This window comes from Medicago sativa, chromosome 7 (genome assembly GCF_051527215.1).
Source record: "Medicago sativa cultivar Bolivia chromosome 7, Bolivia_mono, whole genome shotgun sequence".
Taxonomy (NCBI): Eukaryota; Viridiplantae; Streptophyta; class Magnoliopsida; order Fabales; family Fabaceae; genus Medicago; species Medicago sativa.
In genome coordinates, this window is record NC_140755.1 from 64,067,033 (window position 1) to 64,139,121 (window position 72,089).

The 72,089-nt window shown below is 32.0% G+C and overlaps 4 protein-coding genes, 2 long non-coding RNA genes and 1 pseudogene across 7 annotated transcripts; all 7 read left to right on the plus strand.

Annotated features, from left to right (window-relative positions):
- The first annotated feature begins 5,246 nt into the window (after nucleotides 1-5,246).
- Nucleotides 5,247-9,501, plus strand: LOC146907621 (tropinone reductase homolog At5g06060-like). Its single transcript, XM_085728926.1, has 5 exons — nucleotides 5,247-5,389; nucleotides 5,498-5,705; nucleotides 7,588-7,804; nucleotides 7,891-8,003; nucleotides 9,025-9,501. Exons 1-5 carry the CDS (start codon nucleotides 5,301-5,303, stop codon nucleotides 9,190-9,192), a joined length of 795 nt encoding a protein of 264 aa, XP_085585052.1. The 5' UTR covers nucleotides 5,247-5,300; the 3' UTR covers nucleotides 9,193-9,501.
- Nucleotides 9,502-12,455: 2,954 nt separating this feature from the next.
- LOC146907622 (histone H1.2 pseudogene) lies at nucleotides 12,456-13,117 on the plus strand (annotated as a pseudogene). The gene has a single exon (XR_015020166.1). The product of XR_015020166.1 is annotated as a histone H1.2 pseudogene (transcript).
- A 12,734-nt stretch (nucleotides 13,118-25,851) lies between these two features.
- Nucleotides 25,852-35,455, plus strand: LOC146907623 (tropinone reductase homolog At5g06060-like). The gene is made up of 5 exons (XM_085728928.1): nucleotides 25,852-25,970; nucleotides 26,074-26,281; nucleotides 27,447-27,663; nucleotides 27,789-27,901; nucleotides 35,081-35,455. Exons 1-5 carry the CDS (start codon nucleotides 25,879-25,881, stop codon nucleotides 35,249-35,251), a joined length of 801 nt encoding a protein of 266 aa, XP_085585054.1. The 5' UTR covers nucleotides 25,852-25,878; the 3' UTR covers nucleotides 35,252-35,455.
- A 7,173-nt stretch (nucleotides 35,456-42,628) lies between these two features.
- LOC146907624 (tropinone reductase 1-like) lies at nucleotides 42,629-45,386 on the plus strand. The gene is made up of 5 exons (XM_085728927.1): nucleotides 42,629-42,750; nucleotides 42,854-43,061; nucleotides 43,911-44,127; nucleotides 44,232-44,344; nucleotides 45,075-45,386. Exons 1-5 carry the CDS (start codon nucleotides 42,659-42,661, stop codon nucleotides 45,243-45,245), a joined length of 801 nt encoding a protein of 266 aa, XP_085585053.1. The 5' UTR covers nucleotides 42,629-42,658; the 3' UTR covers nucleotides 45,246-45,386.
- A 2,356-nt stretch (nucleotides 45,387-47,742) lies between these two features.
- LOC146907625 (tropinone reductase 1-like) lies at nucleotides 47,743-50,606 on the plus strand. Its single transcript, XM_085728929.1, has 5 exons — nucleotides 47,743-47,860; nucleotides 47,964-48,171; nucleotides 49,021-49,237; nucleotides 49,342-49,454; nucleotides 50,180-50,606. The coding sequence occupies exons 1-5, from the start codon at nucleotides 47,769-47,771 to the stop codon at nucleotides 50,348-50,350; spliced, it is 801 nt and encodes a 266-aa protein (XP_085585055.1). The 5' UTR covers nucleotides 47,743-47,768; the 3' UTR covers nucleotides 50,351-50,606.
- A 2,878-nt stretch (nucleotides 50,607-53,484) lies between these two features.
- LOC146907626 (uncharacterized) lies at nucleotides 53,485-54,004 on the plus strand. The gene is made up of 2 exons (XR_015020168.1): nucleotides 53,485-53,623; nucleotides 53,729-54,004. It is a non-coding gene; the product is annotated as an uncharacterized LOC146907626 (long non-coding RNA).
- Nucleotides 54,005-62,774: 8,770 nt separating this feature from the next.
- Nucleotides 62,775-64,018, plus strand: LOC146907627 (uncharacterized). Its single transcript, XR_015018727.1, has 3 exons — nucleotides 62,775-62,934; nucleotides 63,051-63,187; nucleotides 63,750-64,018. It is a non-coding gene; the product is annotated as an uncharacterized LOC146907627 (long non-coding RNA).
- The last annotated feature ends 8,071 nt before the right edge of the window (nucleotides 64,019-72,089 follow it).

The window sequence follows — 72,089 nt, forward strand, 5'->3', positions numbered from 1 at the left end:
CCTCCCAAACTAACAAACGACGTCACCACCCCCACGCATCTCGTCCTTCCCCTCAGCCTAAGAAAACATCTCAACTACCGTTTTGTCCTTATGAATAGATTAGTCAAAAAGGCGCTGAAACCTCTCCTGGTAAGGCACTGCCCCCACCCAACAACTTATCCTTATGTTTCAAGACTTGATTTTGTTTTCTGCCCTTTTGCTTAAACGAACAATTTTTGTTAGAAATTAAATCAAGCTTAGAATAGAAAAAAATTAACCACTTTAGGAAGAGATAAAATTACCACTTAAGTTGTAAAGTTTGACCAGGAGTCTAGGACATTGTTACTTACCTACTAAGATAAAATAAATCAATAATGTACTAGAAGATTAGAGAAGTATGATGTGGCATACTTTGTGTTATCCTTATCCTTTAAGAAATTTAGCTATCAAAGTTTTGTATTATCCTTATCCTTTAAGAAATTTAGCTATTAAGTTTGCTTAGTCATTAAGTGATAAGCTTTTGATTTCTTAGTTATTAAGAATTGAAAGTCTATATAAAAGCATGCTTGTATACCTTTATAATGCATCAATTTAAGTGAATGAAAATATAGCGTTCCATAAGAAATTCTATCTTTTGTTCTCTCTTAATTATTTGAGTTTGTGTGTTTATATGTCCCACTGATATCAAATTGGTATAAGAGCGGGTTTGGTCCTACGTGTTAGTGTCAATAATAGTTTGAGTATGTGAGGTACAAAAGAGTTTCCACTTTGCCAAAATTATTGTGAGCATGTTTTGAGAGAGATATGACAAACAATTTCAATATCGTTTGGTCCGATTCCAAATTAAATTTCAGTTATTGAGAATTTATGATGAAAACACATCTTATGAAACAAAGAAGAGAATTTCTTATGAAACACTATATTTGCATTCACTTAAACTGATGCATTACAAAGGTATACATGCATGCCTTTGTAAAGGCATGCTTGTATACTATGAAGCCCCGATACGGATACGGATACGGGTACGATACGATACGGGTACGCGAATACGTCAAAAATTTCAAATTTAGGATACGATACGGCTTGGATACGTTTACAATTTTTTTTAATATATATATTAGACATAAACGCACAAAAAATAAATAGCGTGAAATCTTAAAACTAATTACACCAAGTCAAAATACAATGGACCATTCACCAACTAAGATATCCTTTAAACCAAAACATACCATATAAACAACCTGCACTATGATGATACCAAGGTAGTATGAAGATAGTCACCCTTTTCAAGTAATGGCCAATATAATGATCCCAATTTACAAAAATTAATACTTGTGATCAAAATACAAATAAAAATTTTAAATAAAAATTAAATTAAATCATTCGGATACTTCTGGGATACGTATCCGGGAGTATCCTTAACGTATCCTTAAGGTATCCAATATATTTTTAAATAAAAATTAAATTAAATCATTCGGATACTTCTGGGATACGTATCCGGGAGTATCCGCGGAGTATCGGTATCCGATACGTATCCGACACGGGTACGACACCATTTTGGAGTATCCGGGCTTCATAGCTTGTATACCTTTGTAATGCATCAATTTAAGTGAATTATGTTTTTGATCCCTATAAAATTGCGACCTTGTAAGTTTAGTCCTTACTTAATTTTAATAGCTTTTTTAATCCCTATAAAAAAATATTACTTAAAATTTTTAGTCCCTGCTAAAATAAATTTTGTTTAATTATCCTTAAACTCTTAAATTTTTTAACGATTCTTTTTATACAAGTTTAGAACACTATGAAAGGTTCATTTACTAAAATCTATAATTTTTTAACATGAAATAAATTAAATATGAATTTTTTAAAACGACAAAAGTTTAAGATATAAGTAACAAAAATATGGACGTAGAAATCAAATTTTTGCGATATTTTTTCGGAGGACCTTTTAATAACGTTCTTAACACCCCTGTAAAAAATTGTTGAAAAACTTAAGAGTTTAAGCATAAATTAAACAAATTTGGATTGAGTAAGGACTAATATTGAGTGCAGAAATTTTTTGTAGGGACTAAAAATACTATTAAAATTAAGTAAGGACTAAACTTACAAGGTCGCAATTTTGTAGGGACCAAAAACATAATTAACCCATGAAAATATAGTGTTTCATAAGAAATTATCTCCTTTGTTCTCTCTTAATTATTTGTGAGTTTGTGTGTTAATATGTCCCATTGATATCAATTTTCACATATACTTTGTTTTTCTTTTGTGATTTTATCGTCATAACACAACACATTGTTTTGTTCCTCGTCTTGGATTGATATCAATTTGATTTTTCGTCTAATTACGATGTTTGAACGTTCAAATTGATAAGTTAACTTTGATTCAATACCAATTAAACAATGACATTGACATCATCAACATCATAGATGTAAAGGCATGATTCGTGCATACTCAAATATTTTATACTCAAATTAAAATAACTTCATCAACCAATTAAATAAAATTAAAACATGCCTTTATTCTGAAATACACCCATCAAACAAACTTGATTAAACAACTTCATCATCACCATAGTGTTGGAGATCAAGACAGTATCAGTCATCACTATAATTAGATCGGATATTTCCAAAACCCAATCTTATAGGAATTTTCAAAAATTTCATATCATCTGAAAGTTTTATATATAATCTAATTAGTCTACAAACACACAAGCAAGACATTGATGATAAATTTTGTTTTTCTTAATTCTTTAATGTCAATGGTGACAAGCTTTTCCTTAGAGTCATAAAGAGGAGTTTCCAAATGGTTGTCTATATATATATATATATATATATATATATATATATATATATATATATATATATATATATATATAAACCAAGAGATGGAAAGATAAGAGACGATAAGAGCTGGAGAAACATGAAAAAACTAATCAAGAGATGGAGGAAGGACATAAGCCGAAGGGACGAAAAACTTGAGCGAAAGAGATAAATAAAATACGTGAAACGAGTTTGAGTGATGAGATGAGATGATGATGATGATGATGATGATGATAGAAGAATGAATGGACTAGGGAGTACTTTTTGTTGGATTTTAATGTTGGGCCTAATCATAAGTATGTGTGAGAAGGGATGATATTAATAAAAAGGGGGTGCAATTAGCATCGGTTTGGTATGTTTGTTATTTGAATCTTAAAACCAAAAACCAAAAGTCGATCCTAACCAGGTTAGTTTAGGTCGATTCAGTTTGGTTGTAACCAAAACGACTTAGTTGGATCCTCTTTTTAGGTTGGTTTGATTACACACACATCTTTAAAAAAAAGAGTATCGTTGTCATTAACATTAATTTGAAACTATTACTTTTCCCACCTTATTCCATACTCACACGCCCTGTTTAATTTCCCAAAATATCATTCGAATTACGTAATCCGAAAAAATACGAAATGCAATTCGGATTACGTAATCCGAACTGCTTCGATATATATATAAGAAAGTTCACCCCTCCCATTTTATAGTTTCAACTTCTCTCTCTCTCTCTCTCTCTCTCTCTCTCTCTCTCTCTCTCTCTCTCTCTCTCTCTCTCTCTCTCTCTCTCCCTCCCTCCCTCCCTCCCTCCCTTATCCCAAAATCCGAACTACACGAATCTGTTCAAACTTTGAGTTTTTTTGCTCAAAATCACCGCATTTGAAGCTTTAACAAACATCAAATTGAAGGTTAGTACTGATTCCTTTTGCATGCAAGTTAATTTGGTCAAATTTTTTTTCATGTGCTGATGAAGTTCAGATTATATAATCTGGACTGGTTTTACACATTTCGGATTATATAATCCGGAAAAATCCTTTTTCACTCTAAAAGTTGACTTTTTACGGGGTGATTGACACATTTCGGTTTATATATAATCCGAAATGTGTAAAACAAGTCCAAAATGCACAAAATTTTCTGGATTCTATATCGTAAAAGGTCTCACAAAAATTGCTTTAGGCCTCTAAACCTATTGGGTCAACCCTGCGTAAATTAAGTATTTATAATGTATGTTTAGGGTTTTCTTCCATGAACCTTTACCTGGATAGTTGTCCTTGAGGGTCAACTGTAGTGCTCAAGGGACAATTGTGAGAACATAAAGAAAATATGGCCTTGGATATGAAATGGAGGATCCAAATTTCCTCCAGGGGTCATTATTCCCGTGCGGTCTTGTGTGAAGTCCATATCATAGTCCATGTGGACCTTGTGCAAAGAGCCACTTGTAACATAGCTTAGGTTGGACCTCATACCAGACCGGAACCATTAAGTATTGCATGTTGTGTGTTTTAGTTAGGTAATATGACCACAATGCTAGAATTTTTCTAGATAACATGCTTTTTGACGTGAATAAAGAGATTGATAATGTCCCAAATTCCAATCCGTTGAGGGTTTCTTTCCTAGGAAGATGGAGTCTTCCATAAAAGATGCAATTTTGTCACATTTCACTAGCCCATTAAAGGCTTCTAAAAAAGGATGTTAGGTGTGGAGAAAAAGTAATCTCGTTGACCCTAGTCAATTAAAGTTTTGTGTCGGTCAAAGTCATTACCAAGTATTACTAAGGAACCCGTATCTTTACATAACTAAGGAACCCGTATCTTTACATATCTGGTAAAATAAATAGAGGATCAACAAAATAACACATTTTTTTTATATTTGTATTGTTGACGCTTGTAGTGATGCAATGGGTGAGAATATAAGAACGACATCATTATGTGAAGATATTTTAAATTTTATTACATTTTTCTTGTCCTTTCTATTCTCTTTTGAGTTAGATTTATGTTCTTCCAGTCGTTTTTTTCATAAATAAATTTGTGCACTTAATTAAAAATAAAACTAACAGAAATACACACATCTTTTGACTAAATAAAAAATACACACTTGAAAACGATTTTATAATTTTTAATATATTTAGATATTTTAAGGATATTTACTGATTTTTCATAGTGAAAGTGGAGGATAAAACAATGCCTACACCAACACATCAAGTGCCCAAGAAAACACTGCCTTAATTGCCACTTAACCCGAACGTGGAATGGTTTAAGCTTCTTTCCAATCTGCTTATTGCCAGCTTGTATCCTATCTATTTGTGGACATTTTGTTAGGCCACTCATTCGATGTACATAATTTGCACAAACATATTCTCTTAAGCATTTAAGAATCACAAAATGACATAATTGATTTCCAAAGTAGGAAATTCTATACATAAATAATTATTTTTAAAATTCACAACCAAGCCATTCACAAGTATTATATATATTTTGATTCTTTCATTCGAAGAATCCACTCATACAAAACAGAAATATGGTTGACACAAAGTTGAATTTCAAAGACCAAAAATGGTCACTTCATGGAATGACTGCTCTAGTGACTGGTGGAACCCGAGGCATAGGGTCAGTTCTCTAATGCAAATATCATATCTCAAATGAGAACATGTAATGTAATTTATCATGTTAATTTTATTTTGTTTTGTTTTGTTTCTTTTGTGAATAATCAATCAGGTATGCAATTGTGGAAGAGTTAGCAGAATTTGGAGCAAGTGTGCATATATGTTCACGAAATCAAGATGACATTAACAAATGTTTGGAAGAGTGGAAAGGCAAAGGATTTTATGTAACAGGGTCAACTTGTGATTTATTATTTCGTGACCAACGTGAAAAGTTGATGGAAACTGTTGCTTCGGTCTTCGATGGAAAACTCAATATTCTAGTAAGATTCCATTTCCATCAATTAGAGGAATACCTTTTTTTTTTTTTTTTTTTTTTAAATTGTCATTTTTGGCTTAATTTTATTTTTTCAATTTTTCTTCTATTTTAAATTTGTCAAATTTTTATTTACATGTTGGTGGATAAAACTACTTATACTGAGTTTGCACTAATAGAAATCATTTGTTTGTCTTTCCCTATTTATGGTGGAAGACAAATAAATCATTTTGATTGATGTCAGCTCAACATGGGTAGCTTCACTCACCTTTTATCGATAGGTAGTGTAGTTGTCACCTTTAAATTTAAAATTGAATCATTATGTCATTTTATTTATGTTTAATTAGTTGCATATGATAAGGACATAAATATACGGAAAAAAAAAAAGCATATTACAACTGCTAGCTCTAGTGTTTGTGTTGAGACATGACATGATTCTATATATAAACATCCGAAGGAGATTGGAAAAGATATTTTATACATTTTTATTTGCAAGATGATTTTTTTTTAGAGAAAGTGTCAACTACCACTTGAAACTAATATAGACAATTTGGAGGTTCCGATTTAACCTGAATGAAAGATTTCAACCTAACAATATCGACGACATAGTCAATTGAACAAGTTTTTATGGAGCAAAATGATTTTGAACCATAACTATTAAGACAATATGCTAATTAGTAACAACTAATATTTGTCTATATAAATGTACATACAAACTAAAAGAATTAAACAGACTAAAATGAAATCAAAATACTTATACAAAAGGCACCATTTAATTTTTTTTATACAAAAGGCTAATGAAAAACGATAGTATATTAATTACATGGAGAAAAATATTTTAAGGAGAAAACATTTTATTTAATATAATCTTGAGTTAGATTGTTAATTGCAGCTTGTTTACAAAATTCTATCTCAACCAACAAATTAGTAAACGTGTATGTTCAAAGTTCAAAACGTATAGCCCTCGAAAACAAAAATGTTCAAACCGTATTATAAGAAGGATATCATACTTTAGCTATCAAGAAAGACAGGCATAATATAAAATGCATCACAAGAGAAAGTTATGTTTTAAAATGGAAGCATTCTTGTATTTGTTCGATATCTACCAACATGATTTGGGTTTGTCTAATATTCTAGTAAAATAATTAAAAGTTTGTCTGCTACGAATTTTCTAAAAATGGTCCGTTGCTGTTTTTTTGAGAAACTAAATTAGCTCAGCTAAATCGATATGAAACTAAATTAGCTCAGCTAAATCGATATCGGAGAGAATCGAACCTAATACCTCGAGGAGGAGTACACTTTCAGATCCGTTGCTATTTACAATAAAATAATGAATTTTATCTCTGTCCTTAATTTATGACTATTTTGAAGAACAAAAAAGAAGAGGACTTGAAAAGGTTGGTTGTTGATTAATTTCGTTAACAGTTATGATTGTTTCACAAGTTTACCCTTTATAAAAAATATTAAGTTAATGTTTACAAAAATTATATTGGTAAAAAAAAAATTAATGTATTATAAAATTCGAAAGAGGCCTTATAAAAAAGAATAAAGAAAAACACAGAGTTTTATCTTTAAGGATGAAGGTAGTAATAAAAAGAATATATAATATTTTATTACAATTTAATAAAATATTAAGGTCTATCTTTTGACTCCTATTTATATGATTAGTGTCAAGTCTCAACTCTCAAATGTTTGATAGCTTACAAACTCTAAGGTTGAGTTTAATAGACGTCAAACAAATGAGGTAGCTCACACTCTTGTTAAGGTTGCCGCATTATTAGTTAGTCTCACCACCTATTCTATTGTACCTCGTTGTATTGAACATCTAATTATTAATGAATTGATATAAGCACGTTTTATTAAAAAAAAAAAAATGTTTGATCTGTTAGGTGAATAATGCTGGGACAATTACTCCTAAGACAATGCTAGAATATACTGCTGAAGATGTGACAAATATAATGGGTATTAACTTTGAATCTAGTTACCATTTGTGTCAACTTGCACACCCACTTTTAAAAGAATCTGGATACGGGAGCATTGTATCCATATCTTCTATTTTAGGTCTGAGACCTCTTCCTCTTTGTTCTATTTATGCAGCCTCTAAAGGTATGTTTTATTATTTTCGTATATCCTTTTATTAAATCTAGTATACATGTATATATTATAAAGCTTACAAATTAATCTATGTAAAGGAGCCATTAATCAATGCACCAAGAACATAGCATTGGAATATGGAAAAGATAATATTCGTGCAAATGTTGTCGCACCTGGAGCAGTAATGACCACGTTTTTGGAGTCTATTTTGGTATGATTTTTCTTGTTGTTGTTATAGTAATTAATTAGTTCTCTTATGTTTAAAGATTTTTTTTTTTCAGAGGAAGGGTATATAGAGTTATAAAGTGAATTGTTTACTTTAAAATATGTTTATTTACTTTTGTTTTTGACAAAAAATGTATATTTACTTAAAATCATAAAACTAAAACATGTGTTTATTTACGTATTTTACCATGGCTGCATGTCTGACTGATCTGCTTGTTTGTTGTAGTGCTTCCTATACAAGTTCAATAGATCTATTTACTTACCAAAAAATAAAATAAATACATGTGCTCATATGTTGTGATAATAACAATATTTATATTTTTTCTGTCAAAAAAAAAAACAATATTTACATTTTTATCCCCTGCAAAAAAAAAAATGTTAAGACGGATGAAGTCGTATATAAATAAAAGATGTGCTTCGAAAAAAAAGTGTTACCCCTCGAATCGCAAAGAGTCACATATTTGCATAAGCTATATGTTAAGCTTAGAGTTTGGGCTTATTAAAATAGAGCATCAGCAGCTAATGAAATTTTGATAAGCTATATTTATCAAATTATCCAAACACTTTTTAAAATGGCTTATGTTAGTAGATAAATCAACATAAGCTCAAATAAACCAAAATTTTATTTTTAAAATTAAAATAATATAATTTGTCCTTTTGATGGAAATCATGTTAGAGATGGTGCTATTGAGTCTTGCTAAAAAGTGTCCTGAGAACATGGTTTAAGGGATACATAAAGAAAATTTTGTCTTAAAAATACAAGTCAAATACTTTTCAAAGTAATAATTACATTATCTACGTAAAAGTTACTTATTTTGATTCCTTAAACAATGTATTAAAAGTATTTGTTAGCATTTTCCTTCTATATTTATGTCGGTTCTGTTTTTCAAAAAGCAGTATAATCGAATACAAAAATATTTTTTCTTAATCTCTATAGATGCTAGTAACAATTTTATTTTTTAGCAGTAACAATTTACTTCTATATATTCTTCTACAAATTATTATAGGAACACCCCGATGCTCCAAAGGTCATGGAAGTTGTAATGTCTCAAACACCTATCAGTCGTGTGGCACAACCTAAAGACATATCAGCATTGGTTGCTTTTCTTTGTCTTCCAGCTGCTTCATATATCACCGGACAGATTATAGCTGCAGATGGTGGTTTTACTAGTTAAGCTTTTCTCATAAGTTTAATCTATGTACAATAAGTGAAGACCAAAATAATATCTCTATTTCAAGTTGGTCAGACAGAAGCTTCAAAAGTAATAGTAATTATTTGTAAAATTGTCCCAAGAATAAAATTTCATAGTGTTTTATGATTTTCTTTCCTGTAACTTTTGTTACATTTTAATTTGTACCACGTTGTTCCATAAAAAAATGTGTGCCACGTTGAGCTTTTCTTTTATTCATCATTATGAGTTACTACAATATTACCACTATATATATATTAAGAGTCTACGTGTACGACGGCTTTCATATCGAAACTTAGTAGTAATTGTCATTTCATCTTTGACGATTCAAGTCATTTGAGTATACCATGGTTAACCTAATCTAATGTGGGGTAAGATATTGATTTAATTTTGAACAAGATTACTAATTAAAAACATATAAAAATTTATAGGCAATCAGACATTAAAATTCTCTTGTATTCACTTTAAAAACATCATTAGAGTAGAACCCGTATTGCATGTCCAACTACGAGAGGAGAAAGATAGATGGGGATGCCATGAGGACAAGTTTGAATAAGGTTCGAAAGTTCGTCATATTTTTTGGCCTTCCTCTTTTAGGAAGACATTTTACATGGTATCACCCTAATGAGAGTGTGATAAGTCACCTGAATCAAATTCTAACTTCTAATGGTTGGTGGGATAGGTGGGCCTCTTGAATTTTCATTCTAACTTCTAATGGTTGGTGGGATAGGTGGGCCTCTTGAATTTTCATTTATTGCCTTCCCAATTCTTCACTATGTGTTTTGCTTTATTGAATTACATGATTTTTCAATGAAATACATCAAAATCACCTAAGACCATGTACAATGAGGGTGTTGAATCTGACTTTCAACAAGTGGAACCTGTCCAATGGTGTGTTGAATGTTGTTGAGGGATGAGCTGGAGGTGAGAGTTGTTGAATCCATTCAACGTTGTTGAAGCCTGCTCCATTGTGCCACCTGTCGCAGCTTGGTTGGTGAGAAATGGAGCGTGTAACAAACACGCCGACAGAAGCGCGTGGAATGTCAGTGGACGGAGAGAGAAGAAAGAAAATATGGAATAAGGGGACGCGTGTTGGTTTTGTATTGGCTGGTCTGTTTTTAATTTTTTTTAATAATTCTACATCAATTATTTTGTTGAAAAAAAATTTAAAAAATATATATATATATATATATATATATATATATCAAAATTCAAGATTTTTTTTTCTCTATAAATAGAGACTTGGTTCATTTCATTTGGACACAGAAAAAAATACCAAGTTTTTCACTATCTTCTTCTTATTATATCTTTCTATTAGCAAACTAAGTGAAGTTTTAATCTTCTTTTTAGTGAAATGGATCCCAAAAATATAAATAAATTATTTAAATAAATTTTTTTCACTTTTTAGTTTCAATTCTTTTTAGTTTCAATTTTTTTTCAGTTTTTCTTTATTTTAATTTAATTATAATCGATAATTGTAATTTTATGTAATTATAAAAACAAAAATATAAAATTAAATAAGAATAAGAAATAAAAGGTGGTGGGGTAGAGTGTTGAATGAAAAAAACCATTGGAGAGGTTAAAGTTGAATGAGTGTTGAATTAAGAGAGAGAAGATGATGTGGAGTGTTGGGAATTGAAAAAGTGGGTGTTGAAGGGTGTTTAATGTTGGTGACCATTGTAAATGGTCTAAGAATTGTTTGGTTTACCGAAAACTATAATTACATGACTCATATGAATATGTTACAAAATGTCCTTTAAATCATTGACAATTGTACTAAAACTCTTCTAACTTTGGTCAAATCATAACAAAGATGACTGGAAGCATACGCCAAAAATAATGTAAGATGGCATGTTATCATGGGGCTACCTAGTAGTTGATGCTCAGAGATATCTCCAGTATTTGGTCTCTAGTGTTGAGGTAATCATCGCAGTTGTGGGGGAGGGGGGGCAAACCCTTAAGGTTCAATAATATATTGGTAGTCCATTAGGGTTTAGCACAGGTTCTCTCCAAGACCGGGAAGAGGTCAGTGTTTTTTTGTTTGATTGTGTGACACCTTAAATTCCATAATAATATATTAAATGTTGATACGTATTTAAGTCACTTAAGATTGTTAAAATTGTGGATTTTTCAAGAACTTTGTGAGACAGATATCACAACTCATGTATGTTATACCCTAATTTTGGACCTAAAAATACTAACTCAATTCTTCTTTTCTTGCATTTCAAGTCATTTGATATGTCTCTGATCAATTACATCTTTCTCTGCATTTTATTTCAATGTTATTTGCAAAATTCATGAAAAAGGGCATTTTAGTCATTTCCTATGTTAAAATTTCTTTCAATCTTTAAAAATTTGTTTGAGTCCTTTCAAATAGTCTGAATAAGTCTTTGCCTCAATTCTATGTCAAAATCCATTTCAAAAATTGCATTTGGAGTCATTTTGAGTCAGTTTTGCCCCTAGGGGCATTTTAGTCTTTTCATGTGTTAAAGCCCTGATTAAACCCTTAAAATTGTCTCTGAGTCTTTTAATTTTGTTTGTATAAGTCTTTGCTTCAATTCCTTGTTAAAAATCCATTTTAAAAATTCATCTGAGTCATTTTTAGTCGTTTTAAGCCTCCAGGGGCATTTTGGTCATTTCACATAAAATTGCTGATTCATTTTGATCTGCTTTGTTGCGTTTAATTGTCTCGCTTTACGTTAATTTTCAATTTATTACTTTCAGTTCAATTTTAGTTTTAATTTTCATTTTGGTCCTTGTACTTTTGTTATTTGTATTTTAATCCCTTTTTAAGTTTGTTAGAGTCCAAGTGCCATGTGTCCAAATGCTATTGGTCCTTAAGAGTTTGTTACAAGTCTAGTGCCACATGTCCCACTCCAATTGGTCCAAGGCTTACCACATCACCTATATAAGTCAAAGTCATGGTCAAGGTTGATTCAACTAATCATTTTCACAAAAACTCCACAAAAATCACAAAATTCCTAATTATTTTCTCTCTCAATTTTCCCTCCCTTCTAACTAACTTTCTCATCCATAACAAACCATCTCCACCACCATAACCACTTTTCCTCCACCACTCAACCACCCTAACCAACCTAAACCACCACCCAATCTTCATCATTCAAATTCCATAACCACCACAAACCTTCATCATCTTCATCATCCAAATCCCACAACCACCACATCTCCATCGGAATTCACCATCACCGATTCATTTCACCACCTTCAATCTTCATCACCACCTTCAACAATCACAACACAACTTTCTCGTCAAATCTTCTCTGCAATTCTTTCTCTCTCTAAAACGATTACTCTCTTTCTCTCTCTTCCGATCCTCAAAGTCTCAACCATGTCTCCCACTGCCGCTGCTCAGACCAAGCCCAAGCCAAAGAAAACCGCAGCAGCAAAGAAGCCTCTCTCTCATCCTACTTACGCTGAGATGATAACTGAAGCAATTGTGAGTTTGAAAGAAAGAACTGGTTCAAGCCAACACACGATAACGAAATTCATCGAAGAGAAGCATAAGGATTTATCTCCAACATTCCGCAAACTCATTCTTCTTCATCTGAAGAAATCTGTGGCTTCTGGCAAGCTCGTGAAGGTGAAAAACTCCTTCAAAATCGCTCCGGCGGCGGCGAAAACTGCTCCGGCGAAGGCCGCTACTGCTCCTGCTAAGAAGGCTAAGGCTGTTACGAAGCCAGCCGCTAAGGTTGCAACTAAGCCGAAGGCGAAAGCTGCTGTGAAGCCGAAAGCTGCCGCAAAGCCAAAAGCAGCGGCGAAGCCTAAAGCTGTTGTGAAGCCGAAAGCGAAGAGTGTTAAGGGTACGCCTGTGAAGAAAGCAACGAAGAGATCCTGCGATTGGAAGCAGGGAAGCTTGATCTGTTCTTATTGGTAAGCCTGGGCCTTATTTGTTGATTTCATTTTCTGCACATTTTTTTTTGCTAAATGCACCACCATTAATTGATGTTTACACCACTGTTGGTTTAAAAATTGCATGAAAAAATTCCAAAAAACTTGTGAATGTCTAACTCGTTATTTTGATTGAATCTTGATACTATTCGTATGTTAATCTTGATAAAATTCTATGGAAAATGTTTCGTGCTCTTGTTAATTCATTGTTTTGATTCTTGCTAAAGTTTGTTAATAAAGAACCTCTAAAAGTTTGTGTGAGTTTTTGTGTGAGTAGTTTCGATACTTGAGACCTATCGTTTGAAAAATAATTGCATGATAAGACCTACTTCAAAAATATGTGTGTTTGTTTTTGTTATCTTTGCTTTGTTTTGTAAGACTTTTGTGAAATTTGTGATGTGATTTTGAACTTGGATTTTTGGTACATAATGGTGGCCTTGAGCACGTAATTTTTGGATTAAATTCGCCTTTTAAATATGATGTATACCTGCTGTCTTTGAGTTAGTCTTTGTGAATCTTGTGTTTGTGAAATAATGTGAAGTATCTTGTAAAATAAGGTGCCTAAAAAGAAAAACTTGCAATTTTTATATTCTTTGGTGTAGTTAATGATCTTAATTCTCTTTTTTTTTTCCTTGAACCAAGTCACTTAAAACTTCTCTGATATCATGAGGATTTAGGCCTTTAACTATACCTTAGAATGATTTTAAAGGAATGTCAAGTCTCTTTCATCACTTTTAGTTAATTTCTCTTGTTACTTCATTTTCAAGTTACATTTACTTTACTATGCCTTTAGTGTGTTGTTTCTATTTCGTTTGTGCTACTAACTCCTTTTGTTTCATGTCTCATATTCCATAGCATCTTGCATATTCACCTTGCATATTTCTCTTTTTTCTTTCTATATTTCCTTTGTAAGCAAATAGAATGTAAGGTTAGGGCTTTGTAATTCTCGTACTTTATTTTTCATGCAATTTAAATTCTTGCAAGACCATAGAATGTATCTAGGCCAATGATGTAAAGGACAATGGACTCTAATGAAGTACACCGACACAAGCACCGACACATGCACACACACCACTTTAGGTATATAGCTAGAATATGCATGTTTAGATGTATGTTTAGGATTGTATGTTTAGATGAATGTTTAGGCTTTATACTTAGAAAAATCAATTTTCCAAAAAAATGTGAACAACATCACTCAAACCATTTTCAAAATAAACCTTGGGATCAAAATCCCATTGTATTTTCCTTTTTTCATTTTCTTAATCAAATTTCAATGAATTGTAATCATACTTGACTTTTTTCCAAAATAACTAATCAAACCTCACCATTTTTTACAATCTCATGCCTTTAAGGCCTCTTTCTATTCTTCAAAATCCCATCTTCAAACTTAAAATCAACCAACAAAAACAAAAACATTTTTGGAAGAGAACTACGGTGGATTTGATCCCTTAAAAGGGTACGTAGGCAAGGAACAAAATTCCTTCAATTCAACTAAAATAAAAATCCAAACACATTCTTTTCCCTCCAATTCTTCACTTAGAAACTCTTAGGCTTAAATAAATACTTTCAAAATAGCATTTAAAAATGAAGCGCGCGCGTAGAAATTAAAGACGGTTCCTATAGGATACTATAGTCGTTATGGGTGTCTAACACCTTCCCGTAGCGAAAACAACTCCCGGACCTCGATTCTCAAGGGTTTTGCTTACTTTTTCCCTTCCCAAGAAAAAATAAGATATCACCGGTTTAAAAGGTTCAAACGTAATCAATGTTTGACACCCGAAAACCAAGATAAAACAATGTATTCAATTTATACTGAATCCTTTAAAAAATTACTCGTAATAAATTTGGGTTAACACCTAACATTTAAAATCTATTTAGGTTTCAAAAAATTTGATAAAAGGTACTTATGTAAAATATAATACATTTATCTCTACCCGGTGTCATTGACTAGAGTTGACCATATCGCAAAATAATAAAACAAACAAATAATAAAGTCTTCAAAGGAGGCATCTATAGAAAGTGTGATTTAACAAATGCAGGACCAAAGCTAGAAAAATATAAACATCGAATGGTGAGTTTCAAAAATATGTAATAGTATAATATAAGTAAAAAGAACACGTAAGTAAACAAATTAAGAATGTATCATATCACAAACATGATATTAAAAAGCTTCACAAATATAATATCACAGTTCCATCCAATTTAGTCTTAATTAAATTGTCAGATAATAACATTTATTTAAGAATTTCAAGAATGTACTATCATAAATTAATCATTCATAAGAAAACAGTAACAATAAACTACAATCTTATCCATGACCTATTCTATATACGCTATTTGGTATCATGAACAAACAATTCAAGATTGGTCCAATCCTTACAGATAATTCAAAGTTTGCTATGTCCTTACGAACAATTTAGAGTTAGTATTGCCCTTACAGACAATTTAGAATTGCCCTTACCCACTATTCAAAGTATGACTTGCCCTAATAGACCCCTTCCTCAACCCAAGATGCACATTATGGCTTATTCAATAGTACTTCCGTGAAATCACTAGGCTTGTCAAACCCTACCTATATGATGACAAAGGAATATCCACAATTCAAGACTCTTAACATTTATTACATCCCCTTATTGGTGTAGGATACTCCTTAGGAGCATCATCTGCAACACAAATCAGAATCATCACTAATTCATGGTATAAGGGGTAATCGACAATATTCGTTTATACCAACTTAATCACATTAATTATCACCACACATTATCATATAAGGCTATCACGTGATATAACTGATCAAACTTTGCTTATAACAACACACATGCCACATTATATATACGTCATCAACAAGACCGTCTTAAACAATTTGTAGGCCCTTTTATAATCTTAGAAATTGGGCACTTAATAAAAAAGTACAAATTTTGTTGATGTAAATTATAAATAACATCCAAACCTTTAAATAACGTTAATACCGTCAAAATTTGATTTTATATTCTAGTCAATAACATCAAAATACAACTCAAGCTACCATCAATCTTAGAACTATTCAAAAATAGCTATTCTTCTAGCACTTTTTTAAGCAAATTCATCAACCAACTTTTCATATTGTATTTTCTCAAAAAGATCATTCTCAATTGATATCAATGCTAATCCATTAAGTCTTTCTTGTAACATGCTAGATCGCAAGTAAGACTTCAAGAATTTCAATTCTAAAAAGCATGAGAAATTGTCACATAAATAGTTAATAAAATTCTATATGCAATAATTGTATTATGAAAACAAACAATGCCTGTCAAAAATCTTAATACATCAATAGGTCCTTTTTTTTTTTTTTTCTTGAGACAACATTTGTCTTAATGATTACAACTCCATAAATAATGCATTCCGATCTATCTTTGATTAATACCGCCGGCGTGACCTTTGTTTGCTTGCACTCATTGTGGGGTGTAGATGACATAACTGTTAGGTGAATCGACTCATATAGCCTCCAACTCTTTGGCTTGTTTAAACTTATTATGAACCACTAGTTTAACAATGTCAGCAAGTTGTTGAGAGACTTGTTACATGATGTCATGTATCCTCATGTCATTTTACTGTCTAATGAAAGACGTTGTCATTCCTATTGAAGTCTCACATATATCAACCGGTGGTGCTCCATACACGTTAGGATGAAGGACATATAGGTTACGATTATTGGAACAAAATAAGTTTTAAACAATGCCTCTTAAGTTTTGATGATAATAAAGTATTAAAAGTTCAATTGGATATGCTAATATTTGTTCAAGTGTGAAGAATCATAGAATAAAATATATTATGTCTTAATCAAGTATTGGTTTTGAAAGAACAAATTGAAGATCAAGAATTTTCATGAGAAGATACATTACAAGTCAGACTCTGAAGAAGTCAGACTCAGAAGATCATCCAGACTATGAAGATATTTCACACTCTGAAGGTGCTTCAGACTCTGATGTTTTCCCAAACTCTGATGGACAAACTCTGATCAAGTTAAAGGACAAAGGAGTTGAAGCTTTGAAGATCAAGTATAAAATATTCAAAAGATCAAGCCAATGGTTCTGAAGATATCATAAGGTCAATGGATGTCATTGTTAAGTGATAGTACAAGAAGGGAAACTTTGTACGACCACTACCTTCACTACCTCCAACATTGTCATGTGCAATGTGTACGAAGCTACACATGTGTTCTTTGGAAAAGAACAGTTAATTCCTCTTCAAGGAAAGGATTCAAATTCATTCCTTCATAGGACATTAACCAAATCAAGCAAAAAATCAATGATGGTTTATCTAGCCTCTCAAACGACACTTTGATGCGTTGGCACACTCTCAACGTCTTTTTTTTTCACCTCTATATAAAGGAATGAAGACTTGAAGATGAAGGAAAGACACTACATTTCGCAAGTGTCAAAATTCTTTCATATTTACTACGCATCAAATACTTAGAATTTCTTACTAACTTTCATATCTTAGAAATTCTTAAGTCTAGAGTCTGAACATTTTTGAATTTGTGAACACCTATGATTGTATATCAAGTGGTCAACCAAACTATTATTTCTTTGTAATTTTTGTTTGTTAGAAGTCTCTTGCTTGTGTGCTTGAGAAATTGAAATCTTATGAGATTGTAGTGAAATATATCTTCTAAGTGACAAGAGGACTGGACTACGTCTGAATTGTGGAAGGAAACATGATAATTGCTTGTGTCTCATCCCCCCCCCCCCCCCCCCCCCCCCCCCCCTCTCTCTCTCTCTCTCTCTCTCTCTCTATATATATATATATATATTTAATATTCGTTGCACTTAACTCTGAACATTGCTTCAGGTTCTGAACTCTATGAGAAGGTGAACTTTGAATTTAGTTAAAAAGAAGAAAAAACTAACACAATTCAACTCCCCCTCTTCTTGTGTTTTTCTCAACTTCAACCATTCATACCGTTTAGGAAGGCTCATTTGATATGTGTTAGCCCAACCTTCTAGTTGCTGAGTATGACCGTTGATCCATAATACAAAGACTTTTTCCACACATTAGGTGTTGTAAATTTTGATTATATTTCAAAAGTTTCATATATTTTGTGTTCCAAATTTTTAATTGAGAAATATAGAAAGATATTTTAATTAAAAAAAATTATTATTATATTTTAATTGTAAGGTTTGACTTGGTTTTGTGGACATAGTTTTAATTCAAAAGAAATGTTGCAAATGTGTCAAATAAATTTTATAACGTTCCTAGTTATTAGCTAATTTTAAGCACTTATTATTAGTTGACTCATCGGTTACATTTTTGTATATAATATTATTCTTGCAGAATGATAGGCAATGCTAACATGCTTACGTTGATCAGTATCAAATGAAAAATCCAACCCTCCCTTTTAATTTAATAGCCAATTCTTAGTAGCTCACCTATTTTTAGATTGAGAAAAGCTCTACACATCACGTAGAGAAAAATCCCCTCATATTATATATTTGGAGATTTATACTAAACAAACAAAAACCAAATTTAATCAATCTATACACATTTCTGGGTTGCATTTCCTATGTTTAGCGAATTCGAGTTGTTCTGTTGCCTCTGACGTAATTCATGTCAGAGAAGAACATGTTGTATCCTGGGAGGATATGCGCTTATGAGGCGGATAAATCCTTAAGGATAGTGACTTCGTCACGCCTCAGGTTATCTATCGGTTTACTAGGTGTCTTGTGAAGTATTGGTGGAGGATGTTGATAGAACTATTTCAGCAACCAAATTATACAACAATATTAAGCAAAGATAAGTTTTCTTAAATCTCTCTTATTTATTCTCTTTAATACTTTATTGATGCTTTTATTTATATGAAATTATTATTTATAGAGATAATTTATTCCTAATTTTTACAACAATCTTAAGGATTTATGGTATATGATTTTTTTGTGCCCTAATTTTCAGATCAATCCATAGTCAATTTTTGAATTGTCGAGTTACTTATATGAGAGCTATGAAGGGATCATTCAAGTAGGAATTAAGCAGATGAATTATTGGGATATTACAAAAGTTATGGTTAAGAGAAAACATTACCGCTGCTTGGGAATCTGATTGCATGCTCAAGTGTGGCATTTTTGTATTAAGGTACACATCTTGTTTTCCTTTAATTGATGGCTATATCTTGGATTATAATATAGATGAAAATTATGTGGGAATTTAATGTGTTCGTTAAATGTTGAGTTGCTGTGTTTGGATACATATATAATCATATCGGTGGAATTTTGTTTTATCATTGAATTATGAATTATATGGATCTTGTGGATATCAATTGGCGGTATATCATATGTTAGAAAGTTTTTTTTTAACTGATAAGACTTATAAGAATTTTATTTTATGTGATAAAGATATCATTGATCAAATTGGTGTTTACACTTGTATACACATATTATTTGCTAAGGGATTAACTTTATTTTATGAGTTTTGAGAATAATCCTATATATTTGTGTATGTAGTATGCATTGTCATTTGACTGATATGACATGAATATGATCCATCTTTATGTATCCAAGCATGTTAGTATATTTCCATGTATCCATTTTCATACTGAATGCGTTGTTTTGTAGTGTCGGTCTGTAGTTGTGAAACTAGTTAAAGTTAGTTTTGGCATATGAATACTTGTATTATCCCATGCCTTTGTATTCTAGATATATGCATTGTTTAAGCCGAACTTAAATATTTCGTAATGGTTGTAAGATTTGAATGAAATTAACAATAAGGCTAATCAATTTGTTGTAGAAAATGCTTTAGTAAGTGGCCTTCCTTTTCTTAAGTATGCTGCCTTGTTTAGAGGTTGGAGAAATTATAAAATGTGAATTTCCTTGTTGTGTGTAGATTATTCGGTTATTTAATTGAACACATTAGAAACTTTTCAATTTGAGCTTCGGTTTGTCCATGCCAATCAAAGGTTAAAAACTGATATTGTTTATGCTTAATGGCCAAGTTGTTTAAAATGTTTGTTGTATATATTTTAATCAAATAAGTGTTTTAATAGAAATTTTGTGTTTGAGAAAGTGAATAACTAGTTACTGTGTCTGTGTGGTCATGTATTATAGTGTTAATCTGTCTACAAAATTGACTTTGATTGGGTTATATGTTATATATGTTTATACTCAGACCACTTCTTTACATGTGTATGTTTCATGCTTTTGAAAATTTTGCCTTGTACGAGTGAATTGACATGAGATATTTTATTGAGAAAATTATGAAAAATATATTGTGGGTTATCCATTGTACTAGAGCAAGACAATGATGTTTAATGAAATTTGTTTATGAGAAAATATATATTTATGGGATTTATTTTTCAATTGTGGAACTGTTGTCACTTGAAAATTATTCGAATAGACCTTTAATATAAATCCATACATAGAGTTATATTTTCTCAATGTGGGGGTTTGTCGCTTAGATTTTATCTAAGAATACCTGATGAAGTATATTATGGAAATTAGTTTCATAATATATGAAATATTGTTTATAGAATGGATAAACCTTTGTATTAAAATAGTACAAAGATGTCAAATAGATATGAATCCAATGAGAATAAATCTATAAGTAGATTTATTTTATTGATGAACATGTTGTCGCTTAGTAGACAACAACTTGTATTAGTTTATTGTGTAATCCGATTTTATTTTTATAAACTTGATGAAATATGAGGTTAATTGACTTAGAGACGTCTTAGTCAATATTTGTGAATTTAGCGGATCCGTATATAAAACCCCTTGGGAAGAAATTTAGGGAAATGAGACTTTGCCACTAGAAAACAACAAGTAATGGGAACCCAACCTTTGTGATTGGAGATCCCATGAAGAAGGTTCAATGGGTAAAAACAAGTTACTTGTTAGTTCTGTTAGCACCAAAATAACGTTGTCTCTTTCATGTAGTGTATGATAATGGATGATATGTGCTAAATAATATAAAATTGAGGGATAAGTTTTAAAGACTTTTAATGATTACCATAAGCCCTTACGGGTGGTGTATGGTTGTAGCATACACTAGATGGAATCACCTATATGAGTGTCAAGTGGGGCCGCTTGCATGAGACCGTGGCGAGTCTCTAGAGCACTCATGAATACCAGGCACACGCACGGCCTATTAGCGCACAACCGCGTAACAACAAGAATTGTGGAGGTGTAATGTGATTGTGAGACCTCTTGCATACAAATAAGTGTCTTGGGTTCCATAGCTTGCTAAACCAATTCATTGTGTGTTAAGTCTCATTAGTCTAGGATGGGTTCCATAGCTTGCTACACCACTCCGATGCATTACATCTACGATGTTTACCTAGGAAAACTCCTTTTAACATTTTTATTTTAAACTTTTGAAATATGTGGGGGATTGTTGTAAATTTTGAGTATATTTCAAAAGTTTCATATATTTTGTGTTCCAAATTTTTAATTGAGAAATATAGAAACATATTTTAATTAAAAAAAATTATTATTATATTTTAATTGTAAGGTTTGACTTGGTTTTGTAGACATAGTTTTAATTCAAAAGAAACGTTGCAAATGTGTCAAATAAATTTTATAATGTTCCTAGTTATCAGCTAATTTTAAGCACTTATTATTAGTTGACTCATCGGTTACATTTTTGTATATAATATTATTCTTGCAGAATGATAGGCAATGCTAACAAGCTTACGTTGATCAGTATCAAATGAAAAATCCAACCCTCCCTTTTAATTTAATAGCCAATTCTTAGTAGCTCACCTATTTTTAGATTGAGAAAAGCTCTACACATCACGTAGAGAAAAATCCCCTCATATTATATATTTTGAGATTTATACTAAACAAACAAAAACCAAATTTAATCAATCTATACACATTTCTGGGATGCATTTCCTGTGTTTAGCAAATTCGAGTTGTTCTGTTGCTTCTGACATAATTCATGTCAGAGAAGAACATGTTGTATCCTGAGAGGATATGCGCTTATGAGGCGGATAAATCCTTAAGGACAGTGACTTCGTCACGCCTCAGGTTATCTATCGGTTTACTAGGTGTCCTATGAAGTATTGGTGGAGGATGTTGATAGAACTATTTCAGCAACCAAATTATACAACAATATTAAGCAAAGATAAGTTTTCTTAAATCTCTCTTATTTATTCCCTTTAATATTTTATTGATGCTTTTATTTATATGAAATTATTATTTATAAAGATAATTTATTCCTAATTTTTACAACATTAGGTGCTTACGCCAAATGTAGTCTTGACCTTGAGAACTGGATTTTCAGTGGTAAATGTCATATTGTCCACCAAGCGTGCCAATTTAGTTGTTGTAGTGATAAGTGTCGGAAATTAGTTAATTATCATCTATATTTTAGCTAGTTTAGTTACTTGTTTTGCAACTTATCTCATAAAAAGCTCCATAATATTAGATAAATGTTACTTTGTGATTTTTATGTCTAATACCAAATATTCTTGTGGGAATTCACTTGCCAATGGACTTGAAGATCAAAGAAAGAAGAAAAAGTGCATTTAAAGGCTCGCCACAACGGGCTCACAACAAACTCGTAGCGAGGATAGGCAGAGAGCGCCAAATATCAGAAGTTCAAGGCGTGGCCAAGCTAGCTTGCAACGAGCTGATGGCCATGAGGCTCGCCATAACGAGCCTACAGCTAAGTCCTAGCGAGGATAGGGAGAGAGCATGGAAATCCTGCAAAACAGGGGGCGGCTAAGAGAGACATGAGCACGCCACATCGAGCTAAGGCGGTTTGAGAGCCACTTTATTGATGTGGCAGAAACTCACTTGTGAAGATAGCTTCGCTCGCTAAGCGAGCCTAGGCGTGGCTAAGCGAGCAGTCACTTATCAGACATGGTATAAATAGCTTTCAAGATATTTCTGTTGGGATATATCACACACTTTGGAGAGAGAACATAGTGAAATAGTAGGAGACAAGCAAGGCAATAGGGTTTGAAGGTGGATTCACAAAGATTTAGTGAGAAATCATCTTGATGTCAATTCCATTCATTTCTTCTCATTTTTGCAAGGCTACCATGACCATGAGTATCTAAATGTCATTTGTTGGGATTATATGTAATTGACTAAATCAGTATGTATTCTCTTTGATTTTAGTTGTTCTTGAATATTGATGTTATCCTTGTTTTCTTACGCTTAAATTAATGATTTGAATTGTTATTGAGAAATGCTTTTTGAATCTAGATATAGGATAATCATCTATTGAACCCTAAATGCCAGAAATGGATTTGGGTTTGATAATCACTTCAAGTATCAATCTTTAATGATATTGTATTGATTAATAAACAATACGATCAAACCCACAACATTATTTAGACATAAATGATGTTCGTCGAGTGATACATGATAATATTGATTAATAACTAGAGTCTATATAATTGATCAAGAGAATATATATACAAAGTTTGGTTAATGAAGTCTAATCCCAACAGTTTTATCTCTCTGTTTAACTCCATTTCATTTATCTCACTATAATTCCATTAGGTTCTCTAAGAAAACAATTGATAAACCCATCACTTAAAATGATATCGATTGTTGAACAACTTAGAAATATCAGACTAGTCCCTGTAAAAACGATACAAAAATATACTTACTTTTGATAGTACATAATGTAGCAATAACTTATCCAAAGCATCAGTAGATGTCCTCAAGTGTGATTTTTTTTTTTGGAGCAATTTACGTTGAGAAATAAACTATGTCCATAAGTTTTGTGTTCCTTAATTGATGGAGTAGAGCATTATGTACAATTGTTTTTGGATTTTTGTTTCAAGACTACGAAATGCATAGAAAAAATAAGATAAATGCAAATTGATAAAGAGATAAAATAATGAAAATAAACTTGTTTTTTATTGATTATGTGTTTTTCAGAGCTGTCAAAACGGGCTAGTCCGTATGGGCCAGCCTGTTTAGCCCGATTATTTGTGGGGTTTAGGCCTTCAATATTGTGCCCGTGTTTTTATTAGCCCGGCCCTAAAAAGTCTGGTATCCGTTTGGATTAGCCCGTGTGGATCGCGGGCAGTCTGTTAGTCTGCATAACAAAAAAAATCCTAGATATTTTATATATATATATATATATTAATAATTCTTTTCTTAGTTGATTATCAAAGTAAAAAATAAAAGTGAAAATTCAATGAATTAACACACAAATATAAAAGTAATAAAAAAAATTTATTTACTCGTTTCGTTACTTATAATTATAAAGATCGAATATATAAATATATATAACCATAACATACGTAATTTATTTAAAATTGTTTTTCTCGCCGTTTTAGTTTGCGACGTTTGTACGAAAATGTTTCCAATATTATTTTTGTACTAGGAATTATTGAAACATATTAAAAATATTATCTATGAAAAATTTAATAAGAGTATTTTATAGTACTTTTCTATTTTTAAAATATATTTTTTAATACCGGGACAACCCGTTTAGCCCGCGGCTCGAGCAAGACCGAACTCAAGTAATATTTTTCAAACCCGTATTTCAACCGGGCTTTTTAGCCCGGCCTGATAAAACCCAAAGTCTGTTAGAGCCGACCCAAAACTGCCGGGTTTCGACAGGTATAGTTTTTTTACATGAATTCTGCTTTTTACCCATACAGTTTTGCTCATTCCCAAAGTAAATGTCTAAAATACCCCTACGCATGTTAACTCACGTTCGTGTTAATGGAAACGTGAGTTAACACACGTTGCGTGAGTTAACTCACGCTGCATGACTTAAGTCACGCAAAAAAAAAAAACACTAAAACCCAGCGTGAGTTAACTCACGCTGATTTTGTTTCATCCATGTTCCATATTTTCCACGCATGCACAAACTTCCACGAAACAAGACACAAAAGATGGCCTAGAAAGGGACATAAAATAAAATACCATTACTATACTAACAAACAAATTATAAAAAAACAAATATACAAAAGTTGAAGAAGATACACGACAAATTACAATTACAAATAAATATTATACTACTATTAATAATCATTGCCAATTTGTTAATTGTCATATTGTGTACACCCGATGGACTCGAGTGAAGGAAGTTGATGTTGCAACTTGCAAATGAGAGAGTTGACACAGTGGCACGTCAAAACCTTCAACCCAATTACAAAAAAACACAATATGAATGAAACAAAACTAGCGTGAGTTAACTTACGCCGGGTTTTAGTGTTTTTTTTTTTTGCGTAACTTAAGTCACGCAGTGAGTTAACTCATGCAAATTTAACACTAACATGAGTTAACTCACGTTGCGTGACTTAAATCACGCTACTCTTATAATTGACGTGAGTTAACTCACGCTACGTGAGTTAACGTGCGTAAGGTCATTTTGGACATTTACTTTGGAAATGAGCGAAACCATTTGGGGAAAGAGCAGGATTCTTTTTACATTGTACAAAATATCTATTTATGGGTGAACCTTTTTGTACTATCCAAAATGACGTGGTCTACATGCTTCACGTGGCTATTTCCACGAGTAATGCAAAGTGACTTCGGATGCTTAAGCTTGTACTCTACCTACATATATGTTTTCGACCACACAATTGTTACATCATGATAAAAAAAATCCAACATTGTTCTTCACGGGAAATATATCAACAAAGTACGAATTTGAATGATTAAGCTTGTACTCTATCTACCTACATATATGAATACAAAATCCAACAAGGTTCTTCACATGAGTTTTGTTTGTATCCAACTTTTTATCACATTATTTGTTCAAATATTTCAGCTATTTTTCAATTTCACAACCAAGTCACACTGATTAGGAAAAACAAATATGGCAGAAACAAAGTTGAGCAGCTTCAAAGATCAAAGATGGTCACTAAAAGGAATGACAGCTCTAGTAACTGGTGGAACCCGAGGCATAGGGTCAGTTCTCTAATGCAAATATCTTATCTCTAATGAGAACATGTAATGGAATTTATCATGTTAATTTTATTTTGTTTTGTTTCTTTTGTGAATAATCAATCAGGTATGCAATTGTGGAAGAGTTAGCAGAATTTGGGGCAAGTGTGCATATATGTGCACGAAATCAAGATGATATTAACAAATGTTTGGAAGAGTGGAAAGGCAAAGGATTTTGTGTGACAGGGTCAACTTGTGATTTATTATTTCGTGACCAACGTAAAAAGTTGATGGAAACTGTTGCATCGATCTTCGATGGAAAACTCAATATTCTAGTAAGATTCTCATCCGTCTCAGACTATTAAGTCCTTTTGGGAAAAAAATATCTTAAAGAGTCTTGTTAACCAGTGTCCTCAAGACATTGGTTAATGAATCTACAAATACTAAAAATTTTGTCTTAAAAATATAAGATGTTACTTTTAATCACGTAATGATTACATAACTTTTTCAAAAAAATTTACTTGTTTTGCATTCTTAATTAACCTATGCCCGAAGGGCATTTGTTAACATTATCCTATGTGAAATTATAAGCCGCTTTATAATTTCAATGAATCATTAAGATTATTTTTTCTATCATTAACTTTTTATTACTTTATCTATTTTCAATTCTGTAATTTAGTTTTCTCATACCATTTATTAAGAACAATTTTGTAAAATAACTCATAATATATTTTTGTCATTCAAAATTAATTGCGTTTCTTAATACGTGTAAAATACCTTAAACGTCATTTAGGACGGAGGGAGAATCATTTAAATTAAATTTTGAATATAATTAACATAAATTTAATTTAAAATATTTTGGTTTTTTTAGGGAATATATTTTAGTTTGTTGTCAACAGATTTATGTAATTAATTAAAGCCCATAAGACCATATTAATTTTAGATTAAATTTTGGTCTTAGGTAAAAGTCTGGATGGGTTAGCAATTTTGTTTATTATTTCCTTTTTATATATGAATTCAATGTCTCTTTCAATTTGGAAGTAAAATCAATCGATTTGGTCTTAGTAGAGACAATATTAATTTTAGGAGGAATGCTAGCGACACACATTCTAACACACACTTTTCAACACACTCTCTTTGATTCGTTAAAATTAACATGGATCCCAGTAAATCATGTGGGTCCCATATAATTTTGGTGGGTCCTATATGAATTTTAACCAATCAAAGAGAGTGTGTTGAAAAGTGTGTGTTAAAATATGTGCTGCTAGCATTTCTCTAATTTTAGATAAGATTGTATCAATATTTATTAGTAGATTATGAATCATTTTTACTAAGTAAAATTTAACATTTTTCAAGGCATAAACCAATTATATTAGTGACCTTTTAGCCTAAACCAAAATTGCAACTCAAAAGAAAGACAAGCAAATAAATTCTTCTATGTTTTTAGTTAATTATATTGATTATGTATATTTATTTGATGAGTGAATTTCTCACTGTTAGGTAAACAATGCTGGGACATTTACTCCTAAACCCATCATAGATAATACTGATGAAGATATAACAACTACAATTGGTACCAATTTTGTGTCTGGTTACCATTTGTGTCAACTTGCACACCCTCTTCTAAAACAATCTGGATATGGAAGCATTGTATTCATATCCTCAATTGCAGGACTCAAAGCCTGGCCTTTTAATTCTGTCTATGCAGCCTCTAAAGGTAATTTAATTATATATATCTTCATATTATTTTTTTGAGATGAATTATGTATCTTCATACATAGAACTGAATTGCAGAAAATAATTAATTAGTATTTTCAAATTGATAAAAGTCTATTTATGTAGGAGCCATGAATCAATGCGCCAAGAACTTAGCATTGGAATGGGCAAAGGATAATATTCGTGCTAATGTTGTGGCACCTGGAGCTGTGATGACCATACTTTTCGAGAATGCTGCGGTAAGATTTATTCATTAAAATTTATTTATATCCATGCTAGGTAAACATTTATTTGAAAAATGCTAGAAATACACCCTATAACACATGCATTTTGACACACTTTTATGAGTTTCATCAATCTATGTAGGTCTTGTATACCCATATGAATGATTGTGGGTACCAAAAAGAAAAGTGTTAATTTTAAAGTAGGTTTGTTGAGAGGCTTTCCTTTCCGAGCTTGCTAAGGTAAACTTCTTAACAAACCGGGTAGAGTCACTCTTGCTAAGGTAATTTTGGCATCTAAACCTACTTATGACGTAGGAAAAAAATGTGAGTGTTCGAGACGTAGGAAAAAAATGTGATAAGTTTCATCTGGCATGGTTAGTTGGAGTAAAATAATCAAGCCCTAGAAATTGGGTGGCTTAGGGATTCGACCTTCACGTCTTCAGAATACATTTTTGTTGGGTAAACTTTTTTGGAATATATTACATTCTGAAAATAATTTATGCATACCACTTCTTGAGATTAAATATCTTGTTGTGAATTCATGTCAAAACTCATAGCAATACTTTGATGTATCGAGCAAAATTAGCAGAAATCGAAACCAAAGTGACTAAACAAAGCAAAAATAATAAAACAAGATAAATGAGAAGAATGAAACACGACACTATATGTTCACCCAGTTCGACCCAAAACTAACTTACGTCTGGATCAAAGAGATCTCTCCAATTCATTATCAACCAGTTCTTCACAAAGAGATACAAAGGTTACAAGAAATTAGCCTTCAACAAGTTCTCCAAGAAAAAACCCTAATTTTTAGCCTTTTCTGAATCTCTTCATGTGGACAAGAGACTCGATGATATACCTCAAGGTGTTAACCAAGTGTTTCCCAACCGTTGTTTCTTACCCAAAAGGAACCAACCTTTAACCTTTGATCTCATAAGGATTCCTGTTTTGGTAAACATTAGTTTGCCTCACTTTTACCTCACTTCAACCAACACCAACTTCACCTTGATTAAAAATGGTACATCTATATCCATTTTCATACTCCGCATTATCTTTAAATAGACAGTTATGTCACTTTAACCATTAACCACCTTTTTGACCTTGCATCCAACAACAGTTTGTAGTCCCATAAGATTATACTTTGACCTTGCATCCAACAACAATACTTGAATATTTTTTCCCTACTACCTTATGACATTTAGGTAGCTCCAGAAGTTCCACCATAACCTCTTTAGTCCCTGGAGAGGTCATGTTCGTCTTTCTAAGGATCCCCTTGCCTCCAATCACCCTTGGACTTTTAGCTAATCGCACAAGTCATTCCATAACTTCTTTAACCCACCCCCCATAATGTGTATCTTTGTTCTCTTGAAGAATACATTTCTCTCCTTTAGAGCATGGCACTCACAATCTCTATAGTTGTACCACTTTAGTGCTATTATTAGTTTCCACCTAGTCCCACTAGTGAAAGACTCCACCTCAAGATGAACTTTATGCACCTTAACTTTCAAATGCATACATTCATTATGTCTTTCACCTTGTATCCTCCACCTCTAAGATTGACCACGATTGTTCTTACCTTCGTCTTTCTAGACTAACATTTAGTATTTTCTCTAGACAAGTACCCCTTCTACATGAAGGTCAACTTGCAAGTTTCTTCGTTTCCAAGGTGAGATTATCTACCTTCTTAGTCCTCCCTACAAGACACCGCCAAAGTACTTGCATCCTCATAGTCCTCTAAGATGATGACAAATATAGCAGAATCATCATTGCCCACTAACTCGGAACGACCCCTCTTAAAGTGACCGATCTTATGACACTTAAAGCGCTTGTCCTTTAACTTGTCACAAACCTTTGAGTTCGCGTGGTTTCCTATACTCCCACATCTTCCTCTTAAGACACTCAAACCTTCACCAATATCGTCAACCTTCAAGTTGTTGAACTTGGTTAACTCCTTCATTCTCAACGTAGTTTGGACTTCCTCCAAGGCGACGGTGCCTTTTTTACGATAAACCATGGTATCCTTGAATTGACCTAAGGAATGAACACAACAAGTGTAAATATTTTTCTTCATATTCAAATTTCACTTCAATGTTCACCAAATTATTAAGGATTTTGTTAAAACTCCCTCAATCACTCTGTGATGGTTTTTGACTCCACCATTCTAAGTGAGTAGAGTTTCTGTTATAATAATTGCCTATTAGCCAAAGACTTGTTCATATACAACGGCTTCAACTTTTCCCATATCGTCATCGCGGTTTTCTGCTTTGCAATTTCTCTCAAAGCTGTATCTTTGAGGCACAAGACAATAACATTCTTAGCCTTATCAACCATCTCAGTCTTGTTTTCTTGTGACATAGTAGCTGGAAATGCAGCCTCGCCCTTTAGTTCCTCTAAACACATTTGTTTAATCAGTATGACATGCATCTTCACCTTCCAAAACCCGAAGTCGTTGTCTACGTTGAATTTCTAGATATCCAACTTGGTACCCACGGTGCTCGTCTAATAATTTGTTTCGACTGCCTCACCGTAGGCACCAATTGTTTCGAGTTCGTATCAAAACTCACACAAATACTTTGATATGTGGAGTAAAATTAGATGCAACCAAAACCAAAGTGAAACAAACATAAACAAAAAAAAATGTAAAGGAGAAGAATGAGAACACGACGATATTGTTTACCCAATTAGGCCCATATTTGACATACGTCTAAAGGAGAGAGATCTCTCTAATTTACTATCAATGAGTTCTTTACAAAGAGATACACCATTTATAAGAAATTAGCCTTCAAAATGTTCTCTAAGAACAACCCTAATTTCTACCCTTTTCCCGAATGATTTATCCCCTAAGGTGTTTCCCAACCCTAGTTTCTATCCCAAGAGGAACCAACCGATAGCCTTTGATTTCTTAAAGATTCTCTATTTTGGTAAACCCTGTTTTACCTCACTTTCACCTCTTGCTTAAAAACAAAAGAAGAACTCTACATATATAGACTTATCCTCCTTATTTATTTTTTAATTCTAAGCGATTTAGGACTTCTCAGATATGTGTTTTTTCAACAAACACCAACATATTGGAAGGAAAATAGTTTATTTTTTGACGAAGAGATCATTAGATCACCCACTTGGTAGACTATTCTTAAAACTATGGCTATTATAGAAGATGAGTTTGTTTTCAAGGTGGGAGATTGTGATACAAATATGTGATTCAAACCATGGTTATCAAAGAATCATATAATATATATGGTTCCAAATATTGCCCACAATGAGATTGGTTTGAAGGTTAGAGATGTTTGGGGTCAATGATAGGTGCAATAATACCACTCATTTTCCTACTCAAACCATATTGGTTGAGGATTTGAACCCAACTATGCTTTCTCCCATTGAAGATACATGGGTTAGAATTTCTGACCTGAATGTTAATATACTACATAAATAGTTGTTTTTGGCTTCTCTCTTAGGCACACCTTTCATAAGATCTCTCTTTCCCTTACAAATTAATAATGAAAGGAAAGAGAGACCAACAAAAAAACACGAAGGTACAAGTTAGGAAAAATGCTTCTTTTCATTTAGACAAAAAAAAAATCAATATCAACTAGCGTAAACCAATTTAAAGTAAGGTATAGTTTAATAAATTTCATTTAATTTTATTATTCCATAAAAAACATCCAACAAATGTTTCCTAATTTTTCGGAAAATTACTAAATTATCCTTCAAACTATTTGTAATAAAATAAAAGTGGGTCTAAGTTAGCAAATTGGTGCAAGTTAACAAATATGTTTTAATGAAAAACATTAAAGTAACCCTCAAGCTTTTAGTTTTAAATAATAAAGATGAAGAATCTTTTTGTCTGAATGAAAAGGTAGGAAAAATTACTAAACTATCCCTCAAGCTATTTGTAATAAATTAAAAGTGAGTTTAAGTCAGCAAATTGATTCAAGTAAACAAATATGTTTTAATGATAATAACTAAAGTAACCCGCAAGCTTTTAGTTTTAAATAATAAAGATGAAGGGTATTTTTGTCCAAATAAAAACGTGCACTTTTGTTAACTTGGACCTTCATGTTTTTTTGTTGGTCTAAGATAGCCTATTGTGTAGAAATTTACTTTTTAAGTTGAATAAATAGGAAATAAGGAGTTTAAACTAAGACCCTTGCATATTATAACGTCCCTATCAACCGATTTAATAGTTCCAAAATATATGAATACAAATATTAATTGACTTTAATAATTTTTTTAAGAAATTTAAAAATTATAAACATTAATTAATAAATCTCTTATTATTACTAGCGAAGAGACAGGCACTCACGTGTCCGTCTTTCCGCTCTTTTTATTGCACTAACGTTTAAAAAATATGAACGGTGTTTTTTTATAAAATTTTAATTTTGATTAAAATTAAAAATGTTAATGTTTTTGCTTTCAAATTATAACAAATCAAACTAACCATGATTATCGATTTCAATGAAACCAACAATATAACAAAAAAATATTATCTAAATTCTCTTTTTTTTAATGACACCAACAACAATATTTATTATAGAAAAAATTGTTATTTAAGGGTATAATCTTTATTATAGAAAAAGTTGATGTTTAAGGGTATAATTGGAATAATGAAAAAGGGTATAATCTTTATTATAGAAAAAGTTGATGTTTAAGGGTATAATTGGAATAATGATAATTGGAATAATGAAAAACTAAGTATAAACACACAATACACTCATCTAGTTTGTTACACTTTTTTTTGTGGTGTACGGGGTTCGAACCTCGGACCTTGCATATATTATGCATTGTTCTTACCAACTGAATTAAGCTCACACGGACATTTGTGTTTGTTACAAATTTTTTTATTATTTAAAGTTATTATTAACTATTTGTTACATGTGTTATTTGTATTGAAAATTGGGGGCATTTTTGGAAAGAAAAATCCAGTTCAAAAGAGCTGAAAGGGGTAGTTTTCTTTTTGTATGGCATAGAATAAATATAGTATAGATATCCTTTAAAATGAATCACTTATATTATTTAAGTTACGTAGCACCAAAATTTAATTATTGTTGAAATTTTATGCAACAATTATAAACGTCCCCCTTAATTATAAATATGGCAACAACTCAAAATCGTTGCTAGAAATAGCTAGGGGGGCGTTTATTAAATATTGCTGAAACAATGGCATAGGAACGCTTGGAAACTGTCCCCATAGAGGTTTTAGGGGATGTTTTAAAGGGGTTGCAAAAACAATGCTGGCAACAACCATAAAACATCACTAGAGCTAATTTTAGGCAACAATTTTTGCATGTTGCGTAAAAAAGTGTTGCTAGAGACAATAAATGGTGTAGTGTCTAGAGGGTATGAGCGAGGCTCAAGAAGATAGATCGAGCTGGATTTGGAAGTTCCCAATTTTGGCCAACATTCAATTTTTCATTTGGCGAATTTGTCATAAGTCTATCCTTAATTACTAGAAATTTTTTGAGTCATAGGGGAATCTAGGTGGATACCTCTTGCTTATGTTGTAGAAATGAGGATGAGTCCATCGTGCATTGCCTAGTTTGCTGCCCTCATGTACCTTTTGTTTGTTGTGGACGTGGGTTCCCATATGTGCTCACTCTTTTCTTGAATATTGTCTTAGATAACCTACCTAAAGTAATGCACACTTTGGTGAAGGTTCTAGTTATTATTTTCCCTTTGATCATGTGGAATATTCGGTGCTCTGGAAACAAACTTATTTTAGAAGATCAACAATATGTGGCAAGTTCGATAATAGCCACATCATTTGCACAACAACAAGAAGTTGCTTGACAAGCTTTTCGTCTTATGACTTAACCCGATGCTCCTGAACTATCTCGTCAGTGGCGAATCTTGAGATTTTCATTGGGGATGCCATATATTTTTGGAATATATATTAAACAATTTCAAAGAATTAACAAGATTATGGATTGGTGTAGTGGTTCATTTGCATAAATATAACATGATTGATGGTGGTTCAAGTTTCCACGAGAACATTTTTTTGAACAAAATATTATTAATACAAATATTATTAATACAATAGAAATAATAAAAGAGAGTGTGGAAGGATCGAACCCATGCCCACTAAGAAACTTGAAGACTTTCTATCCACTGCAACAAGCAAACATCAATTTAATAATACACCTAACATTGTATATATAATAAACCTGGAGGTGTAGTGGCACCTATGGGTCTCATGGCAACATGGTGGCGTGGAGACTATGATACTTAATGTAGAAGGTAGAGCTCTTACAAACCCAAGAAAAGCCGAGTTTGGAGGTTTGGTAAGGAACCATGAAGGATCCTTTCAATTATCCTTTTATAGTAGTGTCAGAATATCTAATGTGCTTCATGGTGAGAAAAAATCCCTTCTGCTTGATATTAAACTTTGTTGGCAGACAAGTTTCAAGAAACTTTTATGTTTTTCAGACCCCCTTAATGTTATTAAGTTGTTAACTATGGGTACAAATAGATTCCACCCTTATGCTAACCTTGTAGGACCATTGTGAAATATTGGCGCATTACTTATGTCATACTCTTTGAGAAGGAAACTATTATGCTGATATTCTAGCTAAACTGAAAGCTAACGGCTTAGATCTTTTGATTGTTGTGCACGAACTCCTTTTATGCCTTTCCTATGCTCTATTAGCATATGCTCTAGGAGTCTCCTTCATAAGGAAATAGTCTAGTCTTTTTCACTTTTTATTTTTTCTTTATAATTAGCTCATGTAAAAAAAATAAAAAAATAAAAACTTCTTGGTCGATGCGTTGACTATAAATTTTGAGAAAAACTTGAAGCTAAATTGGCACCAGTCAAAACGGGTTTTCATTCTCAAACTCAAAATAGATTGGTTGTGTTGTGAAGCCTAATTTAAACTTATGCAGATGAATTCATTTTAAATAAACCATAATATATTACATCTAGTATTATATTTGTTTCTAATATTATCTTGGGGTTTTGCTAGAAGCCACCCATGAAGGTGTCTTTTAGCAAGCCCCACCTCAAGGTGTGATTTCCACTTTTTAGTTATAACTTTGCTAAAAGACACCTTCATAAAAATTAGTTGGTGTCTTTTAACAAATGCTCATAGAATAACTTGCTAAAAGACACCTTCATAAAAGGTGTCTTCTAGCAAAACCCATTATCTTGTATGTATTTTGTTATGATTGTGCCATAATGTTTATAATCTCTTGTTATAGAAATTAACTAGCACAATGGATAATGTTGTCGAGGATATGGTGTCTCTAACACCTAGTGGTCGGATTGGAGAACCTAAGGATATATCAGCATTGGCTGCTTTTCTTTGTCTTCCAGCTGCATCACACATCACTGGACAAATTATAGCTGCAGATGGAGGCTTCACTATTTAAGCTTAATATTTTAAAACTATTAGTAATTTCTTTAAAACAAGTTGAAACGTTCAAGTGGTTATTATCTTTGTTTCAATAAGTTATGTATTTTTTTCCTTCGATTTAGGATATAAGTCATGCTATTATTTATGATTTATTTTATTTGTTGCCTTGGATGAATGCACGTATATCTAAATGAGAAGAAGTTTAATTCTTCTTATGTCACATGAATTTATCTTATTTTTATAGTAACAAATAAGTACTCACCGTTCCTTTCAAAAAAAAAATAAGTACTGACCGCAACTAATTTATATTTTGAATATTGATCGCATTCATAGAAATAAAATGGTTATGATGTCTTGCTTTTCGCCACTGCTCGTTGACTTTTCTCTAATTAGTGTTTGTTTATGATATAAGAGTGAGAAGCGAACTCTAATTATTGTTTGTGTAAGATAAGAAGGAGAAGCGAAAGAAGATAACAATTAACAACTACTCGCCGTCCCATATTAAGTGACACAGTTGAACTTGTCACACATACCAATGCACAATTTTGATCTTAAATAACTTTACTAATCTATTAGACAAAAGTATGTAGTTAATCCTTGTAATTTAGCAAGTTTTGGTTTTTGTCCTTCTATCTTTTTTTTGTTTGAAAACATCCATGAAAGATCAAATGTTTTTGGTTTAGGTCCATGGCATCGAAGTCGGTTAAAAAAATGTATATGTGACAAACAGAGGCTGACGTGCATGGTTTCATGTGACATGGCAAACGAAAGACAGGTGACAAAGGAGATGACGAGTCAATAAGTGAGAGGGACAAAAAAAAAACATCGACAAGTGACCAAATCCAAAAACAGTTGAAATCAACAAAATCTTCATATTCTTATTCTCTCTCTTCTTCCATATTCATCTCACGCCTTCCTGTATTCTTATACCCATATCCACCATTTAAGTTAACCATGTATTCAGTATTAGTTGCTTACTCCAACTTAATAGCTTAATAATGTTAAAGATTTAGAAACCAAAAAAGGTTAAAGATTTAGAAACAAACAAAAAATAATAACAAAAGAAAATGATTTGCTCTCGAAACCTTAACAACTTGTTGCATCTAACTTTAAGTTTATCAACATTGTGGAAAGAAAGTGCTTCAAATGCCACATTAAACCACATCGAAGCACAAAAACCATTTGAATTTATAAACATGATTCCTATAGTACATATCCAATTATAGCCAACAAAATCTTTATTTTATTCATCCCATTATGACTACAAGTATGGAATCAAACAAATTCCATTCCTGCAACAACATTAGCTTCGTTTCATCTTCATAAGCAATCTACGACGAATTTGGTGCCCTGATTTGTGTTCCACCTTCAAAGTAATGAAATTAACATCTAAATTACCAGAATTATTAATATACGCCTAATTATTCATCAAAATCTCAATATGAACATTTAATATATCATATCTCCTTTCCTAAAAATCCTCTTGTTTCTTAAACGAGACCCTTCTTCTTCTCAATGAAACATCCTGGTACTAGCACCATATTATCTTACAAAAGAATCATTTCATGGTTTTTTTTAGTAAAAAACATTTAATCATTTCATGGTTGTTAATTTTTTTTATGTTTGTATCACTTCGTGTGCTTTATTAATTTCAATGTATATTATCCTGTCTAATTTTTTTTTTTGTAATAAACCTTGAATCTGAGTTTTTTTTATTTAATCATTTCATGGTTGTTAAATTGTTTTATGTTTGTATCACATCGTGTGCTTTATTATTTTCAATGCATATTATCCTTTCTAATTTTTGTTTTTAGATAAACCTTGAATCTGAGTTTCTTTTAGTCAACATGCCGTGTTGTTAAATTTCATGGTTGTTGAACTTCATGGTTGTTAAATTGTTTAATGTTTAACACATCGTGTGTCACAATTTAGTAATCTAACTATTTTATTCAATGAACATAAAATTTTAAATTTTACTTATAATAGTGACCGAAGGGTGTAACTAATATGAAAGTTCTTATCTTAGTTGTTACATTACATTGCATTTTCTTCTTTCATTTTTGGTTACAGTATATCTTCATCTTCAACTTTGTGTACTTTATGCCACTTTGAACAGGCTTGATTTCTTAGGATTCTTAATCAATAACTTGAAAAGTTTAATGGTTTCTATATTGATAAAGAAGAGTTTTTTATTCAATTTTAGGTTTTTCACTGTTTTTTTTTGTGCTACTCATGAAAAATAGAAAACCCTTTTTCTAATTCAATTTTGTCTCAGAAATCATATTTTGTTATGTCTTTATAACTTGTTTATATATAAAAAATTACCCGTACGATTTTAGCTTTGAGAAAAAATTCAATTTTATCAAGTTTAGAAAGATAGATATGGCAATGCAAAACAAAAGTGTTTTCTATTTTTCTTCCTCCTATTTTTTACCAGAGTATTTTAAAACCTTATATTGGTTGAAGGTTCTACTTAGTAACACGTGTTATGATAAACTTTCTTTACATTGTTAATTTTTTTTTTGCACACACACACACACACATTCTTTTTGCTTACTTTTGAACTCTTTAACTTACGAGAAAATGTCCAATATCTGATATTATTGTTACATTAAATCTCCATTCGATATCTTCAATCAATTGTTACAATCTTTTTGTTGGTGCTTTTATTTGTTGATGTTAATTGTTTGAGCTTGTTTAGATTTCTTACGTGTTTATCATGTTCATGTTAATCCTAGCTTAACTATTGATTATAATATTTTTTACTTTCTAAACCAATTTAGCTTAACTATTTATGGGCATGTTAATATGAGATTTATAAGCTAAATATGTTACAATACCTACCTGAACATAAGTATTTAACTTTCTTAACCTATTATGTTTCCTTTCTTTACCTTTTCAGCCTATGAGAAGGAAAGGATGGAGAATACCGGTTTTTGCAGCAATGCCGATGGATGATGTGCTTCTTGCATGTATAAATATGAAGAGGAAGAAAATGAACATGCAAAACCCTGGCAACAGAACATTAAGCAATTGAAGAAATTACTTTTAAGTTTTATTTGTATGTGTTTATAATTTTCAGATATGTTTGAAGATTCTTACTTTTTTAATTAATTCTTATTGTATTTGCTCTCTATTTTAGCTTTAATAAGATTAAATCGCCCAAAACGTTGACTGCTCTAGGGCTAATGCAAATGATTTGTGGTCGGTTGATACTTATGTTGAAAAGCTCCATTGGAAAGACTTTGTTGTAGGCAATGTTTGCAAGGAAGATGTTGTTGGGTGGGATCCCCTAAGAAGATACGACAACATGTCTGACCATCTGTTGGACGCTTTTAAGAGATGTACTCAAGTATTTTCAAGGGTTTGTGATATTATGATATGTTTACACTAGCCTCAACTCAAGGACAAAAGACAGTGTATTTGTTTGTTGGAACAAATATGATGTGCTTACTGAAGGACAAAAGACAGTGTGCTCGACTGTTCGTGATATTACAAGATGTTTACACTAGCCTTAACTCAACTCACGAACTTTTACTTGACAGTGTGCTTGACTGTTTTTATTATTTTACTATTTACTATTATAACATTTTTGTTTCCACGTATGTGTGGAGTTAGACTCACGTTTACTCAACTTTACTAGTTGTAACTTTTGTACCACTGTGTCGTGTGTTCCTACCGTGTTTTTCAAGTTTACCAAATATACACTAAATTTCATACTTATTGAACATATTGTGAGTTTGAGTTTAATATTTTATGAGCATATTGATAATAAACAAATTTAACTTATTTAGCATAATCGAGCACAATAGTAAGATGTGATTGTAACTTACAAGATAAGAAGTAATCGATTAATTTAATGATGAATGATGAGAAACTTATCCCTCATTATCAATTTCATTTTTCAAGTGTTTGCTAAAATCATAATTGATGACAACATGTAACAATTATGGGGCTATCCTAGTGCTTTCTTCAATCCATCTTTTATTGTCTTGAAAATAATTCCAAGACATCATAAATAATTTTATTTATGATTGTTAATTTGTTTTGAAGTTATCATTTAACAAGAGACCTGCAACAATTTTAGTTAAATCAATGGACAACATATATAAATAACATAGAAAAAAATAACACACAATTCCAATTAATAACATTTCGTGTAACATTGTACATTGAGATAATATAATTAAATCAGATCAACAAGCATAAACATGACAAATTAGTGATATTAATTAGTTTGATATTAATTTTTTTTGCTAATGGTTTGTAAATAATTTTGCCACCTATATTTAAGTATTAATTTTTAGAGTTGGTTAAGTGTTAGTTAAATAATTAGTAGTTAGTTGAGTTAATTACTTACATAGTTAGTGTAATTGTTGAACTCTAAATAATCACTATCTTTTATCAATTAAATATGCTTACTAATGATACTTTTAACTCATGAGCTTGACTGTGTTTTCATTCTATTATAATATGTGCATGATCTATGGCACTATGATCCTGTCATTCTATACACAACCATTTGAGCGCAAAGCCACTACGTGATAAGTTACAAGACAACGTGTTTTAAGATTATGGTATTTTAACTCTTTTGCAAAAAAGATATGAAATGTTGACAAATAAAAGTGAAATAAATATTTCTGAAGAAATGATTTGAGATCTAAAAGTGCGTTGTTGTAAAGTGTCAGAGATATATTGCTCTATCCATCATACCTGATTCTTGAAACCTGGCACCAGTAAATACAAAAATTAACAAGTAAATATATTTTTTGATGGAGAGTTTTCTATGAATGGATAGGGACAAAACCTCTATAAGAAAGCAACTATCATATAGGTCATATCTATATCTATATTCTATACATTTTGACATAAATTTATAATTGTTTTACACAAGATAAACGTCAAGGTGTAATTGTAACTATAGTTTTAATCTTTATCCTCTTTTTCTTACTATTGTTCTAATTTTTTCTCTTTTTTGTATTTTAATTATTATTTTGAAGATAAATTCTTATTACTTTTTGATACAGTTACTTTATTCATTTTTACTTCATAATTTGTTACATGTTACCTGACCAATACCATCACTTCCCCAGATACACACACACACACACACACACACACACACACACACACACACATATATATATGAACACACATTTTTATTGACATTCTTCTGTTTTTTGCATTTGAACTCTTCAACTTCTGGAAAAAAAATGTCCAATATTTGAGGTGGTTGTTACATTAAATTTTCATCTTCATCTTTCGTCAATTCTTACATTTTTTCTCTTCTTTTTTCTGTTGATGTTAATTATGTGAACATGTTTAGATTTGAAGGTCATGATGTTCATCATGTTCGCGTTCATGTTCATGTTCATCATCTCCATGTTCATATTCATCTTAACTTAACTATTTGCAAGGTTCTTGTCTTGGTTGATATATTACATTGCATTTTCTTCTTTTATTTTTGGGTAGATTACATATTGTTATTACTTGTTCATACAGTTACTTTATTCATTTTTACTTCATAATTTGCTACATGTTACCTCACCAATACCATCAATTTCCCCTATATATATTATTACTTCAACGCACATTCATATTCACATTTTTCTGTTTTTGGTTTTTGAACTCTTCAACATCTGGAAAAAAAAATCCAATATTTAGGATGGTTGTTACATTAAATAAAAACATGATAGAATTTTTTTTCCCCATATTTAATTAATATACTTATGAGCAGTGTAAAGATTTTTTTACATCATCAATCAGTTATAACAAGCATGAAATGAAATATATGCAAATAGTAAAATAAAAGTTGGTAACCATAACATAAACATATTCTCCTAAACATAACAATTAGTCAAACACACTCTCTATCCTTCAGTCAAGCACTCCATACCTGTCCCAACAGTCAAAAGAAGATAAATGAGTAAATGAAATCATCAAATCAAATCATATCAGAAGAAAGAAAGTGCAGATATACTACTGTCATTATGGTAACAAAAAACCCTTACAACAACGACAAGAATACTAAGAGTCCAACAACCTAAACAAAACCTCAACCTCAAATCTAGAACATTATATCAAACAATGGAGTAAATGATAATATTATATTAAACAATGTTATATAATCATAACAAAGCATAACAGAGAAAAAATTGTAGATATTAAATAGTTTCAGGTTTGATGACATTTGATGAAGTTAAAACAACTATGATAAAAAAAAATCAATAATGCATTGAACAAAAATACTTAGAATGACATTAAACAAAATAAGCATGGATGAGATTGGCAAGTCTAAATATAAAATGGAGTAAATGATGGTAAATACCAAGCTATGTTATATAATCATAACAGAAAAATTATAGAGAGATAAATAGTATGAGGTTTGATGACATTTAACAACTAACAAACCAACAAACTAGTAAAACTGATTAACTGTCAATATAGAAAGTTATGAACTCAAATTTTAAACTTCAACTCTTCTTACTTTCACTATAAGCAACCTATTATAGAGAAATGATATTTGTACAACCATTTTGTGACAACCTTTTGACAACTTTCTCTCATACTCAGATTATGATCTTATTCTCTCTTTTCATTTTTCTCTCTATTGGTTTTGACCAATAAGAAGAGTGAGAAAGAAAGCTGTTGTGAAAGTTGTCATAAATGGTTGTACAAATATCACTACTCCCTATTATAATTGACTAAAATGAATTACAACTCACAACAAAGTCGTGGATGACACCATAGATTTGGTCAATTTATAAACTAATGAACAATAGGGTAAGTGAAAAAAATCGACGCAATCGAGTAAGTCTTATTTTAGCATAACCTAGGTACTTGTATAGTAATTAAAATGTACACTATACTCAAAATGTTACTAAATTAATCCTTATAGTGTGTTAGTCTTTTTATTTGATTAAATAATATGTGAATCTAGCTACTAGGTTACTTGACGAAAATATATTATTAAATCAACCGACTTAATTGAGTTGAAAGAGTTTGTTTTATATATGAACCTCGTTGAAAGACTTTTACTATTTTTGGTAAACTTTAATTAAATAAAATCTCTTTTGAATTATTTTAAAATTTACTTTTTATTAAAAATGATAATAGTCCACTTTTAAACTTTTCGGACGTCTCTCTCAAAAAAAAAAAAAAAAAACTTTTCGGACGTCGATATTAGACAAACAAGTTTTTGTACTGGTTTTATGATAACAATATCCAGCAATATTCTTCACATGAAATATATCAACAACGTATGAATTTTGATGAGTAAGATTGAATTCTATCTTCATATGTATTTATTTCCAACCACACAATCATAACTTTGAATTTTGTTTGTATCCAACTTTTTATTTGTTCAAATATTTCAGCTATTTTTCAAATTCACAACCAAGTCACACTGACTAGGAACAAAAATATGGCAGAAACAAAGTTGAGCAGCTTCAAAGATCAAAGATGGTCACTCCAAGGAATGACAGCTCTAGTAACTGGTGGAACCCGAGGCATAGGGTCAGTTCTCTAATGCAAATATCTTATCTCTAATGAGAACTTGTAATGGAATTTATCATGTTAATTTTATTTTGTTTTGTTTCTTTTGTGAATAATCAATCAGGTATGCAATTGTGGAAGAGTTAGCAGAATTTGGAGCAAGTGTGCATATATGTTCACGAAATCAAGAAGATATTAACAAATGTTTGAAAGAATGGAAAGGCAAAGGATTTTGTGTAACAGGGTCAACTTGTGATTTATTATTGCGTGACCAACGTGAAAAATTGATGGAAACAGTAGCTTCAATCTTTCAAGGAGAACTCAATATTCTAGTAAGATTTAATCATTCAAATTTGATTTTGGAAACAAATTAAAATAAATTCATTTTCAGTTTTGTAGTCAAGAGATTTATACAATCAAAACAAAGCAGGGGCCAGCTTTTGGATGTCTAAGATGAAGTTTAAATTTTTAAAAACCCACAATGGTATTTTATTAAAGTTTTTTTGAAAGGTTTTTTTATTAAAGTTATTAAGTTTCGGTTTAAATTATTTGTAACCTTTTTTTTCTTTGTCTAATTAACTAGCTTAGTGGCCGGAAAATCAACCCTTAAAGGTGAATAAACGGGAAGTCGTGAGTTCGAACTCTGACCAATGCATATTACAATGTATTGTCTATTGTCTTTATCGATTGAGTTATGCTTACATATTATTTGTGACGTTTTAAATCGCAGAATTATTTTTTTAAGTATCAAGTTTGTTTAATATTTCTTTTCCATTTTATAATAAAGTCAACTGATTTAGTTTTGTTGAGACATGGCTTCTTATCAAGTGCCCTAAGAGCACTTGTTAGCATTTCTTTTAAATAAATTTTTATTAACTTTTACATTTTGAAAACAGTAGAATATGAATTATTCCTACTATCCTCTAAAAAAAAATCTTGCTAACTAAATTTTTTATATTTTTGGTGGTCTAAAGCAAATGTAACAAAAAAAACATATTTTTGGTGCTCTTTTTAATTGTACCATTGGGCCAGCCCCGTCAAAAAGTTGCAACTTGCGTTAACAAAATTCTATGTACAAGCTACAAATTGCAACTCAAAAGAAAGACAAGCAAATAAATTTTTTAGATTTTTTTAATTGACTATGTATGTTTATTTGATGATTGAATTTCTCAAACTGTTAGGTAAACAATGCTGGGATATTTGCTCCTAAACCCATCTTAGATAATACTGATGAAGATATAACAACTACAATTGGTACCAATTTTGTGTCTGGTTACCATTTGTGCCAACTTGCACACCCTTTTTTAAAAGCATCTCGATATGGAAGCATAGTATACATATCCTCAATTTCAGGTCTCAAGGCTTTGCCTTTTGTTTCTGTTTACGCAGCCTCTAAAGGTAATTTTAATTATATATCTTCATATTATACCCTTTAACTTGGAACTTTGCAGAAGATAATTAGTATTCTCAATATGATAAAATTGCTATTTCTATCTATGTAGGAGCCATGAATCAATGCACCAAGAACTTAGCATTGGAATGGGCAAAGGATAATATTCGTGCTAATGTTGTGGCACCTGGACCTGTGATGACCTTACTTTTGGAGACTACTATGGTATGATTTATTCATGATAGCAATTTACTTAAATTATTGCCTCTTCACTTAGCGTCCGTCGGTTATAGCTTTTTTAAAAAAAGAAATTCCTTAAAAAAAATCACTTTTAAGAGTATTGCATTTGTTTGTTACAGTTTAAAAAAATAAAATAATCTAAAAACAGCTTTAAATGAAAAGTTGTTAAGAGTAGTTTCTCAAAAAATATATTTTTTTTGTAGAGGAGAGAGAAAATATGATTCAAAAGATTGAACTAATTTTGCAACAAAAAATCTTTTTTATATAGTTGTATCCAAAAAAACTAAATTACCTATTTTAAAAAATAATTTTTATTACGTTAAACAAACGCAAAAGGAAAAATAGATTCTGATTTTTCATAAAAATCTCCAAACATAATTTCTAAATTATGTTATGTGAAAATCACTTTTACTTTAATATGTAACAAACATGCTCTTGGTGTGGCAAAGGACAAACCAAGTGTTCACGTATTGAGAAGGGAGTAGATAATAATATCACAATATTGAGAATAAAATAAAATTAAATAAATATATGTATATAAATAAACAAAATATTTCTCTTAAAAAAATTAGTCGGGTCATAATTTGCTTATGTTAATATTGTTTTATGCTTTTGCTAAATTGCCATGCCTAATTTGGCCTAATTTGAACTTTTGTATCCTTTTATGCTTTAGCTATAATGCTTATAATCACTATTATAATTTCTCTTTTTATAGAAATTAGATGCCGGAGTGGATAATGCTATCAAGGATATAGTGTCTCAAACACCTAGTGGTCGGATTGGAGAACCTAAAGATATATCAGCATTGGTTGCTTTTCTTTGTCTTCCAGCTTCTTCACACATAACCGGACAAATTATAGCAGCAGATGGAGGCTTCACTATTTAAGATTAAAAGTTTAAAATTATTACTAATTTTTTGAAAACAACTTAAACATCAATTGCTATTATCTTTGTTGCGATAAGTTTTGTATTTTTCTTTTCAAAGAGTTTAGGATTTTAGTCATGCTTTTATTTATGCTTTCTCTTATTTATGTGTTCTCCTATTTGTTGCGGACTGATGCATGTATGTTTAATGTTTGGTGATGGTCGAATTTAGGTAACTGTACTAAATCGGTTATCAAGTAATAAAGTGTAAGTAGAGTATCGTATCCACATAGATTGTTGTTCCAAGTAGAAAATTCACTTTACTTATCTGGGAACAAGAAAATAAATAAAACAATTAAAATAAAAGATAAAAGGTATATGAGTTTTTTCAATTTAGTCTGTTTGCATAGAGCAAAAGTTTAGAAGTAACATGTTTTTAGAAGTAACATGTTTTTATTGCAGAATGTTATTGGTGGTTAGGATTCTTAGAATCCTCTCTATTCGCTTGTTGGAAAAAATTAACAGTCAAACCTTATTTAAGTTTATTAAGAGTTTTCTATAAAAGTGATGAGTTCGTGAGGTATTACTATCTACCAGCTGTCAAATTGCACCTATTGATCACACGGGTTTGTACGTGTAGCGTCTTACTCTCTTAGGTGTTTGGGTTCATCGCTCTCCAGCTGTCAGTTGCAACCTTACACCAGAGTTTCTACACGGTTTAGTGTTTAGGGTTGTTAGACCTATAAGGAGATACACTTTGACGTGTAAAGGTACGTATAGGTTCTTACTTTCTCAGAGGTCTTTTAAAACAATGACGAATATTAGGGTTCCTAAATTCTCTATGCCTTAAAGGTACCCTCTCTATCCTTATAACAACCCTAAACACATTCAGTTATAACAAGCATGAAATGAAATATATGCAAATAGTAAAATAAAAGTTGGTAACCATAACATAAACATATTCTCCTAAACATAACAATTTGTCAAACACACTCTCTATCCTTCAGTCAAGCACTCCATACCTGTCCCAATAGTCAAAAGAAAATAAATGAGTAAATGAAATCATCAAATCAAATCATATCAGAAGAAAGAAGGTACAGATATACTACTGTCATTATGGTAACAAAAAACCCTTACAACAACGACAAGAATACTAAGAGTCCAACAACCTAAACAAAACCTCAACCTCAAATCTGGAACATTATATCAAACAATGGAGTAAATGATAATATTATATTAAACAATGTTATATAATCATAACAAAGCATAACAGAGAAAAAATTGTAGATATTAAATAGTTTCAGGTTTGATGACATTTGATGAAGTTAAAACAACTATGATAAAAAAAAATCAATAATGCATTGAACAAAAATACTTAGAATGACATTAAACAAAATAAGCATGGATGTGATTGGCAAGTCTAAATATAAAATGGAGTAAATGATGGTAAATACCAAGCTATGTTATATAACCATAACAGAAAAATTATAGAGAGATAAATAGTATGAGGTTTGATGACATTTAACAACTAACAAACCAACAAACTAGTAAAACTGATTAACTGTCAATATAGAAAGTTATGAACTCAAATTTTAAACTTCAACTCTTCTTACTTTCACTATAAGCAACCTATTATAGAGAAATGATATTTGTACAACCATTTTGTGACAACCTTTTGACAACTTTCTCTCATACTCAGATTATGATCTTATTATCTCTTTTCATTTTTCTCTCTATTGGTTTTGACCAAGAAGAGGGAGAAAGAAAGTTGTTGTGAAAGTTGTCATAAATGGTTGTACAAATATCACTACTCCCTATTATAATTGACTAAAATGAATTACAACTCACAACAAAGTCGTGGATGACACCATAGATTTGGTCAATTTAAAAACTAATGAACAATAGGGTAAGTGAAAAAAATCGACGCAATAGAGTAAGTCTTATGTTAGCATAACCTAGGTACTTGTATAGTAATTAAAATGTACACTATACTCAAAATGTTACTAAATTAGTCCTTATAGTGTGTTAGTCTTTTTATTTGATTAAATAATATGTGAATCTAGCTACTAGGTTACTTGACGAAAATATATTATTAAATCAACCGACTTAATTGAGTTGAAAGAGTTTGTTTTATATATGAACCTCATTGAAAGACTTTTACTATTTTTGGTGAACTTTAATTAAATAAAATCTCTTTTGAATTATTTTAAAATTTACTTTTTATTAAAAATGATAATAGTCCACTTTTAAACTTTTCGGACGTCTCTCTCAAAAAAAAAAAAAAAAACTTTTCGGACGTCGATATTAGACAAACAAGTTTTTGTACTGGTTTTATGATAACAATATCCAGCAATATTCTTCACATGAAATATATCAAAAACGTATGAATTTTGATGAGTAAGATTGAATTCTATCTTCATATGTATTTATTTCCATCCACACAATCATAACTTTGAATTTTGTTTGTATCCAACTTTTTATTTGTTCAAATATTTCAGCTATTTTTCAAATTCACAACCAAGTCACACTGACTAGGAACAAAAATATGGCAGAAACAAAGTTGAGCAGCTTCAAAGATCAAAGATGGTCACTCCAAGGAATGACAGCTCTAGTAACTGGTGGAACCCGAGGCATAGGGTCAGTTCTCTAATGCAAATATCTTATCTCTAATGAGAACTTGTAATGGAATTTATCATGTTAATTTTATTTTGTTTTGTTTCTTTTGTGAATAATCAATCAGGTATGCAATTGTGGAAGAGTTAGCAGAATTTGGAGCAAGTGTGCATATATGTTCACGAAATCAAGAAGATATTAACAAATGTTTGAAAGAATGGAAAGGCAAAGGATTTTGTGTAACAGGGTCAACTTGTGATTTATTATTGCGTGACCAACGTGAAAAATTGATGGAAACAGTAGCTTCAATCTTTCAAGGAGAACTCAATATTCTAGTAAGATTTAATCATTCAAATTTGATTTTGGAAACAAATTAAAATAAATTCATTTTCAGTTTTGTAGTCAAGAGATTTATACAATCAAAACAAAGCAGGGGCCAGCTTTTGGATGTCTAAGATGAAGTTTAAATTTTTAAAAACCCACAATGGTATTTTATTAAAGTTTTTTTGAAAGGTTTTTTTATTAAAGTTATTAAGTTTCGGTTTAAATTATTTGTAACCTTTTTTTTCTTTGTCTAATTAACTAGCTTAGTGGCCGGAAAATCAACCCTTAAAGGTGAATAAACGGGAAGTCGTGAGTTCGAACTCTGACCAATGCATATTACAATGTATTGTCTATTGTCTTTATCGATTGAGTTATGCTTACATATTATTTGTGACGTTTTAAATCGCAGAATTATTTTTTTAAGTATCAAGTTTGTTTAATATTTCTTTTCCATTTTATAATAAAGTCAACTGATTTAGTTTTGTTGAGACATGGCTTCTTATCAAGTGCCCTAAGAGCACTTGTTAGCATTTCTTTTAAATAAATTTTTATTAACTTTTACATTTTGAAAACAGTAGAATATGAATTATTCCTACTATCCTCTAAAAAAAAATCTTGCTAACTAAATTTTTTATATTTTTGGTGGTCTAAAGCAAATGTAACAAAAAAAACATATTTTTGGTGCTCTTTTTAATTGTACCATTGGGCCAGCCCCGTCAAAAAGTTGCAACTTGCGTTAACAAAATTCTATGTACAAGCTACAAATTGCAACTCAAAAGAAAGACAAGCAAATAAATTTTTTAGATTTTTTTAATTGACTATGTATGTTTATTTGATGATTGAATTTCTCAAACTGTTAGGTAAACAATGCTGGGATATTTGCTCCTAAACCCATCTTAGATAATACTGATGAAGATATAACAACTACAATTGGTACCAATTTTGTGTCTGGTTACCATTTGTGCCAACTTGCACACCCTTTTTTAAAAGCATCTCGATATGGAAGCATAGTATACATATCCTCAATTTCAGGTCTCAAGGCTTTGCCTTTTGTTTCTGTTTACGCAGCCTCTAAAGGTAATTTTAATTATATATCTTCATATTATACCCTTTAACTTGGAACTTTGCAGAAGATAATTAGTATTCTCAATATGATAAAACTCCTATTTCTATCTATGTAGGAGCCATGAATCAATGCACCAAGAACTTAGCATTGGAATGGGCAAAGGATAATATTCGTGCTAATGTTGTGGCTCCTGGACCTGTGATGACCTTACTTTTGGAGACTACTATGGTATGTTTTATTCATGATAGCAATTTACTTAAATTATTGCCTCTTCACTTAGCGTCCGTCAGTTATAGCTTTTTTAAGAAAAGAAATTTCTTAAAAAAATCACTTTTAAGAATATTGCATTTGTTTGTTACAGTTTTAAAAAAAATTAATCTAAAAACAGCTTTAAATGAGAAGTTGTTAAGAGTAGTTTCTCAGAAAATATTTTTTTTTGTAGAGAAGGGAGAAAATATGATTCAAAAGATTGAACTAATTTTGCAACAAAAAATCTTTTTTATATAGTTGTATCCAAACAAACTAAATTACCTACTTTAAAAAATAATTTTTATTACGTTAGACAAACGTAAAAAGAAAAATAGATTCTCATTTTTCATAAAATCTCCAAACATAATTTCTAAATTATGTTATGTGAAAATCACTTTTACTTTAATATGTAACAAACATGCTCTTGGTTTGGCAAAGGACAAACCAAGTGTTCACGTATTGAGAAGGGAGTAGATAATAATATCACAATATTGAGAATAAAATAAAATTAAATAAATATATGTATATAAATAAACAAAATATTTCTCTTAAAAAAAATAGTCGGGTCATAATTTGCTTATGTTAATATTGTTTTATGCTTTTGTTAAATTGCCATGCCTAATTTGGCCTAATTTGAACTTTTGTATCCTTTTATGCTTTAGCTATAATGCTTATAATCACTATTATAATTTCTCTTTTTATAGAAATTAGATGCCGGAGTGGATAATGCTATCAAGGATATAGTGTCTCAAACACCTAGTGGTCGGATTGGAGAACCTAAAGATATATCAGCATTGGTTGCTTTTCTTTGTCTTCCAGCTTCTTCACACATAACCGGACAAATTATAGCAGCAGATGGAGGCTTCACTATTTAAGATTAAAAGTTTAAAATTATTACTAATTTTTTGAAAACAACTTAAACATCAATTGCTATTATCTTTGTTGCGATAAGTTTTGTATTTTTCTTTTCAAAGAGTTTAGGATTTTAGTCATATGCTTTCTCTTATTTATGTGTTCTCCTATTTGTTGCGGACTGATGCATGTATGTTTAATGTTAGGTGATGATCGGATTTAGGCAAGTCTACCAGATCATTTACCAAATAATAAAATGTAAGCAGAGTATCGTATCTACATAGATTGTCGTTTCAACTAGGCAATTCACGTTAGTATTTGTAAACAAGAAAATAAATAAAACAATTAAAATAAAAGATAAAAGGTATAAGAGTTTTGCAATTTAGTCTGTTTGCAGTAGAGCAAGAGTTTAGAAGTAACATGTTTGATTGCAGAATGTTATCGACGATTAGGATTCTTAGAATCTCCTCTATTCGTTTGTTGGAATAAATTAACAGTCAAACATTATTTAGGGTTATTAAGAGTTTTCCATAAAAGTGACGTTCGTGAGGTCTTAGTACCTACCAGCTATCAAGTTGCACCTACTGATCACACGGGTTTGTACGTGTAGGGTCTTACTCTCTTAGGTGTTTGAGTTCATCGCCCTCCAACTGTCAGTTGCAACCTTACACCAGAGTTTCTACACGGTTCAATGTTTAGGGTTGTCAGATCTATAAGGAGATAAACTTCGGCGCGTAAAGGTACATGTAGCTTCTTACTTTCTCAGAGGTTTTTGAAACAATGACGAATATTAGGTACCATCGTCTATTGAATCTTAGAAGTTCATCAACATACTCTCCCTCACGGTAGTTCTACAAATGAGCAACCCTATCTCATCAACATACTGCTCATTTGTAGAATTATTGTTTCCGTAATCTTAGTTACTTCCCAATTCGTGCAGGCTTGCACCAATCTTAGGTATGTCACCTCCCTAAGTACCGTTTATCTTAGGGTGATTCACCAGGAGAAGCATAGTCTTACGAATAGTAAAATTAAGGCATAAATTCACTTTTGATCCCCCTATTTTAACTTAATCGGAATTTTAATCCCCCTATTTTCAAAACCAATATTTTTCCCCATTTTACATTTTTTAGGTTTTTATAATCCCCCACCAATTTTAGTGTTTTGAAATTATCATTAATGACGTGGCGGTGTGTGTTGGCTAATTATGTTTCCATGTCATTAACAGAAATAATTAATTACATACAAAATGTAAAAACTAATTGATTAATAATTTAAAAACAAAAAATGAATTAAATTATAATAAGAAAATGAATCAGGTTTGATAACATGACCCATAATTTGTCCATGTGAGCTTAACTCAGTTGGTAAGGACAATTCATAATATATGCAAGGTCCGAGGTTCGAACCCGGACAAAAAAAAAAAACATCACCCATAATTTTTAAAATCCCTAAGTATCCATCTACTTTTCCCTGAGATATCCATCACAAACCTAATTTGCATATCGTGAATTCTTTGAATAGAACTGCTATATTCCCATTGCTAGAGGCATTCTTCAAGTATCAGGTTGGTTAGTTAGTATTTCAATTTCAATTGTCTATTGGTTGGATACACATTTATGTTTGACTTTTAAGTTTTGATTCTGTGAGTGAATTTGCATGTTGGATTCCGTAGAATGTTTCAAAAAAGTTGTTTGAAGAAATTAGTGATTTTACAAAGAGAAATGATATTTGTACAACCATTTTGTAACAACTTTTTGACAACTTTCTCTTTCATACTCACATTATGTTTTTATTCTCTCTCTTCCTTTTTCCCTCTTTATTATTTTTGACCAATAGAAAAAGAGGAAAATAAAGTTGTCATGAAAATTGTCATCAATGGTTGTTCATATATCATTACTCTTTTACAAATTAGCATTCATGTTTTCAAACCTGATTCAGTTTCATATTACTCCCTCCGGTCCTTAATATAAGAAAATTTTCAAAAAAAGTTTTGGTCCTATTTATAAGCAAATGTCACAACTTTTAAGGATAGTTATTGCTTAAAAGACTTTTTTTTACCCCTCATTTAATGTTTGTCTTTTTAATATTAGTTGATGTATTTAATGTTTCACAATATTCTATAAGGGTATATTTGTAAAAATGTTTAAAAAGTTACAACAATTAATGCTGACATTGGTTTTGATGTTTTTTGGTTTTTCTTCTTATATTAAGGACCGGAGGGAGTATAATTTAATATAATTTTTGTTTTGTTAATTATTAATCAATTTGTTTTTACATTTTGCATGTAATTAATTATTTCTGTTAATGGCATGTAAACTTAATGACAATGACAAATCACTAAAATTGGTGGGGGATTAAAAAACCCAACAAATGTAAATTAGGAGGACTAAAATAGTGGTTTTGAAAATATGGGGATTAAAATTCTGATTAAGTTAAAATAGGAGGATCAAAAGTGCATTTAAGCCTAAAATAAATATTTATTTTGCACATGATTTTTTTAAACAAGAATAGAGTGCAAAATAGTAAGCGAACAAATAGTTTTTCTTGGTTGATATCATCAAAACACTAAGATAGATATTTTATCTTAATCAAAATTGTCCTTACATTATTATCTCATTAGTATATTGCTCATAGAACTAATTTTTACACCATTCTAAACTATTATTCATCTTTTAAATTTTTCATGACCTTTTTCTTGATTGTCTTAAAGGTGTAAAGTATCTATTATTTATCAATGGTTAATCTCCACCCGATAATCTTATTGAAAACCTTGAATGGGATCTCCAATTCCAACCACATTTTATTTAATCATAAGATTCGAACATGAGACATAGATTAAAATATCCGAGTCTAATTCCACGCATACAAATTTAATATAATGTTGGTTCTCATTTGTCTGTTATGAAAGGCTAGATAGGAAATAACAAATAATAATGAAAGGTTAACCAACAAGAATGATCTCTAGTTCCCTCAAAAAAAGAATGATCTCTAGTTATAATTATTATAAGTTCGAATGATCAATTCCACGAGCTGAAGGGACAAATATGCCACGTCAATATTCAATAGTGATATTTAATATTAATATAATTTTGATGAAGGATTTTTATGATAAAGTAAATATTAAAATCTATTTAATTGACGTAAAATAGTAAGAACTTTTTTACTATATCAAATGATCAAACAATTGTGAATTTGTAATTAAATGTGAAGGTGAAAAATGGCTGAAATTCTCAAGTTTGTTTATACTTTGATCCTTTTTGTTTCCATGTTTATCATTGTAGTTAATGTTTGTGGTAAGATTATTTTTTGTAATTTTCAGTTGAAGTTTTTATTTATCTTATACACAATCGTTCACTCCTTTTTAGTAATATTTTTTTTATTCTTATTTTACATTGCAGGAAAATGTGTTTCTGACGCCGAGTGTGGACAATATATGTGTCCCTCTCTAACAGTAATAAAGTGCATTAAAGATGAATGTGTATGCATTCATTATGATCATGACAAGCAATAGGTGAATCTTGTAGCTTATCAAAACGGACTTGATGCTTGTTCCTAGCTCTACTTATTATTTTTTATTGTTACCGTTGTTTTGTTGTAATCCTTAGGATTAATTTTTGTTTTTTGTTTTACATTTGATTTTGCAAACTTATGAATTGAAATGTGCTTTGTTATTATTTATTGATTGTTAAAAAATAACTTATGGGGTTTAGGGTGTTACACTCAAGTCCAACCAAATTGTTTGATCATTTGATATAACCCTTGGCACTTCCAACCAAAAAAACTCTAATCCTTCCCACAATTAATTCACCTATTTCTTGTTCCTCTTCAAATTTCTTTTCTTTAATCATCCAAATATTCAATCTTTTCCTCTCTCCGATACTAAAATCATTTTTTTTCATCTGGATTTTCTTAAATTTCATAAAGATCAGATTTTTTATGTTTCCATGCTAAGGAATGAGAGAAATCAACTAAAACAAAGAGGAGCAAGAAATAGGTGAATCGGTTTGGGTATGCTAGAAGAATGGATTTGATTGTGGGAAGTAACAGAGTTAGATAGAGACATGGAATTTGTAGAATTTTTTTGGAATTTCTTTTCTTTTGTTTTTTGGGTCTGTTAATTTAATTATTAGCTTTTCTAGTAATGAATAGAGATTTTGGTAGACACCTCTAACATGTACACACTTTTGTGCTACTCTAAAAAAATTCAGTTAACCAAATATATGGTCTGTGTGACCACATTTTTTCAGTTGCGTGACCATATATTTGATTAACCGTTTTCAGAGTGATACAAAGGTGTATACATTAAAGGTGTGTACCTATGATTGCTTTTCTAGTAAATTGCTTGTAGAAGCTCAAAGGAATAGAAAATACCTGGGTTACAGAATCTATCTACGAAGCATGGAATGTTATAAGCTTTTTTTGATGAAATGCTCTAACCACGGTGTCAGCGATACAACTCAGATTCACGTATTTAGAAATAGACTACAGCAGCAAAACAAATTATTTTTGGGTGCAATAGTAGATGGTTTATTAATGTATAAAAATGTCGTCGCTGCTATGCATATCATAAAATGCATGGTTCATTAATGTATAAAAATGTCATCGCTGCTATAAGCTCGTGATGCTGCTATAAGCTCGTGATGAAAAAACATTACCAACCAGAATTTTTTGGTCAAACGAGCTTCTGCTATAAGTTATAAGCTAACTCTGTGGTCTTACCAAACAGACCTAAAGTTTAATACAATACAACAGAGGAAATACGCCAAAGAAATTTGGATTGCTCAAGCCAGAGACGAACGATGCAATCTTAGTTCAAAATAAAATTCAACACACAAAAGTTATACCTGTTCACTCCCAAAATTTGACCTAGTCCAGTCCCTTCACGTTTGAAGGATTTTACTGTATTATGACTGATTATAGAACCATTGTGACAATATAGTCCAAGAATTCATGCCTTAAACTAAATGAATTCCTTTTCGGCCTCAACCTGGAGTACTTCCTTGCCTACAAACCTGACGTATCCTTGCCTCAAACGAGATGACTTCCTTGAAAATAAAGTTTGTGTGTTGGAACGTTGGTGTGATGTTGGAAGAAAAAATTGGAAGATTAAACACTAAATAATTATACTTTGATCTAATGTTGCGTGAATTGAAAAAATTGAGTGTGGATGTCCCACATAAAATAGAATACACATTAGTAGTATTTAAATTGCAGTCTTTAATTTAAAATACTTGATAATGATAAAAATAATAGTAATTACTCCCTCCGTTTCAAAATACATGTCTAAGTCAACCAATTCACATATGCCAATGCACAATTTTGACCGTTAATATATTTAATTATCTAAAGTAAAAAATTATAAAAATTTAATATTTTGAAAATATTTGTCGAGACAAATCAAACAACATCTTACATGTTAATATTTGTATTTATACATTAGTTAAAAAGTATGGTCAAAGTAAGTCAAGTGAATAATGTACATTGCAAAAATTGGACATGTATTTTAAAACGGAGGGAGTATTATTTATTATTTTTATTCATGAATATTCACTTCCCATAAATTTAGCTTATGGTGGATGTGATAAGAATAAGAATTCAATTGAATTTCTTATCTTTCCTTCATTTAAATCCAATGAGTTTGTTTCCTCCACTTTTGTGGATTTGTTTCTTTTTTATCTTATTCACAAATGTTGTTGAACAGATTAATGGATAAGTTCCCTTTTGATCTTATCCATTAGAGTAACTGTTGCCGCAATTTTTGCTAAAACAACTACAAAATCTCTATATAAATAGATGACTCCACTCAAATTAAAAATTGCACCAAAGAGTTTCTATTGAGTTGTTGAAAACTCTTTCTCTCTTCTCCCTCCAGCTTGTGTTGATGAGATATTCTTCTCCTCATCTCCTTTTTCTGTCCCTTCGGAAATAAGAGTGTTCTTAAGACCTTAGTCCCTATAATGTCCATTTGGAATTAAGAAAAGGTCTTAAAAACATAATCCCTCACATGCCCGTCTTTCCACTTTTCTTATTGCGCTAACGTTTGAAAATTATGAACGGTGTTTCTTTTATGAAATTTTAATTTTGATTAAAAGTAAAAATATAAATGTTTTTTGCTTTCAAATTATAACAAATCAAATTAACTCCTTCAAAAAAAACAAATCAAATTAATCATAATTATCTATTTCAATGAAACAACAATGTAACGAAAAAATATAATCTAAATTCTTATTTTTTTAATGACACCGAGAACAATCTTTATTATAGAAAAAATTATTGTTTAAGGGTATAATTGGGATAATGAAAAAGTAAGTATAGATACACTCATCTAGTTTGTTACACTTTTTAAATGATAAAGAAAAAATTAGACATTTGTGTTTGTTACACTTTTATTTTAATATTTAAATTTATTCTTATCTATTTGTTACATGTTTTATTTGTATTCATGTTTTATTTGTATTGAAAATCATGAAGGTATTTTTGGAAAGAAAAATTCAGCCCAAAAAAGTTGAAAGATGTTGTTTTCTTTATATATAGTATAGATAAATATTCTTTCAATATTTTTCTAATTAAGGAGAAATGGTGGTATCACCATATTTGAGTGGTCGTAGTGTCATATTGATATTTTGGCGAACTTAAAGTTAGAATGGTGGTAACACCATATTTAAGTGGTCTCAACACCATAACAGAGTTGTGACAATATCATATTAAAGTGGTTTTAATATTAAAGAGTGGTCTTAGTACCCTATTTGAGGGTGTAAGTCTCGAACGGTTTTCTACAGTGCAATAGTTAGCCGCACAGTTGTAGATGAACTTGTTTTATCCTGGAAACGGCGTGGTTGATAGTCTGCCCTGCACAACTTTGGGCAGTGCCACGAAACGTCTTAAAAAGAACGACCTAGTCGTGACTCAACCTTGTAACAACTTCGATAGATAATTTTTTCCGAAAAAGGAATTTGGAAATCCAAATACAAGAGTTTGAAAATCCAAAAACAACAATTTTAAGACGTTTCCTACTGCTATGTCTACCGAAGAAATTGTAACACCCTAAACCCTTAAAGCAATAAATTACGCAAATAATACAAATCATACAAATGATTTAGATGTTACTTCTTCTATAAATCCAAAACATGCATAAATAATTTTTCTCAAAACATCGTTGTGGAATATAATATCACCACATCTCATCAACTGTTAAATAAAAACCTACGAAGTAGCCATGTCACATAATCATAATACATCTCCAAAATGAATCTGACATCTCAACATAATGAGTGAATAAAATCTCAACAAGTCATAAAATATAGGGTATTGTTAACGAGTGCCTCCGGGACACTCTTTAAGCATGCTAAATTAAGAAATTATTTTTTAAAAATGTAAAAGTTTTCAATTTTCAATGCACTGATTACGTAAATATTCATAAAAAGTTACCATTTAAGGCCCTTAACTAGTGCCCCGAGGCACTATATATATACACACACATATATATATTCGTGTTACTAATGTAGAAAGTAACCAACAAAATTTGATCTATGACTCAAATTGATTGTATATGTTTTATGCACACTTAAAGAAATAGTCAGCAGACAAATTGTTCTTCTTGCTTTTTTATCATCAAAACATTAAAAATAGATCTATCTTAACTGATAATCGGCAAAATAGTTGGTTATCATGTTGCACTTATCCCCCCAAAATTAACAAGAAAATGAGTGAATGCAATGCCTAAAGCATCTAATCAGTGCATATTTAGGATTTTATAGTTTTAATTAGTTTTTAGTGTTAATTATTCATTTTGAACTAGTAATGCTTGTTGTGGGTATTTAATGATACATAACGAGGACTGGCTCTAGAGATCTGGGAAGCTGCAGCATGGATTAGGATTGCTTCAGTGAAAATATGGAAAGATGCAGTGCCCTTGACCGCTTGACCGGTTGTAAAACTAGTACAACCCATAGGACTACATCTGGCCACAACTTAAGGAGTAAGAATTATGAGCTGGCGTCAATGATTGGAGTACGATAAATATAAGGGAATAAGCCCTAAGGAGGTAGGATACGATAAGGACAGCTCATAGGGGAAATAACCAAAGGGTACAACTTGAAATGGTTGGTCTTGTACTAAGGACAACCACATTTGGTGCCAAGGTTCCAAAAATTGGATAGTGAATTGGAGAGGCCAACTTCCAGCTAGGGTTAGCAACTTTAGAGTTCTTACTCCATCTCATCTTCTCCATAGATGAGCATGAGTGCTAGTTTTTAGAAAAGTAGAGTTAGGATTACTTGGTGATAATTTTAGCTTACCACTCTCCTTCAAGGATTGTAATATTGTACAAGCTCTATTCAATCTATTACTTTAACTTTTCATTTTTTCATTTATGTTTTATTTCATCTTCATCTCCGAGGTTCGGCTCACCATGCGATAAACCCCCTTCTTGTGTTTTAGACATGACGAGGTTATGATACTATTTACTTGAGATTTACAAAGCTATAGCTTCCTACTTCTTTCAAACAAATGGATTTAACTCAAAATCTTTAGAAGTAAAACTTAATCTTTTACCTCTAATGTTATAGTTCCCTGAGACCGGTAGGGTATGGGAATGGAACATGTTTGTTTGATATGAGTTAGTCCCTATGCATCGAAAGGTGAAGGGATCAAGAGAGATAATTTGCACGAATACTATATATTGGAAGAGGATTTAGACGCTAAGATTTAACTAGAACTCTTGTCATAGGCCAAAGGCTCAGCAGAATAACACTTTGATGGAAAATGTTGATGACCTAACCTTGCAACATTGCATGTTAAGATTACGTGATTGTACTCTGAGGACAGATCATCTTCCATTATTCTTAGCATGTTTTTCAGTCATTTTCAGTAGGTTTTAGTAGCAAAAAGGAGGAGTATTAGAACAATTTCATATTATTTAGGGACTTTTGTAATGTTTTCTATATTTGAGTCTGTAATTCTAGTTTTCCCGAAACATAGCAATTTTAGGGGGTTTTTGAAGTAGTTCACGAAAAAAATCATGCAAATCAGCAAATCAAGAACATCCGAAGAGTTGTGAAGAATTTGGAAAGACCAAGAATGAAGTTTCAAAAGGCCTCAGGAGCCTTTTACAATGGCAGGAATTCTGTTCCCAAGTTCTAAGGCAAGTTATTTGAGGACGAAGACATAAAAACAACGAAAATCGGAGAAATTGGGCCAAAAAGGGGTAGCCATGCGCCTAGAGCACATGGGATGCGCCTAGGGCATGGCAAAAACTCACCAAGCGCCTAGGGCATCTAGCATGTGCCTAGAGCACATCCAAGTTAACACTTGGTGCGCCTAGGGCATGCCCCATGCGCCCTGAGCATTTGAAATGCGAGGGGCCCCAAGCGTAATTTTATTCCTTTTTGTGGGTTTAGCCTGCGTTTTTATCCCAAACCCAGTTAGAAATCTCCACTATAAATATCAGTCTTCATCATTTAGAATTTCTCGTTGAGAACTGTGTCAGTTCAAGAGGAATGCAACTTTGGAGCTTCGGGATAGTTTTTATCTTCTCCTTGATTTTCTAGGGTATGTGTAACTATATCTTTTTAGGTTAGAGTTCTAAGATAAACCTATGTTTATTTTTGGTGGATATTTATTTAATTTAATGTCATTTTATATTATTTATCATTTGTTCGCTATTTAGTTTTATTTGGGAATTATTTAAATCAGTGTAACCCTATATTAGGTACTTAGGTTGTGATAGCGCTTAATATTGTTAATACTATCTTGCTGCTTATATCTTGATATTTATAGCATTATACTATTAATTATCTGTCTAGGAAGTAATTAATTAGTAATTAGCGAAAGATACCGAAAGTGAGTTGACCCTAGTAGTAAGTGCTTAGGAGGTGACATTACTAAGACTAAGTAGTAACTCTGTTGAACTTAGGATGTAACTGGTTAGTAATTAAGGAAACAAGCGACTCTGGGTAATAAACATAGATAGAACCATTCTCTTAAACCCTTAGTAAGGTAGACATAGAATAGGGTTGCCCGTTTGTAGAACTACTAAGTAAGTGAGAGAGGATGTGCTATGAGTGTCCTAAGATTCACAGATGGGTAGACCTAATGGAACCTTGGCCTTCATTGCCTTGGGAAAAACTGGTAAGCAAGTTTAAATTTATGCTTTCAGTACCTTAGAGATGGTAGGACCCCGCACATAAGGATCACCGTGCGATCAGCAGGTGCAACCAGACTTAGGAGGAATAGACCTAGTTAACCGAGATTTATAGACCCCACACGTAAGGATCACCGTGTGATCAGCAGGTGCAGCTTCCAACCTTCTTGGTTAGTCACGTCCCAACGGTCTCATCACTTGTTTAGTCTACCTAAGATAGATACGAGACATTAACATTATTTAATATCCAACAATATAAACAGAGTGGATTTGAAGAATCCTAACCGCTGCTTACTTTTCTGAAACCAAAAGCAGGTAAACTGCTATGTTGCAAACAGATAAAAATTGCAACCTTTCTATACTTTATCTTTTATTATACTGTCAAACCAAAAATAAGTAACGCAAATTGTCTGGACGAAATGACAATCCATGTCGATACAATACTCTACTTATCACTTTATTACTTGGTAAATGATTTGGTACACTTGTCATATCCGACCATCATACTCCAACCGGTAGTCTTCACTGGCTTAACTTGAAGGTTAAGTGCACAACACTTCCAGTGGCCGCCAAGTTTCTAGGAAGCCATAAAATGTTGTAGCTCTGTAGATCGTAGTAAAGTTGTGTCATAACTGAAGCTTTGTTTAAACCATGTTTTTCACTTTGAGAATTTGTAAGTCTTTTTAACTATTTTCTCAAACATTTAAATTTTATTTTAATGTTGTGAAAAATGGTTTATTTTATTTTCTTGCAAATAAGTTTTCTTTTGGAAACTATAGCTCCCCAATCTATGTGGGATTGATATCTTTTTATATTATAACTTGGACAGTGTATATGTAACACCCACGACGTGGCTTTCGATATCCCGCCAGTTGGATACGAAAGGTTCCCGTCAGTTGGAACGGGCACTATCCGTAAGGATGACCCCACGTTAATAAGAGGAACCGAATCACATCGGAATGAGAGGGATCCGGAGGCCGTGTAGGTATGGGACTACATGGTTGAAGGAAGGCTTATAAGAATTGTTAGGTACTACCCATATCAACAAGATGCATCTTCTTTTCGGTAGCCCATTCCAAAAGAACTCCACAGTTAAGCGTGCTTGGCTTGGAGTAGTACTAGGATGGGTGACCTACCGGAAAGTTTCCCGGTAAGCATGTGAGTGAGGACAAAGCATGCTGAAAAGACTCGTGTTGGTTTGTGGGGTTAGTCGGCAAATCCTGAAAGCAGTCTGGGATGTTACAATTTGGTATCAGAGCAGACCTCTCCCAGTACGGTGTGGTTCGGGGACGAACCAGGCAGAAGCTGGTGGGCATGTAACACCCACGACGTGGCTTTCGATATCCCGCCAGTTGGATACGAAAGGTTCCCGCCAGTTGGAACGGGCACTATCCGTAAGGATGACCCCACGTTAATAAGAGGAACCGAATCACATCGGAATGAGAGGGATCCGGAGGCTGTGTAGGTATGGGACTACATGGTTGAAGGAAGGCTTATAAGAATTGTTAGGTACTACCCATATCAACAAGATGCATGTTCTTTTCGGTAGCCCATTCCATAAGAACTCCACAGTTAAGCGTGCTTGGCTTGGAGTAGTACTAGGATGGGTGACCTACCGGGAAGTTTCCCGGTAAGCATGTGAGTGAGGACAAAGCATGCTGAAAAGACTCGTGTTGGTTTGTGGGGTTAGTCGGCAATCCTGAAAGCAGTCTGGGATGTTACAGTATACTTGCACTAAGTCTCTCCATCTTAAAATATTCAGTGTTTTGGGAGACATCATTAACCAAATTGGTTTTTACGTGTATATTAATCTCATTTTCGGAGACTCCTATAACTAATTTTTAAACTACTATTCATATTTTTTTTTTATTTTTCTTGACTTGTTTCTTCATCATCTTAAAGGTGTAAAGTATCCATTAAATGTCAATGATTAATCTCCACTGAAAATTCGTATTCCCAACCTTTGATTGGGTCTCTCTTTCCAACCACATTTATTTATCCATAAGATTCTGACATGAGACATTGGTCTAGATATCTGACTTAAGTTCCACTCGAACCAACTTAATATGATGTTGGTTTTCCTCTCTCAGTTATCAAAGGATATATAATAAATTAAAGTAAACAAGAGTGATATCTAATTATAATTAATATTTTTATGTGAGATATACTTTAAGTCAAATTGATCGATTGGGTGAGTTAAAGGGACAAATATGGCACATCAATGTTCTTTAGAGACATTTAATAATTACTATAATATTAATGAAAGGTTTCTTGCAACACAATAAATGTTAAAAGCTATTTAATTTATATGTAACATAACATGAGATTTTTACTATATAAAGTGATCGCACGGTTGTATATTTGTAATTATATGCAAAGGTGAAAAAATGGCTAGAATTCCCAAGTTTGTTTATATTATGATCCTTTTTGTGTCCCTATTCCTCATAGTAGTTGATGTTTGTGGTGAGCTCATTTTTTTCTTATTATTGTATGCACAATCGTTCACTTGTGTTTAGTAATTCTTTTTTCTTTGTTTTTTTTTGAAGGAAGTAATTTTTTTTACTTATTTTTCGTTACAGGAAAGTGCGATTCTGACACTGAGTGCAGTGAACAATATATGTGTCCCCTTGAAACAGTAATGAAGTGCATTAAAGATGAATGCATATGTGTTCACTAAGCCTTTCATTTTCTAGGCCTTTCATTTTCTTTCTTCACTGTAATTTTTTTACTATTATAAATTTTCTCATAGTTTCATATATTTCTATGACCTTTTAATTTCAATGATATGCTTACAAGAGTGTTAAGTATAGTATAAAATTGGTGTTATATTTGGTTGCTTGTGAATAACATGGAGATGTTTAATGATAAATTTTATCTATATCGTCTAAAAAACTTAGAATTGAAGTCTATATCACAGGAGAAGACAATGTTTGATTGAACTTTATACTTTAGGATGTTATCTTGAGAATTTCTTTTTGGTGAGAGTGCGTACTATGAAGACATATAATTCTGAGGATGTGTTGCTTTTTACGTATCACATATGAGTATAATCTCTTAATCCAAGTTTTCTTTGGTTAGTTGGGTGCCACGTGAATTTTAAGTAGCATGTTGAGCATTGAATCGTCATCCATTACATCATATGATACTATACTATTGTGATTCTTATGATGTTGTATATGTTGATCTATGTTGGATGTTCGTCTATTTATACCTTATTCTTTTAACATAATGTATAATGTACTCACATGTGTTTTGTACCCCTTCTCGCACACATGTAGGTCATATTCAACATGGTCATGACAAGCAATTGGATCACATAGCTTGTGAAAGCGGAATTAAGTCTTAGGCCAGCTTTATTTTTTCTTTTTTCTTTTTTTATTATTGTTGGTTATGTTGTATTGCTTGGGATTTAATGTTGTTATTTGTTTTATTTTTAGCTTTGCAAACTTATGAATAAGAACATTGTTTTATTACTTATATTTTGTAAAATAACGATTATGTTTTTATAATGTTAAAATCTAGCGTGCAAAAGTGTTTATTTTTACTATATTTTGTGGTATTTATGTGTAGTTTAATACAAAGATGTCATTAATCAACACAAAACCAAATAAGAATAATAATAGATAAAAAAGAGAACTGAAATCTATACATATATATATATATATATATATATATATATATATATATATATTGAATTGATTATACACACACATATAGATTCAAAATAAAAAATAGAATTCAGAATTCTATTTGTATAAATTATAAAAAATAGAATTCTAAATTTGAAATCGATATACGATTATCTATATAGTTTATAATAGGTCATTCATTCATTTTGTTTATATTTTTTTTTAGTTTTAGAATATTCTTCTATATTATAGATTTACATTATACTGATTAGACTAATTAGAATAATATATCGAAAATATTATTCTAATTAGTCTACTCAGTACAATGTAAATCTATATATATATATATATATATATATATATATATATATATATATATATATATATATATATATATATATATATATAGATATATATGTATGTATGTATGTATGTATGTATGTATGTATGTATGTATTGTTTTATCTTGGTTTTCGGGTGTCAAACATTGATTACGTTTGAACCTTTTAACCTTTGATATCTCATTTTTTCTTGGGAAGGGAAAAAATAAGAAAAACCCTTGAGAATCGAGGTCCGGGAGTTGTTTTCGCTACGGGAAGGTGTTAGGCATCCATAACGACTATAGTATCCTATAGGAACCGTCTTTAATTTCTACGCGCGCGCTTTATTTTTAAATGCTATTTTGAAAGATGATATTAAGCGTAAGAGTATTCTAAGTGAAGAATTGGAGGGAGAGGAATGCGTTTGAATTTTTATTTTATTTGAATTGAAGGAATTTTGTTCCTTGCCTACGTACCCGTTTAAGGGATCAAATCCACCGTAGTTCTCTTCCAAAAATGTTTTTGTTTTTGTTGGTTGATTTTAAGTTTGAAAATTGGAATTTTGAAGAATGGAGATTGAGAGGCCTCAAGGGCATAAGATTGGAAAAATGTGAGGTGAAATTAGTTATTTTGCAAAAAGGTCTAAGTATGATTAAAATTCATTGAGGTTTTTATTTAAGAAAATAAAGGGAAAATTCAATGGGATTTTGATCCCAAGGTTTCTTTGGAAAATTATTTGAGTGATGTTGTTCATATTTTTTGGAAAAGAGATTTTTCTAAGTATAAAGCCTAAGCATTCATCTAAACATACAATCCTAAACATACATCTAAACATGCATATTCTAAGCATACATCTAAAGTGAGGTGTGTGCATGTGTCGGTGCTTGTGTCGGTGTACATTGTTAGAGTCCATTGTCCTTTACATCATGCCCTAATTACATGCTATGGTCTTGCAAGAATTTAAAATTGCATAAAAGTAAAATACAAGAATTCCTAAGCTTTTACATACTAAGTCTTGGTAAAACTTAAAGTGCAAGAAATAAGATGAAGAAGGAAATGAAGTATGGAATGCTTATGAAGTGTATGAGGCATGAAATGAAATGGTTAGTAACACATGGTGATATCAAAAGAAATAAAGCAAGGAAAACACCATAACACAAAGCATAGAAAACAACCCAAAATAAAGACAAAATGAGTGCAAAACATGACTAAAATTTGCTCATAAAATGCAAGAGCCATATGACCTATAATTCTCACATTCCCACACATTTTCATAGGTTTGGAATCAGGTTTTAGAATGGGAATTAAGGCAACATGATTAACTTGACATTTTTTAAAGCAAACTTAGGCATATTTGCATTGTTTATTTACACAAGTAACTTGTAAACTAAGTAACTAATCAAGATTCACACTCATGCAGCAATATCAAATACAAACAGTAGCAATAAACTCACAAACTTCAAGCAACATATACCACAAACAACCATCAAGAGCTTGAAATGGAATTAGCCAATTTTCATAGGATTTTTCACATGAAATCAAGAAATAATGCAAGAACATGTGGTAATATTTTTCAACAAAATTTTCAGTAAACAAAATGCATAGAAACGTCACAAAAATAACAAGAAACATACATGAAAATTTTAGAATTTTTTAAGGGATTTTTAAAGGACTTTTAGACTTAAAATGTGTAAGAAAATCACCAATTTTAACAAGAGTAGTAAAAAAATGCTACACATATTTTTTTATCAAATTTTATTATGCAAAAATATTATAAAACATCAAGAAAGTTATCAAGAACTCATGGAAATTTATTTGGAATTTTTTGCACGAAATTTTGACATGCAGGAGGTGTAAAAAGCATGCAACGTGGTGCAAACAGCAAGAAAATGAAGGAACAAACGAAATCCAGTAAAAAGAGACCCAGGCCCAAGGTCTTTGATGGATCTGGACTATCCAAACGCACCAGGAGCGTTGGATTGATCCAGCTCCATCTAAACCTAGATCTAAGGGACTACATCACGCAAAGTATGGTAAAACAAGACAGGTACACAGCAACAAACAATCACATACGTACACGTCATACAGATCAAGATCTATCAGTCTACAAAGCCAGAGAGCACGGTAACAAGCATACACAGGCACGCATGGTAACAGGCAGTATATAAGCATGTAGATAGAGAAAAAACCACACAAAACTCAAGTCACTCTCTCTCTAAAACGAAAATGAGAGAGAAGCTCTGCAAATACACTTCCTCTTCTCCGATTTCCACTTCCTCTTCCGGCGCGGCGGCCGGTTCACCTTCCGGTGCCGTCGCCGTCGCTGGAAAACCTTTTAGCCTCGGATCTTAAACTTTTTTATGGTTTTGAAACCGTTTTTCACTTTTAAATCCGAATCTGAACTTAGTTTTTGAACGTGGAGGTTGGAGAAGCGTAGATCTAATGTTTATTATACGAAAGAAAAAAAGGAAGAAAATGAAAGAAGAGGAACAAAGAGAAGGTTACCTTTCTTGATGTGCTTCTTCTTCACGCCGTCGTTCCGATTCAAGTACTATTTGCTCCAATTTGCAGCAGATCCTCTCCTCCCTGCTCGGTTCACAACTTGAATCCGATTTTGGAAGCTTGAGCGTTCGTTCTTGATGATAATCTGGTTTTGTTTCGTATCCCTCTGATGCGTGTTCGTCACTGTTTCGAACGGTTCGAATCAATGAGCTTGATGTTTTTTGTTGCTGGATTCGCGTATGAACAGTGAGGATGATGCATTGATGAGTTTTTAGAGGTTATGATGAACAGTTACGGTGGTGATGTGGTGGCTGAAACGGTTGTAGTAATTTTGTGATGTTGAACTTGATGAGACTGTGGTTATTTTGATATGATTGTGGCTGTTTTGAGTTTGTTAGAGGTGGTTAGATTCGAATTTCTGGAAAAAATGGTGGTTGTTCTTGGTGTTCTTGATGAACATTCATCAAGTTCATCAAGAATTTAGGGTTTTGATCTGAAAAGTGCAGAGAGAGAAGAAAGAAACTGTTTTTGGTGATTTGGCAGAAAGTGAATGGTACCTTGACTTTGACTGTGACTGGTCAGCTTTATAGGCTGATGCAGTGACTGCTGGACCAATAGACTAATGACACGTGGCATAACTTTGTAACAAACTCTTGGACAAATGAGGCACTGACATGTGTACTGGACTAATGACTTGGACAATATGGACTAAAAATGTAAAAAATTAACTAAAATTGGTAAAAAACGTAAATTGAAAATAACGTAAAGTGAAACGATTAAAATTGACAGAACGGACTAAAACGAACCAATTACCTAAATGAGGTACTTTAAAGTAACCTCTCTCTGCCGAAATTTCGTGTGAAAAGACCAAAATGCCCCTGGAGACTAAAACGACTAAAAATGACTCAGATGCAATTTTAAAATGGATTTTTAACAGGAAATTAAAGCGAGAACTTATACAAGCAGAACTAAAAGACTCAGAGACAACTTTAAGAGATTTAACAGGACTTTAACACATGAAAAGACTAAAATGCCCCTAGGGGCTAAACTGACTTAAAATGACTTCAAATGCAATTTTTCAAAATGGATTTTGACATAGAATTGAAATAAGGACTTATTCAAACCAGTTGAAAAGACTTCAAACAATTTTAAAAGACTAAAATGAGCTTGGACACAGGAAATGACTAAAATACCCTTCTATGTGAATTTTGCAAATAATATTGAAATAAAATGCAGAAAAAGATGTAATTGATCAGAGACAGTTCAAATGACTTGAAATGCAAGAAAAGAAGAATTGAGTTAGTATTTTTAGGTCCAAAATTAGGGTATAACAGCTGCCCCTATTTAAGTTTCTTTGTCCGGAGAGTCAAGAGACGAAGTCTTTGGGTTGACGGGACGAAGATACTTAAATATTAACATTTGCACTGCTTTTGGACATAAAAATACGCTCTTAGATTTTCAAAACATGAATGCCGTGCAACATTTTGATTATGAATGCAAGACAAGCAACTGGAGTCTAACAGAGCATGTCATATCACTGGGGATTTAGGTAGACATTGACAGGGTAGACAAACCAGGGGACAAAAGATAGGTACAAGCTGTTCTTTGGATCGAACCTGCCACTTGACCGAGAGATACAAACAAGAGATGGGTACAAGCTGTTCTTTGGATCAAACTTGCCACTTGACCAAGAAATACAAACAAGAGATAGGTACAAGCTGTTCTTTGGATCGAACCTGCCACTTGACCAAGAAATACAAACAAGAGATGGATACAAGCTGTTCTTTGGATCGAACTTGCCACTTGATTGAAAACATAGCCATATAGGCAGATACAAGTTGTTCTTTGGATCGAACTTGCCACTTGATCGGAGATATAGACAAAGGGTAGATACAAGCTGTTCTTTGGATCGAACCTGCCACTTGATCAATACCACGATATGTAAGTAGGTGCAAACTGTTCTTTGGATCGAACTTGCCGTTTGACCGATAACAAAACATAAGCAAAGGGTACAAACTGTTCTTTGGATCGAACTTGCCGTTTGACCGGAAACATAGACATATAAGCAGGTACAAGCTGTTCTTTGGATCGAACTGGCCACTTGACCAATAACAAGATACAAATTGGAAGTTTGATTTGGAAAGATTCAAATTGAGAGTAAGTTGACATTGATTTGATTTGAAAATAGACATGACCATTTTTGTTGGCCCAAGAGTAATATTGAGAATGGATTAACATTGACAAAGACATTGAATTGAAAGTTTGAGATTGAGAGAGAGATTGAAAATTGAGATTAATCAGAGACATAGACATAGACATTGAATTGAGAGTTGAAATTGAATTGAATTGGAGATTGGAATTGAATTGAGCTAAATTGACATTGAGATTGGATTGAAAGTTGAGATTGAGTTTGAATTTGACATTTGAAATTGAAATTGAGATTGGATTGAAATTGGAGATTGAAATTGAGTTTGACAGTTGAAATTGGATTAAGTTGAAATTGAGATTGGATTGAAATTGGAGACTGAGTTGAGTTTGAAAGTGAAGATTGAGTTGAGTTTGAAATTGAAATCAGGAATGCAACATGTACGTATGGTATAACAAGATTATTGAATGTATGAGCACATAAAATGCGTGATTATGCATGTATGAATGCTTGAACTGCATGATTGGTTTGTAATTTGACAGGAAAGTTTCACAGAGATAGACAAAACATTGGAAGGTTGGGCACGTAGTGGCTCGTGCTGCAACGTATGCACATGGAAATCCTCTTTGGAGAGATCGTCGTTGAGAGACGTATCAAAACCATGGCTGAGGGCAATAAAACTTATAGAAGAGGGAACCTTGGGAGATTCTTGGATACAGGTCGCCGTTGTTAGGCGTGTCAGTGCTGGGAAAACATTGGATGTTCGCATCTGTGGTCAATGCTTTTCATATCATTTTCATTCTTTCATTTTTCAATCCCATTTTTGCCTGAACCGCCCTTTCGGGTTTTCGATTCACCGGGGAATAAGATTCTTTTCACTGCTCCATTTTTGCCTGAATTGCCTTCATAGGTTGTCAATCAGCGGGGTGCTCATTTTTTGCCTAAGCTGCCCTTTCGGGTTTTCAACTTAGCGAGCTTCTCATTTTCGTTTTTTTCAATTTTTCATTTTCATTCTGTTTTTCATTCTTGCCATTGACCACAAATCATCCTGAGGAGTGACCTGCTTGTAACACGTATTGAAATAGACATTGACATTCATTTATTCATGCATGTTTCATTGAAATGTACCCTATTGCTCAGGTTTGCTTTCAAAATAGACAGGAAAAGATGTTTCAATTTTCAAAAATGTTTGTTTCAGACATTGACATTATCAAAATGGAAAGAAAATATTTTGTATATAGCATTGAAAGTAGAAAGAAAAATAGAGTTTCAAACAAATAACACAGGCTCAAATTGACGTAGAAGAGTGAGGGTTAGCCAAAGGCATAACTCCACGGATTTACAAAGCTTGGAGAATGGTAATTTTATTGGTTGGTGATACATTGAACACGATGACCGCTACATTTCATAGAAACTTTGAATTCACAAGTACAGAAACTTCTGATGAAGACAATCATTGACAGTTGCAGATGCCCCAAGGAGTGATGGTGATTTGCCAGGTATAGTTACTTGTCTTTCATTGTCAACCTCATTTTTGCATGAACCGCCCTTTCGGGTTTTCGGCTCATCGAGGCGCTCATTCTTGCCTGAGTTGCGTACAATCTCAGCGAGCTTTTTCATATTCATTCATTTTTTTTGTCCCTAACTTTTGCCTGGATCGCCCTTTCGGGTTTTCGATCCACCGGGAAGCGCATTTTTGCCTAGGCCGCCCTTTCGGGTTTTCGACCTACCACGCTGTTCTTTTCTTTTTAGACAAAGTATTTCTTGACTATATCAGCATTAACAGGATTTGAGAGTTCAACACCATCCATGTGTGTAAGAATCAAATCACCACCAGAGAAAGCCTTCTTGACAACATAAGGACCTTCATAGTTAGGCGTCCACTTGCCCCTTGGGTCGGGTTGCTGGCTTATCCTTCTTTTCAATACAAGTTCGCCTTCCTTGAATTCTCGAGGTCGGACTTTCTTGTCAAAAGCATTCTTCATTCGTACTTGATACAACTGTCCATGAGCCATAACATCCATACGTTTCTCTTCAATCAGATTCAATTGATCATACCGACTTTGACACCATTCAGCCTCAGTTAATTTTGCTTCCATGATCACTCGAAGAGATGGAATCTCCACTTCCAGAGGGAGAAATGCTTCCATACCATACACCAAAGAGAAAGGAGTTGCCCCGATTGAACTGCGCACTGTAGTACGGTAACCATGCAAGGCAAACGGTAGCATTTCATGCCAGTCTTTGTAAGTAGTGACCATCTTCTGAACAATTTTCTTGATGTTCTTGTTAGCGGCCTCAACTGCACCATTCATCTGAGGTCTATAAGGAGAAGAGTTGTGATGTTCAATCTTGAATTCTTCACATAAAGCTTACATCATGCTATTGTTCAGATTGGAACCATTGTCAGTGATGATCTTGTTGGGAACACCATATCGACAGATGATGTTATTCTTGATAAACTTCATTACCACTTGCTTGGTCACATTTGCATAGGAAGCAGCTTCAACCCACTTGGTGAAATAGTCAATTGCCACCAGAATGAAACGATGTCCGTTAGAAGCCTTTGGTTCAATTCTTCCGATCATGTCAATGCCCCACATAGAGAAAGGCCATGGGGAAGAGATAACATTGAGGGCATGTGGAGGCACATGAATCTTGTCAGCATAAATTTGACACTTGTGGCATCTCTTAGCATGTTTGTGGCAGTCACGCTCCATAGTTATCCAGTAATAGCCGGCTCTTAACAGTTTTCTTGACATGGTGTGACCCGAAGCATGGGTCCCAAAAGTACCATCATGTACATCATGCATCAACTTCTCGGCTTCTTGTTTGTCAACACACCTCAATAGGACCATATCATAGTTCCTCTTGTATAGGATTTCTCCGTCCAGAAGGAATTTGCTAGCCCATCGTCTCAATGTCTTTTTATCCCTGTTGGAAGCACCAGGTGGATATTCATGATTCTGCAAAAATTGTTTGATGTTGTAGTACCAAGGTTTTCCATTATTCGCATCTTTA

Coding starts and splice junctions, on each gene's coding strand:
- LOC146907621 (XM_085728926.1), top strand. CDS start 5,301: ATGGTTGACACAAAGTTGAATTTCAAAGACCAAAAATGGTCACTTCAT. Junction 5,390..5,497: donor GGTGGAACCCGAGGCATAGG/GTCAGTTCTCTA, acceptor ATAATCAATCAG/GTATGCAATTGTGGAAGAGT. Junction 8,004..9,024: donor CGTTTTTGGAGTCTATTTTG/GTATGATTTTTC, acceptor AAATTATTATAG/GAACACCCCGATGCTCCAAA.
- LOC146907623 (XM_085728928.1), top strand. CDS start 25,879: ATGGCAGAAACAAAGTTGAGCAGCTTCAAAGATCAAAGATGGTCACTA. Junction 26,282..27,446: donor ATGGAAAACTCAATATTCTA/GTAAGATTCTCA, acceptor TCTCACTGTTAG/GTAAACAATGCTGGGACATT. Junction 27,664..27,788: donor TGTCTATGCAGCCTCTAAAG/GTAATTTAATTA, acceptor CTATTTATGTAG/GAGCCATGAATCAATGCGCC.
- LOC146907624 (XM_085728927.1), top strand. CDS start 42,659: ATGGCAGAAACAAAGTTGAGCAGCTTCAAAGATCAAAGATGGTCACTC. Junction 42,751..42,853: donor GGTGGAACCCGAGGCATAGG/GTCAGTTCTCTA, acceptor ATAATCAATCAG/GTATGCAATTGTGGAAGAGT. Junction 43,062..43,910: donor AAGGAGAACTCAATATTCTA/GTAAGATTTAAT, acceptor TCAAACTGTTAG/GTAAACAATGCTGGGATATT.
- LOC146907625 (XM_085728929.1), top strand. CDS start 47,769: ATGGCAGAAACAAAGTTGAGCAGCTTCAAAGATCAAAGATGGTCACTC. Junction 47,861..47,963: donor GGTGGAACCCGAGGCATAGG/GTCAGTTCTCTA, acceptor ATAATCAATCAG/GTATGCAATTGTGGAAGAGT. Junction 49,455..50,179: donor TACTTTTGGAGACTACTATG/GTATGTTTTATT, acceptor CTCTTTTTATAG/AAATTAGATGCCGGAGTGGA.